At 45.4% G+C, this 67,558-nt stretch overlaps 2 protein-coding genes across 3 annotated transcripts; one reads left to right on the forward strand and one right to left on the reverse strand.

The window, feature by feature from the left end:
* Positions 1-2,441: 2,441 nt before the first annotated feature.
* Positions 2,442-22,874, forward strand: LOC148506461 (uncharacterized). Its single transcript, XM_088446724.1, has 5 exons — positions 2,442-2,486; positions 5,182-5,343; positions 5,484-5,675; positions 6,811-6,934; positions 18,301-22,874. The coding sequence occupies exons 2-5, from the start codon at positions 5,251-5,253 to the stop codon at positions 20,043-20,045; spliced, it is 2,154 nt and encodes a 717-aa protein (XP_088302850.1). The 5' UTR covers positions 2,442-2,486; positions 5,182-5,250; the 3' UTR covers positions 20,046-22,874.
* A 13,876-nt stretch (positions 22,875-36,750) lies between these two features.
* Positions 36,751-49,062, reverse strand: LOC148506462 (uncharacterized). 2 transcript variants are annotated; one of them, XM_088446738.1, is made up of 7 exons: positions 48,905-49,062; positions 43,944-44,077; positions 41,740-41,925; positions 40,943-41,066; positions 40,729-40,826; positions 40,503-40,602; positions 36,751-38,048 (listed from the first exon to the last, which is right to left on the reverse strand). In XM_088446738.1, exons 2-7 carry the CDS (start codon positions 44,019-44,021, stop codon positions 36,808-36,810), a joined length of 1,827 nt encoding a protein of 608 aa, XP_088302864.1. In that variant the 5' UTR covers positions 44,022-44,077; positions 48,905-49,062; the 3' UTR covers positions 36,751-36,807. The 2 variants fall into 2 exon arrangements, with proteins under 2 accessions (XP_088302864.1, XP_088302865.1); XM_088446739.1 differs by lacking the exon at positions 48,905-49,062 and adding an exon at positions 47,742-47,763.
* Positions 49,063-67,558: the final 18,496 nt, after the last annotated feature.

A 67,558-nucleotide genomic window follows, 5' to 3' on the forward strand; every position in this document is an offset into this window, starting at 1 on the left:
AAAGACACAGTGCATAGGGTACTACTCCGTTATCCATCACCTCTTCTCGTACGAGGCGCACTGATAAGCGTTTTACTATAGCTTTAACAGAAAAACTGCTGGGGTTTGGTCTTTACACCATAATACCTTATATATTCCTCCCAGATACTGAGCTCTGCATGACATAATACATGAGATGTACTGTACTGTGGTGGGGTTTGGTCTGTATATAATAATAGGAGCATTACACCATAATACCTTATATATTCCTCCCAGATACTGAGCTCTACATGACATAATACATGAGATGTACTGTACTGTGGTGGGGTTTGGTCTGTATATAATAATAGAAGCATTACCCCATAGTACCTTATATATTCCTCCCAGATACTGAGCTCTGCATGACATAATACATGGGCTGTACTGTACTGTGGTGGGGTTTGGTCTGTATATAATAATAGGAGCATTACCCCATAGTACCTTATATATTCCTCCCAGATACTGAGCTCTGCATGACATAATACACGAGATGTACTGTACTGTGGTGGGGTTTGCTCTGTATATAATAATAGGAGCATTAAACCATAGTACCTTATATATTCTTCCTAGATACTGTGCTCTGCATGACATAATACATGAGATGTACTGTGGTGGGGTTAGGTCTGTATGTAATAATAGTACCATTACCCCATAATACCTTATATATTCCTCCCAGATACTGAGCACTGCATGACATAATACATGAGATGTACTGTACTGTGGTGGGGTTTGGTCTGTATATAATAATAGGATCATTACACCATAATACCTTATATATTCCTCCTAGATACTGAGCTCTACTTGACATAATAAATGAGATGTACTGTACTGTGGTGGGGTTTGGTCTGTATATAATAATAGGAGCATTACCCCATAGTACCGTATATATTATTCCTAGATACTGAGCACTGCATGACATAATACATGGGATGTACTGTACTGTGGTGGGGTTTGGTCTGTATATAATAATAGGAGCATTACACCATAATACCTTATATATTCCTCCTAGATACTGAGCACTGCATGACATAATACATGAGATATACTGTACATGTGGTGGGGTAAAGTCTGTATATAATAATAGGTAGGAGCATTACACCATAGTACCTTATATCATACTTGCCGACATCTCGGCAGGGGAATCCGGGAGGGAGCTGGCAGGTCCGTCCAGCAGGGAGGATGGGGGCGGGTCAAAGAGGCGGAGCGGGGGCGTGCCGACGCGATCGCATCATAGTGGCCCCGCCCCCCGCTTTGTAATGCCAATATTACTGGCATTATAAGACAGGGGGCGGGGCTACGATGACGCGGTTCGCGCTGAATCGTGTCATCACACCCCTGCACCGCCCACTTTTGCAGCTGGCGCGGGGGTTAGCGGGGAACCGGCATCTATTCCGGGGGACTTACCTAGTCTTGCGGGGTGTCGGGAGCGGCACCCGATTTTCGGGAGAGTAGGCAAGTATGCCTTATATATTCCTCCTAGATACTGAGCACTGCATGACATAATACATGGGATGTACTGTACTGTGGTGGGGTTTGGTCTGTATATAATAGGAGTATTACACCATAGTACCTTATATATTCCTCCTAGATACTGAGCACTGCATGACATAATACATGAGATATACTGTACTGTGGTGGGGTTTGGCCTGTATATAATAATAGGAGCATTACCCCATAGTACCTTATATATTCCTCCCAGATACTGAGCTCTGCATGAAATAATACATGAGATGTACTGTACTGTGGTGGGGTTTGGTCTGTATATAATAATAGGAGTATTACACCATAATACCTTATATATTCCTCCCAGATACTGAGCTCTGCATGACATAATACATGAGATGTACTGTACTGTGGTGGGATTTGGTCTGTATATAATAATAGGAGCAGTACCCCATAATACCTTATATACTCCTCCTTGATACTGAGCTCTGCGTGACATAATACATGGGATGTACTGTACTGTGGTGGGGTTTGGTCTGTATATAATAATAGGAGTATTACACCATAATACCTTATATATTCCTCCTAGATACTGAGCTCTGCATGACATAATACATGAGATGTACTGTACTGTGGTGGGGTTTGCTCTGTATAATAGGAGAATTACCATAGAAAACATATATGATGAGAGGTGAGGTGGCACACTATACACTATAATGACCACACCAATAGCTAACTGCAGACAATATTGCTGTTACACACGGGTAACACAGGGTGTTAGCCTTCGATCTGCCTATTATCAGGCTGCCGAATAAAATTTATTTGCAGTTATTGATGTCTCCTGTGCCGGCGCCATTTTGTGTGAGTCCGCTCATGTATTTACATTGGGAGTTGATCTTCAGGAAAATGTCCGAGATTTTAATAGGTTTTGATAAACATATGCTACCTCTAGTGGTTGATTGAGAGTGCCGGATGTAGCAGCAGCAAACACTTCTGGAAAGAGGCTACAACCCTGACAAGTCCAGGTACATTAGCTCAAAGAGAACTATACACATCCCCTGAGAGAGAAAGATCCCATCACCCAGACCACCAGCACCTGGATTTATTTTATTATTATAAAGTGTAGTGTTGTGTGACCTGTGTATAGTGATCACTGTGTGTTATGTGTGACCTGTGTATAGTGATCACTGTGTGTTATGTGTGACCTGTGTATAGTGATCACTATGTGGTACGTGTGATCTGTGTATAGTGACCAGCGTGTGGTACGTGTGACCTGTGTATAGTGACCAGCGTGTGGTACGTGTGACCTGTCTAGCGATCAGTGGGCTTGATTCAGAGCCGCTCGTAAGCGGCTGCTCGTTCGCTCCGAGCGATGTTCGCACATCTGCGCATGCGTATGGGTCGTAATACGCATGTGCGAACCAGTCTGTGCGGTCAGAAATCGTGTGCTCGCAAAATAGCGAGTGCCTGCTAATTTGAGTGACAGAATGAGGCGTATGTGGGTGGTAACAGGGGAAGGTGCTTGAAAACGGGGAGTGGAGATCCGAGCGCAGGCGTGCCAAACGGTCAAAACGGGCGTTTTAAGGGTGTGCATAATTAATATAGCAGCGTCATCGACCACGTCACTTGGTTGTCTTTTAGCCAGAACTGCTCGCATGATTGCGGTAGGAAAATGCTACCACAAAAATAGCGAGCAGTTCAGACGCCGTTCGATGTACTCGTTTAATCTAATAAATAGCGGAGATGACGTATGATGCGAGCAGCCAGGGGGCATTTTTTTCAAAATAGCGAGCGCATGTTTTGTTCGCTCGTTCAGACATAGAGGCGTCAACAGACCGCAAAGAGCGAGTGCTTAATTTAAATATCCGGCCCCTTTTTCAGAACGACCGTCCGCAAATAGCGTCCGGCTCTGAATCAGGCCCAGTGTGTACAATGTGTGTGCTGTATTGTCTGATAACTGATAAGTTTCCTGTTCTAATGTCATCTCTGATTGGGTGCCTGAGTTAAAAAAAGTTAGTGATATGTTCCTGATCTGTGGGTATTTTTATCCTACAAATCTACAATATAATCATAATAAGCATCTGTCTCTGATATACTCAGTGAGAGCCCAGACAGTGGTGCCCGTATGTCCCCCCACCCGCCCCCTGATCATAGCTCCCACTGCCACCAATAACACCATGCTGCTGCTGCTGCCACCACCAGCACCATGAGCCAGCTTGGCCAGCCCACTCACCCGCCTTCCCACTAAGTTACCCAACTATTTGCCCGCCTCTGTCTGGACACATCACCGCGGCAAGTGAAGTCCTCAGCCACCATTTACACTGTGACCGAGAGAGAACAGAAGTGGGCAGAGAAAAAAGAGGGAGAATGAGGAAAAATAAAAATATAAAAAGTAGAAAGCGCAAAGCGGGTATACAGTGACACAAGGGGGCTATAGAGAATAGGGGGAAAGAGTCAGAGACAGGGAAGTGGGTGGAGGGGGTGAGACACGGGAAAAGGGGAAGAGAGAGACAGGGAGAGCGAGACGATAACAGATTGGCGGTGGAAGGAGGGCTAGGGAGAGACAGCGAATGAGTGGTAACGAGAGAGACACGGGATAAGAGAAAGAGACAGGGAGAGCGAGATGATAACAGATTGGCGGTGGAAGGAGGGCTAGGGAGAGACACGGGATAAGAGAGAGAGACAGGGAGAGCGAGACGATAACAGATTGGCGGTGGAAGGAGGGCTAGGGAGAGACACGGGATAAGAGAGAGAGACAGGGAGACCGAGACGATAACAGATTGGCGGTGGAAGGAGGGCTAGGGAGAGACACGGGATAAGAGAGAGAGACAGGGAGAGCGAGACGATAACAGATTGGCGGTGGAAGGAGGGCTAGGGAGAGACACGGGATAAGAGAGAGGGACAGGGCCAACAATAACCCTGTAACACCGGCCACAACAGCTAGTGTGTTATCTCCTCTCCTCAGTGACTGTCGCCCTGTCCCGCTCTCCTTATGTCTCCTTTGTAGAGTGTAAGCTCATAGACACAGGGACAGCTATACCTCTAACTGTATACCTGTAATACCACACATACCCCAGCAGAGAGACCCCTGTGTGAGTGATACAGAGGGTCCCAGCGCTGCGTGCGTGTGATGGTATTTGCAGTGTCTCCATACTGCCCCCAATGCATGGACAGTAAGCAGACAGGAACCATTTACACTTCATGTAACTATGCGCAACGACACTTTCTCTCAGCTTCTGGAGTGAAATAAAATGGCTGCCAGAAAATGTTGGGCTATAAATCTCCAATTCCAAGTGTTTGGTACAGATCTCATATGGAGATATTCGCAGTAAATCAGCTTCCCCGCTACCAGAGGAGCACTGGTCAGCAGTCGCCATTGTGTGGTAGTCACTGGCCGGTCAGAGGAAGCTCTGAGATCACTGACCAGGGCTCTATGGCTGGAGGCTGAAAGGAAGGCTCAATGGTGACTCCGACTAAGCCCCCGGCACGCACAGCTCTTGTCCGCAGTTAAACCTACATGCCTCAGACTGCTCAGCCTACATGCGGACGCCTATTCAGCTACATGTGATGAGTCTGAGATGTACATGACTGTGAATGGCTTAGTCACATGTGACACGCAAAGAATCAAGAGATCCACCCACAAAACAGACTTGTATGTAAATGTGTCTGTTACATGTGTACTCCTTGATGTTTATTATACTTATCTTTATTCCTAATTAGCTGAGCTGTGAGGAACCAGAGAGTCTGTACTAGAGGTCACGTGACGGTGGCACCCGTCCTGTATAAGTCATGGATACACCGAGGATGGACAAGGACAGGAGTCACATGACTGAGAGGATATTGCATATCACTCTGGAGATTATCTACCACCTGACTGGGGAGGTGAGGGAGTCTGGGAGTGTCACATGGACATCACTCTTATCTCTATTACTAACACAGGGACCTGACTGGGGAGATGGGTAATTTTAGGAAAGTCACAATCTATTCATAATTTTACATTAATGTATCCCCCCAATCATCAGGAATGCACAGTAGTGAAGAAGACATCTGGAGAGTGTGTGACACCCAGCAGCCGTCTCCGTGTGTCAGGAGAACTGAGCAGGACCCAGAGCCCCATCACGGTGCCTCCACCTCACTTACTGATACATGAGAGACACAATGACCAGAAGATCCTGGAACTCACCAACAAGATCATTCAGCTGCTGACTGGAGAGGTGACTGCTGGGAATGGGACATTATACAGTAACACCAGGGGATGTGTCTGGGTGATGACTGGAGAGGTGACTGCTGGGAATGGGACATTATACAGTAACACCAGGGGATGTGTCTGGGTGATGACTGGAGAGGTGACTGCTGGGAATGGGACATTATACAGTAACACCAGGGGATGTGTCTGGGTGATGACTGGAGAGGTGACTGCTGGGAATGGGACATTATACAGTAACACCAGGGGATGTGTCTGGGTGATGACTGGAGAGGTGACTGCTGGGAATGGGACATTATACAGTAACACCAGGGGATGTGTCTGGGTGATGACTGGAGAGGTGACTGCTGGGAATGGGACATTATACAGTAACACCAGGGGATGTGTCTGGGTGATGACTGGAGAGGTGACTGCTGGGAATGGGACATTATACAGTAACACCAGGGGATGTGTCTGGGTGATGACTGGAGAGGTGACTGCTGGGAATGGGACATTATACAGTAACACCAGGGGATGTGTCTGGGTGATGACTGGAGAGGTGACTGCTGGGAATGGGACATTATACAGTAACACCAGGGGATGTGTCTGGGTGATGACTGGAGAGGTGACTGCTGGGAATGGGATAATATACAGTAACACCAGGGGATGTGTCTGGGTGATGACTGGAGAGGTGACTGCTGGGAATGGGACATTATACAGTAAAACCAGGGGATGTGTCTGGGTGATGACTGGAGAGGTGACTGCTGGGAATGGGACATTATACAGTAACACCAGGGGATGTGTCTGGGTGATGACTGGAGAGGTGACTGCTGGGAATGGGACATTATACAGTTAAACCAGGGGATGTGTCTGGGTGATGACTGGAGAGGTGACTGCTGGGAATGGGACATTATACAGTAACACCAGGGGATGTGTCTGGGTGATGACTGGAGAGGTGACTGCTGGGAATGGGACATTATACAGTAACACCAGGGGATGTGTCTGGGTGATGACTGGAGAGGTGACTGCTGGGAATGGGACATTATACAGTAACACCAGGGGATGTGTCTGGGTGATGACTGGAGAGGTGACTGCTGGGAATGGGGCATTATACAGTAACACCAGGGGATGTGTCTGGGTGATGACTGTATCATTGTGTGTGTCAGGTTCCTATAAGGTGTGAGGACGTCACTGTCTATTTCTCCATGGAGGAGTGGGAGTATATAGAAGGACACAGGGGTCTGTACAAGGACATGATGATGGAGAATCACCTGCCCCTCACATCACTGGGTAAGAGGAGACTGTCATTTATTGTAATGGGGGGAGCAGCTAATACATAGTAATGACAGGATGAACCTGACTTTACCTAAGCCATGCTACAAATACCTGTGTAATTACATATAACATTATGCATCTTATGGGGGATGTCATCTGATGTGGAGCTGTCAGAACCATTGATGTAACAGTGGTGCAGGGTATGCAATGGATACGGTCCATGCTGCTCACCCTACACCCACCATCTGCATGATGAGAGAGAGAGTATATTAGAAGTGCCATCCATTAGAGCATCTCTTAGCCCTGCCCACCATGCTGCAGCTGTCACCCCAGTTATCTCCACATACGCCAGGACTGGATTTGCAGACAGCTGGTAGGGGACATACTGATCATACCCCCCTGTTGCAGTCACCCTTGTGCCCCCCACTGGGTTATGAAATAGGGCTATAGGGCTTTACACACCTGCCCCTAACTTCTTAAATGCCCCTGGTAAGATGTGAGGGTGCTTGATTAATATGTAAAAAGAATGTAACGGTGGCGCCATCTGGTGCCCAATCTCTGCTACCTAAGAAGTGGGTTTCCCAATTTAAGCCAATGGGAATAGATTTGAAAAGAGAAATACAACACTGCCTGAGGAAGTGGCCAGGTGCGGTGAAACGCGTTGCCGTTTTAAGTGAGAATTTTATTTGTCCTTTATGCTTTATTTTTAAGCCTGATTTTTAATTTTTGTGATACTGGGGGCATGGCAGATGCCAGATAGACAGTTGTAGGTGCCAGGGCACATTGCTTTTATTCTTGATAATTTATACGAGAAGTCCTCATTGCCAGGCTTGCCAGATCTAGCACCATTCCTGAGTCTGCATCCTTTAAGAATGGTTCAGATCCCGGGTGTGATGGGGCTGTCAAGTCTATTTCTGTTATTGCAGAGGTTTCCCTTCGTGGGCCAGTCTTCGCGATTGGATCTGCTTTCTCTAGTGGATCATACTATGGCCTATATGGGTGATGTGCTCATCTCATGGATGCAGCTCTTGGCTGGCATTGTCCATTTTGCACTCTTTGGCTTAAAGGTTGGGTGGCAGTCAAGGAATCTAAAAAGCGTTTAGAGCCGTTGCCCATTTCGGGGCTGTCCTTTTTGGGGCAGGTCTAGACATAATCTTAGCAGACCAAGGTGATCAATGATATGATCACTGCTAAATCCAAAGGTCATTACACACCTCTAATCCTTGGCTCTCTCTGTTGCATGTGACACTGTGGAGCACTCTATCCTCATACAGCCCCTGGGTCTTCAGGGCTCAGCACTATGCTGGTTCTCATCCTCGTTATCACATCAGATCCTCAGTGTTTGTTTCTCTAAATCCATCTTCTCGCTGCTTCCTTTGCAAGTCGGAGACCTCAAGGCTCAGCCTTATCTATCTATATCACTTCTCTGCCGTAGTATATGGACAATAAATGCAGGTGTATAATGAAAGAACCGCAGAAAATGGTTGAATAACTACATACACAATAGAGCAGAGGTTCCCAAACGCGGTCCTCAAGGCTCCGCAACATTTCTGGTTTTAGAGATATTCGTGGTTGAGCACAGGTGGTTAAATCAAATTGACTGAGGTAATAATCAAATCACCTGTGCTCAACCATGGATATCTCCAAAACCTGAACTGTTGGGGAGCCTTGAGGACCGGGTTTGGGAACCTCTGCAATAGAGGCTTTACCAGATATTTGATTCACAGTGGTGTGTCAATCAAATGTAGATGGAGGCTCCGGAACCTCTCCCACAGCTTCCAGTGTAAAAAAAAAAGGTCTGGGTAAGGTGCCACCAATAAAATCAGCAGGTCACTCCTGTCATCAGCCCCCAATGCGTTTTGAGACTATGTTTTTTGTCAGGGCAGTGTGACGAGAAGTTCCCACAGTAACCTTAAATAGCATGGAGACTCTTCACTTCCAGAGTCAAAGGTGATTAAAAACTACATATGAAAAAACTTTTATCTAAACATAATTTCTAAACCAGAAGTCCTGGACCTCTGCGTCTGGTTATGGAATTGACCCTTATATCCCTTATCCTGGGGCATAACTTATACATTTCTCTCCATTGTGAGTTGTGTAAGAATCAGTTTACACATACATAGACATAGTACAGGCCATAATAATTGTATATTCTACACCCCACCAATTTCCGGAGGTATGTGACGTCACTTTCCGGTCGATGGAACGTAAACTTGAAATGGCCTCCAAAACTGTTCGTAGTTATCCGACCCTAGGGAAATTACATGGGACAACATTTTATCTTTGGAGCACATTTTTGGAATACAACTAGGAAGTTGTGTCAATCAAATGTAGATGGAGGCTCCAGATCCTCTCCCACCAATAACAACGGGTCACTCCTGTCAGCCTCCAACGCGTTTTGAGTGTACGATTCCCTTTATATAGATTAATAGACTCTGACATCAATAAACAACATTAAGAACACTGCAAACACACAATCTAGCTCCAATCCACATCTCTATTTTTATAGACATGTCATATACATAGGTAAATATATTGATAATATCAAAATAAATGTAGGTATCAATAATATAGCATAATAACTAATTGAATCGATCATAATAATAATACACGTGGATAAACCCCTATAGAATCTCCATATTTATAATATTGGGGACGCTAAAATGAAATATTAATCTTATTTGAATTCAAAATCTTGGTTAAGACCTTGAGGCGCCAAAGGTTTCAATTTATAAACCCAACGCATTTCAGCTTTGGCAAGATTGGCTTCTTCGATCCTATTTCTCCAGTTGTTCCGTGTAGTCGGTATTGCTGTAATTAATGATCTGTTTTGTCGAATATTTATGTTTCTCTTTAAAATAATTGGATACGGAATGTTGGTCATAAAATAATGGGATACGGAATGTTGGTCAACCCTTTCTTAATGTTTCTAAGGTGTTCACTCAAACGGGTTTTCAACGCTCTACTAGTTCTTCCGCTATAAATGAGATAACTACATCCAATTAGATATACCGCATTAGTTGCGTGGTTTGTAGTCGGTTGGTAAAGTTCATATCTTTTGCCATTCACCTTGAAATCAGCCTGTTTTGTAGTTGGTGCTTTAATTTCTCTACTTGCTTGTAGTCTTCCTTCTAGCAACCTGCACCTGTCGCAACCTGTGCAGTTCCTCTATCTTGACCGGGGTGTCGCTCTCTGCTCTGGTGCAGCCTGGCAATCGCCTGGTAAGAGGTATCAGCCTCAAAGACACTTGGCTTCATGTTACCCATTCCCTGAGGCTCCATGTACTAAATGGCAATCATCCCCTGCGGTGGATTTCCATGTTACACGCTTAATTAAAAGTTCTACATTACTTATGCCTTCCATTTCTTCCTTGAAGGATCCTACTGATAGGAAGGTGGAACTTTGCCTGAAATCAATATACTCTCTTTCAGGGGCTGAGGCCCGCCAGTCCATGGTTATTTCATGGGTGGCCAGGGATATAGAGAGGTAGGCTGATTCCCTAGAGGACTCCTTTCCCTCTGATGCTTTGGGGGATCAAGTGTCATTAGTTGGTAACATTCGAGATGCGGCTACATATATTGGAGAGGCTGCCCTGGGTGTCAGTGTCCTAACATCCAGAGTCTCGGTTGCAGCTGTGTCTGCTCGCCGTACCCTGTGGCTGCGCTCTTGGAGGGTGGATGCTGATTCTGAGAAGGGCCTGGTAGCCTTACCATACAATGGAGAAATTTTGTTTGACCCTGACCTGGACAAGATTGTTGATACGTTGGCAGCATCTAAATCTGCGTTTCTGCCTTCAGCATCATCTTCTGCAAAACCTCATACCTCTTCCTTTCGGTTCTTTCCTCCCCAAGGCAAGCCCAAAGGACAGGCCTTCCCAAAGCAGTCAGCTTCCAAGAAGGCTGCCAAGCCCAAGAAACAGGCCTGGAGTACAAGACGTCCTGCTTCTAAGTCCGAGGATAAACCCTCAGCCTGACGGGACGGGCCTCCCTCTGGGGGATCCCAGGGTGGGAGGCCGACTTCTTCAATTCGCCTAGTGCTGGTGTCACACCACCAAGGATGGAAGTGGTCTCTCAAGGATACGCCCTCTCATTCCTTCGAGGACCTCCTCACCAGTTTCTTCTTCAGGTTCAATAGGATCCACAGGAATTACCTTGGTATATATAGTTGGACAGTGTCCATTGCACCAAACAGCAAAGCTTTGGAGCTCCCAGCATGCACTGGTCCTCCTCCCTATATACCCCAGCCACAAGCATTCAGTTTTTTTGTTTGGTGCGCAGCAAGATGCACTTGTTATAAAAGCGGGATTGCTAGGCAGTCCCAGGCTTTTTTCTTTTGTTTTATCTAAAGTTCTGAAATTTCAGAGTTTAGAAGTACCAGCGCTGGTAATGACGCTTTACTGCGGCTCCATCTACCTCCGCCGACGCTGAAACACCAGTATCGCTTTAAGCCCTGAGGTTCTCCGCAGGCCTCAGCGTGGCTTAGTTGGCGGCCTAAAGATGCTGAGGTCCGGGACTGCGGTCGGGTAACGGAGATGTCAGGTAAGGATTCCTCTCGGGTAATCATGCGCAAAGCAGTCCCTAGCCTCTGGTGTTGAGACGTTCTGCGATTCCTCACGAAGGCGGCCAGGACGGTATCGTCTGTTGCCTGGGACGGGTGGTAAGAGCACAGTAGTCAATGTCTTATTACCTTGTAGTGCAGCGTACTCGGCCATCAAAATCGCAGCTTATGGGAGATAAGGCGCTCCCCGGCCGCTCCTCCCCCCAGACGCCAACGTCTGTCCACGGCTGTAGCAGTTGGTCTCAGAGGTTTGGTCGGTCTCTCTATATACCTTTCCCTTGGGTTTGGCATATAGCGTACTCTATTTCCTACCTATTTCGTACATCCTATGTGTTTGACCCCATGAATCCTTGTTGGGTTGATGTGGCTGCTCACCCTAGCCAGATTATACTACCGTCTTCAGCCTCACCGCAGGTGGTAAGACCGGTGGTAGTAAGGAAGCGGGGGCATAAAAGCGCTCGCCATGTGTTACCTCAAGAGTCTGACTCAAATTTCTCGTCAGACGAGGATTCTCAGACTTCTGAATCAGTCTCTGTAAAAGAAGACCATCAATCATTGGTCGATGTTCCCTCTTTGGTAAGAGCGGTGAGGTCTGTCCTCAATATTCAGGAGGAGGAGGTCGCACCGACATCTAAGGAGGTGGTCTTTAGATGTCAGGCGGTGGCTAAGGACTATTTCCTGCACTTAGGACAGTTGACGAATTTCATGTCAGAGGCATGGGAAATTCCTAGCAAGCATTTTATGCCCACTTGAAAAGTAACTTCTCGGTACCCATTTGCGTCAGGAGCGTGTAATAAATGGGAGGTTTCCCCAACAGTAGACGCTCATATCACTAGATTAATTAGGACCGCTACGTTGCCTATCCCGGCAGCATCTTCCTTAAAGGAGAGTACGGATAAGAAACTTGATAGTTATCTTAAATCAATGTTTTATTTATCTGGGGATATCACCAGACCAGCTACAGCTGTAGCTTGGGTGGCAAAGGCTATAGAAGATTGGTCAAAGTCTCTGGCGGAGATTATAGTCGACCCAACAAGAGAGCAGAAGTTCCTTCTGGACCAGATACAGGAGGCGGCTGTATACTTGGGGGAAGCAGGTATTGACGCAGGCATCATGGCGTCTAGGGTCTCGATTAACTCTGTGGCAGCCCCGAAGAACCCTGTGGTTAAGGCAGATCCGGGGTCTAAAAAGGCTCTAGAATCTTTACCTTTCGCAGGCAAGGTGCTGTTTTGACCAGGATTAGATGACATTATGACTTTGTTGGCTACACCGAAGTCTGTGGAATTATCATCTACATCGACTTCTAGAAGACACTTGTCATCCCAGTCCTTTCAGCCACAAAATAAGACAAAGTAACAGTCCTCGGCCAGACAAGGTCAGTCTCATAGAGGACCACCCAGGAAGTCTTGATCAAGCGCCTGGGTTCCAAGCCAGACGTTATGCCTACTGTCTGATGGGGAGGGCCTCCCCCTGGAGTATGTCAGGGTTGGAGGCTGACTGTTACAGTTCTCCCAGACCTGGCAGCAGACAACTACGGACGCCTGGGTACGAGAGCTGGTTGCTCATGGCTATGCCATAACATTCCAAAAGCATCCCCCTCAGAGGTTTGTGGTTACAAATCTTCCTGCAGACCCAGTCAGAGTCTCTGCCTACCGGGATTCTGTGGGGGACCTCCTGAACTCAGGAGTTATAGTCCCAGTTCCTGTGACGCAACAGGGTTACTATTCAAATTTAATTTTTGATCCTAAAACCCAATGGGTCGCACCGGCCTATCCTGAATCTAAAATCTTTCAACAGATTTCTCAGGGTACCGAAGTTTCGTTTGGAGACTCTACGGTCAATCATGCTGGCAATAGAGCTGGGAGACTTCATGGTTTCGCTGGACCTTCAGGATGCTCATCTGCATGTCCCAATTGCAGAATACCATCAGACCTTTCTCAGGTTTGCAGTGGATCAGCAACAGTTTAAATTCCAGGCTCTACCCTTTGGTCTGGCCACAGCCCCCCGGGTGTTTACAAAGATAATGGCAGTCATGACAGCTTGTCTCAGGCGACAGGAAATCAGGATACTGCCATATCTGGACGACCTCCTGATATTGGACCAGTCTCAGGAGATGTTGCAATGTCATCTACGAAGGACTATTGTTTGCTTACAGGAGTACGGGTGGGTGATCAACTGGAAGAAGTCTTCTCTGTCACCGACTCAGCGAATGGTGCACCTGGGGGCACTGCTGGACAGATGATCTTTCTGCCGGAGGACAAGATTGTGGTACGACAGTCTCTGGTGCACAGTCTATCGGGCAAGCAAGTAGTGTCAGTCCACTTTGCTATGCAGATACTGAGCTCCATGGTAGCCACATTCGACATGGTGGCTTATGCCCAGTTCCACTCCAGGGCCCTACAGCTGTGGATCCTGGCCCAGTGGGACGGTCAGCATCATCAGATAAAGCGTCAGATGATTTCTGTCTCAGCAGAAGTTCAGCTCTCCCTGGCTTGGTGGATGGAGACAACTCGCTTAGACAAGGGTCGTCTATAATGGAATGGGTACGAGGATGGGGAGCCGTGATGGGTCAGCACACCTTTCAGTGAAGGTGGACAGACCACGAAAGCCATCTACCAATAAATGTATTGGATCTTCGGGCAGTGCACAGGGCACTTCTTCTGGCGCAAGACCTTCTTCAGGGCAGGCCTGTTCAGGTTCAGTCCGACAATGCGACGGCAGTGGCCTACATAAACCAACAAGGAGGCACACGAAGTCCAGCAGCTATGAAGGAGGTGGCAAAGATTCTGCTATGGGCAGAGAACCATCTTCCTGCAATCTCAGCAATTTTTATCCCAGGTGTGCTCAACTGGGAAACGGACTTCCTGAGCCGCCAGGACATACATGCCGGAGAATGGGCTCTTCATCCGGAGGTGTTTCAAATCCTGGTGGACAGGTGGGGGTTACCAGACGTAGACCTTATGGCGTCACATCACAACCACAAGGTCCCCAGGTACGGATCCAGGACAAGGGACCCCTCAGCAGCCTTCGTGGATGCCCTGGCGGTGTGATGGAACTTCAGGTTAGAGTACCTGTTTCCTCCAAGCTCCCTCCTTGCAAGGGTTGTCAGGAAATTCAAACAGGAAGGTGGCAGGATGATTCTAATAGCTCCTGCCTGGCCCAGGAGGCATTGGTTTACGGATCTGAAGCGTCTATCAATAGACAGTCCATTTCCACTGCCTCTGCAACAGGTCCTGTTAAGTTACCAGGATTTACCTCGGCTGGCTTTGACGGCTTGGCTCTTGAGTCTTCCATTTTAAAGGCCAGGGGGTTTTATCCGTCAGTGATACAGACCATGTTAAAGAGCGAGGAAGCCTTCTTCTGGTCGCATCTATCACAGGATTTGGCGGTAATTTTTTCTGTGGTGTTACAACAGGAAATATGACCCTAAGATATTCAAGGTGGCCAGGGTACTTGGTTTTCTCCAGGCTGGATTAGACTTAGGTCTTCGCCTGGCTACCTTGAGAGTCCAAATTTCGGCTTTGACTGTTTGGTTTCAGCGGAAGATTGCGACACTGCCAGATGTTAGAACATTCATGCAGGGGGTACTGCGACCTCCATTCTTCCCACTAGTAGCACCGTGGGATTTGTCGCTGGTTCTCAGGGCACTGCAAACGCATCCCTTTGAGCCCTTGGATAAGGTGGACTTTAGATGGCTGACGGCGAAGACGCTTTTTCTCCTGGCTATCTCTTCAGCTCGCAGAGTGCCTGACCTGGCAGCTCTGTCATGTCGCTCTCCCTATTTGGTGTTTAGAATAGAGCTGTCCTCCGTACCAAGGCGGGCTACCTTCCAAAGGTGGTTTCCCATTTCCATATTAATGAGGAACTTGTATTCCCAGCCTTTCAGGCTTCAGACCTGTCTGCAGGTGAAGCTTCCCTTGATGTGGCTCAGGATCTACGAGAATCGGACCAAGGCCATCAGGAAAACAGATTCTCTATTTGTGTTGTATGGATTCCATGAAAGAGGTTGGCCAGCAAACAAACGCTAACCCTGGAATTTTTGTGATTATTATAATGTATAAGCACGCTGGTTGGCCATTGTTCGAATTAGCTATGCACCTAAGATATTATATAGCATATGGAGCAGGAATATAAGGCTATATGCATGGGGTAGATTCACCAAGCCTTGGAGAGGGATAAAGTACCGACCAATTAGCTCCTAACTGTCACTTTACAGGCTGTTAGGAGCTGATTGGTTGGTACTTTATCTCCATCAACGGCTTTGTACATCTACCCCAGTGTCTCTTATTAAAACTAACCGCAGCATTATTTATAAATTGGATAACCAGCTGCTTATGGGTGTAATATACCAGGTATAAATTATTAAGTATATGCACTTATAATTAAAGGTACATAATAAAAGCGCAGATGAAAAAGCTCCAAGAGGAAAGATCTGATTACAATTATATACATATCTTCTCAGTATATTGCATACTTTGTTATTAGCGTAATATCTCTTAGATTGATCACTACACATCCAATTGGTATATGGTACCCGGGCATGCGGTCACATTGCCGGCGGACGGAATGGCAGGCGTCGATATCCCGACTCCCGAATCCCGCCACCTGGCAAAATGCCGGCGCTGATATCCCAACAGTGAACATGATACTGACGCCGGCATCTCGGAGCTCCACAATTCCAGTCGTCCAGATGGGTAAGTAATGGCAAAGTCCCCGGGGAAGGGGGGGTTAGGTTTAGGCACCACTGGGGGGGAGGTTAGGGTTAGGCTAGGGAAAGGGGGGGTTAGGCACCCCCATGGAGGGTTAGGCTACGGGAAGGGGGGTTAGGGTTAGGCACCTCCCGGGAGGGTTAGGCTACGGGAAGGGGGTTAGGGTTAGGCACCACTAGGGGGGAGGTTAGGGTTAGGGAAGATTAGGGTTAGGCACCACCAAGGGAGGGTTAGGGGGGTAGGTGTAGGTTAGCGTGCTTACTTACCGCTGCCGGAAATCTGAACCAGCCGGGCTTCAACTGTCGGGATTTCAGCCGGCTTATCATACCGATTCCGGTGTCCATACATATTATAGCTCTTTGTAAACTTTTATGAACTTCAGCAATTATCATTGTACAGTCATAACAGAACAGCTGTGATCGTTCTGGCTTACCTACCGCTAGTAACATTGTATATTACACTGTAACGCATTGGAATAAATATTATGCAACATGATAAGGTTTGCTAATTCATTCCAGTAGATGTTATACACTGATAACTGTGAGCCAATCTAGGAACTCGAGTAATCTGTACTAATATTATAAGAATGTTGTCTGCCTGTTTGTTCCAAGCTGGCGCAAAAACTACTGAACTGATTTTCATAAGAACAGTGTCATTGTGTAGTGGAAACGCCTAGAAATAACCTGCACTTTGTTTCATCTCGATCCATCAAGTTAAAGCTGAACAATAATAAAAACAAAATGTAATGACATCATCAATGCAAGAGATAGGTGTGACACCATGCGTGCAGCCGGTAAGGGGTGGGGGGGAAGAGGTGCTTTGGGCCCGCGGTCACTTGAACAGCATAGGCTACATAGCAGTCTGTGCACAGGGCACACAGTGATGTCGATGTGAGTGGTGGGTGAAGGCGGTGCTGCCACCAGTCTGTATAGCGCTGCTGGTCACATGGGCCACTCCCAACCCAGGGCTAATATGCAAATCAATACAACTGGAACACTTAAAATTAAAAAAAACGGTTGGCAGAACTGACTTAATCATGGGCGACGCCGCGGACGTGAGCGATTATATATAAATACCAATAACTTTCTAAACCAATATGGCTGCTCTCTGCTCTGGTGCATCCCCGCATTTATTGCATTGGCTGAGTGTGCTAGAAGCACCAGAGCGGAGAGCGACACCCCAGGCAGGAAAGAGGAACTGTGCTTATTTATACTTTTGATTTTATTTAGCTTGTTTCTCAACCATTATATAATATCAACATCTTATGAACATTAAAGGATTTTTAATAGTAGGATATCCGTTTATTTGGCATATTAATAAAGGTTCTATTTTAATCACATAAGATACTGGAGTGCACCAATTATGGACTACTTTTTATCTCATTTGGAACCGTTACGTCCATGATAGCATCACCCTAAGACGAAATAGTATTATCAAAATAGCATCCTATATTTCGAAGGGGTTGGTATATTGCAAATTATATGCGATGCAGTTTCCAGTGCAGTGGACTCCCTTTTTCTGCATCAGGAGCGATTATGTCAGATGAGGAGCATTTGAAAATGGCCTCCCTGAGGTCCAGGGTTCCGGAGACCTGATATGGAGACAGATGAAAATTGTCCAATCGGTGGGAGTGCAAGAGCCTTGTGCATCTAGTTTGGCAGCCAGACCACACACCGCCCATGACTAAATATTAATATACATATTATGAAACTGCAGTAAAATCGACGCCCTGCTGGATATCAGTCCACCTCTTAGATATTGATCACCTTTTCTGCAAGGAGGCTGCAGCAGGGCATCAATCGACTTTGTGCCGGCCCCACCCCTGAACATTTACCGTCATGATGAGGGAGCAGGGCCACCGGCACCAGGAAAATGGTTTATAAGCGCATTTTAGCTCTGTTTTCAGGCACAACTTCGTTTGACATCACTGGTTAACTCTAGAGCAAGCTATTACATTATACACTGCTATAAATACAGGATAGTTTATAAAGCTTGGGAATTCATAAATTGTACCATGAAACATCCTCACTTTACTAATTGGATGATGATTTAGATTGAATTCTGTGTATTATTTATTGTGTGTAGAAACTTGTTTGATTTTTGTATTCCCTTCAGATGGACACAATAACGGGAATACCTCAGAGGAACATCTCATTTTATCTCCAAAGTGTGAAATAGAAGATAATGACATCACACGAGATTCTCCAGGAGAAAACCCCATTACCCCAAATATACACCCAGTACTGTACAGTGCAGATACATCATCTGGTCCCTCTGTGCATGAGGAGTGTTCTCCTGATACCTCAGACACTGTTACACATAGCACAGCTCATAGAGTTTCCATAGGAGAGGAATGCATTGCACAGACCAAAAAATCGATTCGAGATCAGCCGGCTCACCCTGGTGAGAAGCCATTTTCATGTTCTGAGTGTGGGAAATGTTATACATGGAATGCAGAACTTATTAGGCATAAAATAACTCACACAGGTGAGAAGCCATTTTCATGTTCTGTATGTGGAAAATGTTTTATATGGAAATCATCTCTTGTTAGTCATCAAAAAAATCACACAAATGAGAAGCCATTTTCATGTTCTAAGTGTGGGAAATGTTTTATATGGAAATCAGCTCTTGTAATTCATCAGAAAAATCACACAGACGGGAAGCCATTTTCATGTTCTGAGTGCGGGAAATGTTTTCAACAGAAATCAAATTTTCTTGCCCATCAGAGAAGTCACACGGGAGAGAAGCCATACTCCTGTTCTGAGTGTGGGAAATGTTTTACGTCTATATCCACTCTTCATAACCATCGACGAGTTCACAATGACGCCAGGCCTTTTTCTTGTTCTGACTGTGGAAAATGTTTTTCACAAAAATCCTCTCTGGTCAGTCATCTTAGAACTCACACCGGTGAGAAGCCGTATTTATGCTCGGAGTGCGGGAAATGTTTTACACACAGAACATCTCTTATAAATCATCGAAGAAGGCACACAGTTGAGAAAAGTTTTTTGTGTACTGAGTGCGGGAAACGTTTTACACACAAATTATCTCTTGTTAACCATCTGAGACTTCACACAGGAGAGAAGCCTTTTTCATGTTCAGAATGTGGGAAATGTTTTGCACAGAGATCAGGTCTGGTCATACATCGGAGACGGCACCCAGGTGGAGAACCTTTTTCTTGTTCTGAATGTGGAAAATGTTTTTCACAGAAATCAGCTTTGGCTGTACATCAGAGAAGTCACACGGGTGAGAAACCCTTTTCATGTTCTGAATGTGGGAAACGTTTTGCACAGACATCAAATCTGGCTGTACATCAGAGAAGTCACACAGGTGAGAAGCCCTTTTCATGTTCTGAATGTGGAAAACATTTTACACAGAGATCTGCACTGGCTGTACATCAGCAAAATCACACAGATGGGAAACCGTTTTCATGTTCTGAGTGCGGGCAACATTTTCTACAGGAATCTGCTCTGGCTGTACATCAGAGAAGTCACACAGGTGAGAAGTCCTTTTCATGTTCTGAGTGTGGGAAACACTTTTTACAGAAAACCGCTCTGGCTGTACATCAGAGAAGTCACACGGGTGAGAAGCCCTTTTTATGTCCTGAGTGTGGGAAATGTTTTACACGGAAAGCCGTGCGGGATATACATCGGAGAACTCACACAGGTGAGAAGCCCTTTTCATGCTCTGAGTGTGGGAAATGTTTTGCACAGAAAGCAGCGCTGTATACACATCAGAGATGTCATAGAGATGAGAAGCCCTTTTCATGTTCTGAATGTGGGAAACTTTTTACATTTAAATCGGGTCTTTTTAGACATCAAAAGACTCACAGAGGGGAGAAGGTGTTTCCAGGTCCTGAATGAGGGAAATGTTTTAGACAGAAATAAAATTTTAGCCTACCAAAATTACTTCATGAACGTGGTTTGGAAAGTAAGTAAAACGTGAGGAGTCTACATACTGGAGAGTGCCCTTGTAGCATGCAATATGTCGGTCAAACAAAAAGAAAAGTTAAGACAAGAATAGCGGAACATATCTATGATATCATAAAAGGATTGGACGCTCTCGCAACATTTTCTCGAAGTCCATAATAAAAATCCAATAGGACTTAAATTCATGACGGTACAAAAAGTCATTCCAAATTGGAGAGGTGGAGATTATACTACTCTCCTCAAAAGATGCAAAACAAAATGAATTTACAACTTAAGAAATTGAAGACCATTGGGTCTCAACATCGATATCGAGCTCAGTACCTTCTTATGAACATATCTTACAACTCAAGATTATACTTTGCCTTTTTACAAAAAATTTTTTAACTTAATTTATTAGCATTATACACACATGTAAGTGGCGCCAATGTGAAATAAATTTTAATAACATTTTTTTTTTTAAGGAAATATCTATATTTTACTTTTAACAAGAGCTTACTGCCTTTTTTAGTTATTTCCGGATAATCATTTCCGGTCTCTAATAGGAACAATAACATTATATAAAGAAGCACATTCTGGACAAACAACATTCTTCATGAAGTACCGTTTGGTATAAAACGCGTTGAAAGCAGGAATAGAGGTGGTGACCATCGGCAATATCAATTGGAGGATGGGGGTGCACAGACTAATGTCATTAATTATAAATGTATGTTGATGTTTATAAAAATATGTCCGCTCTACTTCTCTCCTGAATGAGGAGGATGATATAGTTACTTCTGTCACTCACACATGGGGGGACACTGGGACTCCAGAGCATAAAGTGCAGCAGGGACGTGCAGTCAGGGTAGGCTCTGCCTCCCCTGTCATACTCCTGAGATTTGATATAAAATTATTAGACTACTACAAAAGATTTTCATAATTTATAAACATTTTCTTTGTTGATTGTAATCATTTTTATAGTTAACACTCACCAGTTTTTTGGAGCTTCCAGTGACTGCAGGGAGACAAGAGATGAGGCAGCAACAGCTCAGCCTCACTTCTGTATAGTCAGACACTGCTTACAGTGCTGGGGGAGGGGCCACACCACAGGTAGTAAGCTGCACAGAAAGAGCTAATATAGGTATGCCTCTGAGTGGGGGGATGTGTCATGTGACCAGGAGGGGCACTGCAGTATTTAGCGATCAGCGCTCAGTCACCAGAGGCAGGAGAAGACACAGTAAAGCAGGTAGAAGAATCAATGGACACTGAAGCTTAGTGTACTGAGGGGGGAGTTAAAGGGGCCCATTTATCAAAGGGAATTTGAGGTAAATTCGTTTCGGGGGTTTACCTCAAATACTAAGTATCCCCCGGATGTATGAAGGAGGGACCGCAGCAGGTATCTCTGATACTCACTGCGATCCCTCCATTGCCGCTGGCAGCCGCCTCCCCCATGGGTTTCTATGGGGGATGCGATGCTGCCAAATGTATCAATATCGCGATATTGGAACCAGCAGCTAATGCCATCTGAAGATAGCGTTAGCCGCTGTAGTCTATGGGGACCTACCGCATGTCAGCCGGCGGAGGGATCTCCCAGATCCCTCCGCCGGCAATGGGCGCTGCTCATGTGCAGTCTGCAGCAGCCTCCGGCCACATCGCAGGAACGGGCTCCTTTCGGAGCCCGTCACCCTGCATGTGCCGGATCATATATTCAGCCGCTATGATCGCATTTTGCAATGCGATCGTGGGCGGTACTGCATGCCCTGATCACATTGCAAAATGTGATCATTAATAAATGGGCCCCAAAGTGAGTAGGGGGTGAGATAGGCTTCCAGCACTCAGACCCATCTCCATGTGTGCCTCCACAGCCATTGACCTCACCGCACGTCACCGGAGTGCAGAGGACGGTGTTTTGTGTACTTTATATTTACTGGCATATAATATCTAGATGTTGGTATATACTGTATAATCTAGTTACTGGTGTATACTGTACGTTATCAAGTTACTGGTAAACACTGTATATATTTAGTTACTGGTATACGCTGTATATATTTAGTTACTAGTATACGCTGTGTATATTACCTAGTTACTGGTGTATACTTTATATATTATGTAGTTACTGGACCTGATTCAGAGTAGAACACAAGCGGCATAACATCAGCCAATTGCGTGAATTTCGGCACATCAGGTGACCGAGTCAGGACCTCTATGTGCTATCACCAGTGACTGGGAGCTGTGGCATCTTTACACATTATAGTTAGACTGTCGGCAATGGAAAATGATTTCTTATGTGTCGGCATAAAAAAAGGCACCTGATCTTCCTAATCTAGGGCCAGTGACTTATAGAGGTGCCTACTTATGGAGGAGAATCTAGTATTAAAGGAAGATTAGTTGGGAACCTTTTTAATACATGGGGTTGGTATATTAATTCCCCCATGCCTCTTAAAAATCATTGTATAAATTAGAAATGTTAGTGGGTTATGCCCCTATCCATCTATAGGGGTCAATCCAATTAGGTTGGAGTTGGCCTGTGCAAGCCATTCACTCACGTTTGTTTTTTTGTGAATCTACTGTACCTGAGGATGTGAGATGGTAGGGTAGATATTTATTTAAAAAAAAAGGCAGAACTCCTTAAACAACCCCCCAAATTACTAATTAGGTATTTAGAAGATTTAATTTAGCTTCATTGGCCTAATAATTACAGAAGTAATTTTAGGGTGTTAAAAAAAATGGCCTCAAATTATCCCCAATTAATTTTTTTTCATAGTATACGCACCACAAATTTAATGAAAGTATTTTTTTTGTTATGAAAAATAATTGCTTTTTTTAACAAAATTTTTTTTTTTTGCACTCCGGTTAATTCTTTTTGAGATTGAACAAAAAAAAGTTTGTGTTTTATATTTTTATTTTTAAAAAGCACAAATCAGCCATTTGACACCATTTAAAAACCTCTGCTTATGAAATTGTCATTTTGCAGGGGGGTCTAGGTTGGTTTCCCAACTTTTTCATGCACCCCTCCCCACCTCTAGTGCGAGTTGGCATTTCTAATTGTAATGAGTTTATCTTGGGAGCGAGCATTCGTGCTAAATGTGTGAGTTTCATGAAACAAACTCGCACCTAGTTTGAGTGACCCCATAATGTATTACATACAGCACTGAGTTATTGAGACTTAATTTGATAATTATAGACTACTGCTGTGGGACTGTTCTTTTATTACTACGTCTCTTAATTATCTTGCTATAGATTTTCATCACACTCTGGATTGCAATACTGTGTAACATTGTTTAATGACGTTCCGAAGAGATCTGTGTATGTTATGAAATAAAAGTTTTAAAAGTATGATTTAAGATTATTTTGTTTTTGTTTCTGTTTCCAGTTACCGATTTGATATGTAAAAAATAGTTTTTATTTTTTTATATTGTTTATCTATATTGTAAAAGGTGACTCAATGAAATCCCACCCAGAGGCGTGCGCTTGTTTTATAACTGCATCCCCCTGCTGCAGAGTGAACATGAGAAAACACACAAAACAATCAACAAACATAGCAAACCGGACAAACTCTAAAAATTCCCATGAAACCAAGGAGGAGTCCGAGGACGCCCATGGCCAAAACAGTGGATGGCAAAAAGAAGAACCTTGCAGTAGTGCAAGTACTGTTGGACCTGCGCTGCTGCTGCCTCATTGAGGTGTGGGGGGAGGCACATACACAGCGAGCACAGCCAGGAGGCAGTGCTGACAAAAGTGGAAGGCCCCCTCTGTCTTAAATGCCCCAGGCACCCTGAAGGCTTTTCTGAATCCGGCCCTGTGTGCCACTCTTGATCCTGACACTCTATAACTACTGACTAATCTCTCTCCTACCCGTTAACGGCAAACTCCTTGAATGGACTGTCTACAACAGCCGAACTGACATACTTTCCTCTCACTCCCTGCTTGATGCTTTTCAGTCTGGCTTTCGTCCTCTCCACTCAACAGAAACTGTTCTCACTAAAGTCAGCAATGTCCTTCTTGATGCCAAATCCAAAGGTCACTATTCTCTGCTCATTCTACTTGACCTCTCTGCTGCTTTTGACACTGTGGATCACCTCCTACAAAGCCTGTACTTCCTCGGTCTGTGTGATACTGCCCTCTCCTTGATGTCCTACTGCTCTGACCATTCTTTCTCTGTTGCCTTCCATGGGGCATATTCAATTGGTTGCGAGAATAGCAAAAAAATCGCACCTGCAAAGTTTTTCCGGCAGGTGCGAGTTTTTTGCTATTCAATTAGGTAGGTTTTTTTTTTTTCGTGCTGGGAGATTTTTTTCTCGCATCTCCTGAGCAAGTCACCAGGACTTACTCTGGCACCCCTGTGGTACCCCCCTGGGGACTAATTAAGCTATTAGAAGTTTCCAATTGGCTTAATTAGTCCATAATTACTTACCTTCTGCTGCGCTGTCTTCTGCGTCGGGAGCCGGCTCTTCTGCAGCAGTGGTGAGTAAGTCAGTGTTTGTAAGTGTGTATGAGTCTGTGAGTGACCCCCGGTGTATGTGTGTGTTACCCCCAGTGTAAGTGTGGCCCCCGGAATGGGTGCTGGGAGAACTACAGCTCCCAGCAGCCCTTGGAGCCTCCCAGCAACCCCCGGGAGTCCCAGCAGCCACCTCTTCAGTGAAAAGATAGAGGGGTGACCACCGGAGACCCCCGTGCAGGTGAGTGAAGAATACTTTTTTTTTTTTTTAACGCGACACAGCGTTTTCAAAGCTGAAAACCCCGCTACCACTTTTTTAAAATTGGATATTGTGGGTATCGGGAGTGCTCCAGTTCTCTCCAACTTCCACTACCAGTAGATGTTGTTCTTGGACCTCTTCTACTTTATACATCCTCAGGTGAGCTTGTCATCTCCTGTGGCCTCCAATATCATATCTAACCTAATGACACTCAGATCTACCTCTCCTCCCCTGACCTTTCCCACTCTCCTTAATAGCAGCTGTCTCTGCTATTTCCTCCTATATGTCCCAGCCCTTTCTTAAATTTGACACTTCTAAGATTGAGTTGATTATAATCTTCCCACCCACCCCTAATAACTTCACCTTCGTCATTTTCATTATCAATTGACAGCACAACCATCTCTTCTAGCCTGTAAGTGCGCTGTCTTGGAGTTATCATTGACTCATTCCTCTCCTTCAAACCTTACATTCAGTACCTCTCGCAGTCCTGCCATTTCCATCTCAGAAATATCTCCAGCATCAGACCCTTTCTCACACTGGAGGCAACTAAGACCCTCATCCACTCACTGATCATCTCTAGACTGGACTAACTCCTTATCTGGCCTCCCTATCTCCCAACCCGCTCCACGGCAATCTGTCCTTAATGCTGCTACCTGGTTCATCTTCCTCTCCGAAAGCACTATGTCTGCCTGTCCCCTTTCTCCGAAGAACCCAAATCAAACTCCTCATACTCAGTTACAAAGTCCTCACCCAATCCTCCTATTTACATCTCTGACCTCATCTCCCATCACACTCCCACCCACACACTTCCCTCCACAAATGAATGCAGCCTCTCCCCTAATTGATTACTTCTTCTAATTTCCGTCTCTAAGATTTTGTTCATGCTGGTCCCTACCACTGAAACTCATCCTCTTCCTATTAGACTCTCACTTATCTACAAAATGTCAAACAGGCTCTACAGACCCACTTTATAAAAACTCTCATCCTAACCCACCAATCCGTGCACCTTGCTCATTTTCTCGACCCTCTGTGTCGTCTGTCTGCCCCTTCATTTAAGCCCCCACAAGCAGTGCCCTCTTCCCTCATGTGCTTTTACTTCCCTCCCTATATCATCATCTCCTCTTCGCTGTCAACATTAGCACCAAACCTTTGGGTTTGGCCGTTCACTGCTCATTTGGGTCTACTGCAGCAATGCTTATAAATCTTGTCCATGTTCTACTATTTTGTACTATAAGTTTCTTGTTTCGCGTTTAGTTAATACTATTCCTGTTTAAGTACCCTGTAAGATCCTATGGAACCCTTGTAGTACCAGCGCTACACCTGTGTATATTGTAGTGTCTGTGGTGTAGGGTGTAGTGGTTCCATAATATTAGGTGTCTAGCCTTGTGTATGAGCAATGATACGGGGGTATAGTACCAATGCTACACCTGTGTATATTGTAGTGTCTGGGGTATATGGTATAGAATGTAGTGGTTCTCTAGTATGTAGGTGCCCAACAGGATGTTAGTGCACCTAAAAGTAAGTTTTGTGCATAAATGATGGAGAGGGTCCTGTTGTGCCAATAAGTATCCAAATTTATTGCTGTACATACAACAGAGACACAATCCTCCTATATAACAACAGAGACATGGTCAAATAAATGGGCAGGTGTGGTTCACGCACAGAACAATCCTATGATGGTGGGTAAATGATGTTGCCTGGGTTGTAAGTTAGCTCCTTTAGCTACGTTACCCTATACGCTTTTAGTGATAACTTGCAGAGTGATGTGGGTGCCTGGGATGTCAGTGAGCTCCTTTAGGGGGCCCCTTTCTGTATGGTTAGACACTGTACATCTCCCTTGCACTAATAGTGCTGCAACTGTTATAATTGTGACTGCTGTGTGTCTGTAGTATTGAATAATAATAGTGGCATCTGATACAAGCTTACCATTAAGTTGCAGAGCCAAACAGGCCTCTGTGGTGTCTGCAGCAGCCTGGTGCTCGAGTCTGCTCCTCCTCTTAGGTTGTCCTCACTGGTGACTCGGTAGTCCTGGAGTATAACAGGAAACAGACCCATGGAGTTCCCTGCAGCAGCTGGTGTGGTGGACAAGGTAGTCTTGTGGTTCACTGCTGGGTCTGTCAGCAATACTGTGAAGCTGGTCTGGCATGTGCATGTCACCAACGCATTTCAGCCAATCGCTGCCTTTTTCAAGGATGGGTGTATCTAACAATGGGTTTACCTTTATTGTCTGTGTGTCCAATGGGGGAGCGGGCCGCATTGCTGTGGTGAAGTCAGTGTGGTCGGCGATTAGAACACCGGCGAGGCCTGGACAAGGGCCATTCTGCACATGTGCAAGCCCAAGAAATGAGAAATCCCAGTCTGATGGAGCTGCTGACAGGTTGTGGAGGCGAGAAATGCATTATTACTACTAGTGAGCACCAGCTGGATATTGCACACACGTTTCTGGGAAGTATCTGCAGAGTTGGATAGTTTTGCCAGTCTAGACATGGCTGCATATTAGCACTGCACCAGCAGCCAGGAGACGCATCACTGTGAGTTCACTTCACTTTCAAAGGACAAGTTCAAGGAGTTTGCAATAATCATACTACATTTTTTGTAGCTGACAACCTATTTTCCTGGCCAACATGGGACATTAAAATATCAATAAGTGAATGCTTAATTGGCCCAAAGGGGGCGTGGGGGGGTGCCAGAGCAAGTCTCACAGATTTTTCCAAAAATTAATATTTTTAGGAAATATCAAGCTTGATGGTGAGGTGCGTGAAAAAAAACCTCCCGGCGCGCACAAAAAATAAACCACGAACCTAATTGAATAGCAAAAAAAACGCACCTGAAGGAAAAACATCGCATGTGCGGGGTTTTTTTGCTGTTCTCGCACTCAATTGAATATGTCCCATAGGGTGGAATTTAGAATTCATTTGGCTAATGGTGCGTACACACTGGGCGATAAAGTGGACGACGATTGAACGATATCGTTATCGTTCAGTCGTCCACTTTATCGTCCATTTTTAACCCCAAAAAGATGAACGATAACGACAACGCGCGTTCCCACGGGTCGTTCGTCATTATCGTTCATCGCGCTGACATGCAGGCCAACCTGACGACCTCAGGTTGCTGCATGTCAGGGAATGGGGGAGAGAGCCCGACGCTGAACGATATCGTTAATGATATCGTTCAGCGGCTGTGTTCAATGTCATGAACGACATTGAGCACAGCCTGCCGGGGACAACACTACACGATATCACTCAGGGAGCATATCGTGTAGTGTGTACCCACCATAAGTGGCTGGAAAGAACTTCCAAAGTATATCTGTTGCACAGAGAGGACCTCATATGCAATGGCGTTAAATTCCTCCATTCCTGCTGTGTCGACTATAAGCCATGATAGCCCGGGTCCAACACCTAGAGCTTTAAGTGTGCCAACTGCAAAGCATAATTAAAGAATATCAGGTTTTGGAGAGACCACTCTCTTATCCAAGACCTGCAAAGAGTGCTAAATAAAAAATAAATAAAAAATTTTGAATGAATAAACTATTAGTACATTTTTTAAAAGGCATAGGTCTGAGTGAACACCCGAGCCTACTGTATATATAGACACTTTAACATCAGAGCTTTTCCATGTATGAAGTCATAAAAGAAAAAATCGGGGCTGGATATTCAATATAGGTGACATTTTACATAGGCCCTGTGAATTATCTTTCATTGGAATTCTTGTACGAGTTTTCCACCCATAGTCATATAAATGTAAGTAAAATAAAAATGTGAATATAATGTAAGGAGTCTAATGTAGTGTATACTAACTAGAGCCAAAATGGATAAAGGCCATCATAGTTGTCTTTCTGGTCTCTCACATATGGCTACCTCCAGATGTATGAAGAGAAGGACAATCTAGTGCACAGGTTCTCAAACTTAGGGGTCCATTCAGACCCGGACGCTAACCCGCGCTCTCTCGCAGCCGTCAGGGGCCGGGTATGCAAATTTCGCAATCGCGCTGTCTGGCTTAAGGACGCTCTCTATGTTTAAAGACGCCAACTTTTCTTTCTTAACACACGTCATCTCCAGGAAGTGTGTGATTAATCGGTAACATTGAGAGCCATCGGAGCTGCACGCAGCGCTTGAGGTAGACCCTATCCCACCGCAAGCACTGCGATCAGTGCTGGCTGAAATACAACCAACTGACGTGTACAATGACGCTTCCATGCTAATTATGGACGCCCATTTAACATTTTTGACGCCTAGACACGCCTGCGTTCGCAGCACCACTCCCCCATTCACAAGCACATTCCCGTTACCACCCACAAATGGCACTGTCAGTCACTCAAAGGAGCGCTCAGTCTGTGTACTACGAGCGCACGATTCCCGGATGTAGTGACTGGTTTACGCATACATATTTTGACGCATGCGCAGACGGGCGACAATTGACCATAGGGAGCGCTTGCGGCTTAGCAACCGGGTCTGAATCAGGCTCTCAGACCCCAAACAGTGCATGTTTTCCAGGTCTCTTCACAGGATCAAAAGTAAAATAATTATAATCACCTGGGGATCTTTTAAAATGTGTCAGTAAGTAATGACTACACCTGTGCTCCTGCTGGGTGACCTGGAAACCGTGACCTGTGTGGGGTCCTGAGGACTGAGTTTGAGAACCACTGATCTAGTGCCTAATCCTTAGTAGGCTCTCCAAAGGTAATGTTAAAGCACATCTGAAAATTGAAGCATAAAACACATGTAGCATAAATCAATCTATAGCCTCCTAACAGAAGATGGACAAAGTCAAGCGCATCACAAACCAAACAAGACCCGGGAGCTTGCAGTGTTTTGAGCCAATTGGAACCCATTGCAATAAGGAACAAAGGGACTAATTTAGAGATGGACATTATAGCACAGCCTTTGTACGCAGTGGCTGGGCTGAAATCAGCAAGAGTGCGCAGGAGGCGTCTTATGTAAAAAGACGACCACTGCTGACTTTTATGATCTGCTGCTGCGTCCGAAGATGCAGTATTGGTTCAACTGCGTGACCATCTGACATATGAGTAACCCTAAGGTTACTCAGTGTGTCTGGGGGCCCGGTGAAAGGGTTCCCCTGGCTGTGGCATCAGCCCCCTGCTAGAAAGGGTCCGGTGCTGGTTTTAATTATAGGGGGACCCCTACGCATTTTTTTTCCCCCTATATTTAAAACCAGGACTGGCCCTGCAGCCTGGTGCTGGCACCTAATTTACGGTGGAACCCTACACGTTTTGTTCCCCGTAATTTTAGGTACCAGGACAGGCTGGCAAGTCTGGGTCTGGTTAGCCTTTTGGGAGGGGGGACCTCACTGATTTGTTTGTTCGATGGCAACTGGCAGATCAGGAGGTGGTGCATTTAAAACTTCTATTGAGTCCCCGATTTCAGTGTAAAACGGGCGACTTTAGCAAAACGAATAATGGTAAAGTACTTCTGAATTGAGCCGATGGTGATATTATTTTTATTGTTCAAAATGGCCAAATTTGCGGCATTAAACCACCCGATTTCAACCTGAAAAAATGAAGAAATCACCCAACTTTAATGATAGTAAATTCCCGATTTGCAAAAAAGTGATATTATCACCCGAAAATGCAAATCGGGACCAAAACGAATGTTAATAAATGTACCCCTAGATGCCTTTATACAAGAGCACATTTTAGTTTTACTCTCCTTACAAAATGACCATCCCCAGTTTCAGCTTTGCCCATTGGCCAGTGGCCGCACATACTTGGGATTTCGTCTTCATTCCCATTTCTCGGTTTCCTTTGACCATGACGTCTTGAAACTGTACACAGTACAGCAAAAATCCACAGACAATGCAATGTTCCTAGCAGTAACATAATAATATATCAAATCTATGCAAATGTCCAATATCCCAGAATGATAAATGTTATTCTGTATCTGCCCCCACATATTAATATCAAACTAATTTAACATGCAGTACCTCTATTTACCTAATACTGCTTGAAAGTGGGCTAACAATTGGGGGAGGGTCTCAAGGCCACTCTCCCTTTTTAGGCACAGTCCAGGTTTTAAGAACACTGATGTTGTTAGGCACGGAGGAGGTCTATGGGGGGGTGACACCATGAGTTATTGCGCTGGGTGATGCCAACCCTAGTGATGCCACTGCCTTTAGACTTTCTTTGCAATTTCTCTAAAGGGAAGACCAAGAGGTATATTTACTAAGGTGCGGGTTTTTAGAAATGGAGTTGTTGCCCATAGCAACCAATCAGATTGTACATATCATTTATCTAGCACCTTCTAGAAGATAATAGCTAGAATCTATTTGGTTGCTATGGGCGACGACACTTCTAAAAACTCACACTTTTAAGGGTTATAATGGTCTGTCTTTCTTTGTTGCCTTATTCTCGCCATTATGATAGCAATATCAGACCTTCCAACATGACCCGTTCCATTAGGTACAAAATGCTCTGCTCCTGGACTTCTCACCTAATGTATGATTGCAGCCACCTGTGGTGAAACACCTGTCTCATCTATTAACTAGCTCAGCACAGGTGACTGCAATCATACATTAGGTGGGAAGTCCAGGAGCAGAGCATTTTGTACCTAATTGAACGGGTATGCAGTTGGGAAGTCGGCGGACCTAATCCCGACAGTCGGCTTCCCGACTGCTTTATCCCGGCGAGGGTTAAATGACAGGCATCTAAATCTAGATGCCTGTCTTTTTACCGACACCGGGAGACCGGCGCCCGGCATCCCGATCGAAGTGATGCCGGGTGCCAAGCGCAGACAGCCGCGGGGAGGGAGGGTTAGGTTTAGGGCTCCCGGGGGGGACTTAGGGTTAGGCACTTAGGTCTAGGGGGTGGGGAAGGGGGGGTTAGGTTTAGGCACTTAGAGGGGGGACTTAGGGTTAGGCACTTAGGTCTAGGTGGTGGGGAAGGGGGGGCTAGGTTTAGGCACTTAGAGGGGGGATTAGGGTTAGGCACTGGGGGAAGGTTAGGGTTAGGCACCCCTAAGGAGGGTTAGGGGAGGGAATTAGGTTAGTGAATACTTACCTTAGGGACGATCGGAATTTTCACCCATGTCGGGCAGCCGCTGTTGGGATTCCAACCGCCGGACTTGCGGCCGGCAGTGAATGATACCGATTCCATGGAACGGGTCATGTTGGAGTGTAGGCAATATACTACTTACCGCAGTGCAGTATTGTCTAAATAATTCTTCAGAGGGTGTAATGACAGTTGATCCAACACTGCTTTTATACAGGCAGTGAATCTGAAACCTGTAGGAATTGTGTGCATCAACTTTCAATGCTTCATTTACTCCCAATTCTTTCCTGTAAGTTTTATTTATAATTCTAAAATATTTATATTTTCTCATTATTTGCTAACCTAAACTTTTTTTTTTTTTAACTTAAAATCTCTTGAAAATATTGATTTGGTCCATTGCTGAAATGGAGAAAATTGTATACAAACCCGTTATTAAAAGACATTAAAATTGTCACTGGTGTGGCTCCTTAGTGCATATACTATAGTGCATAGTGCATCCACCGGATTCGGTATGATTTACCGCTGGCCGCATGGCCGGAAGTTCAAATCCCGGCAGCGGCAGCCCGACAGAGGAAATCCCGATCGTCCTAAAGGTAAGTATAAACTAACCTAATTCCCTCCCCTAACCCTCCCTTAGGGTGCCTAACCCTAACCTCCCCCCCAAGTGCCTAACCCTAACCTCCCCCCCAAGTGCCTAACCCTAACCTCCCCCCAAGTGCCTAACCCTAATCCCCCCTCTAAGTGCCTAAACCTAACCCCCCCTTCCCCGCCGCCTAAACCTAAGTCCCCTGGGGGTGCCTAACCCTAACCCCCCCTTCCCCTAGCCTGACCCTAACCTCCCGGGGGGGGGACTTAGGGTAGGCACCTAAAACCTAACCCAACCCCCCTCCACGGCTGGCGACCAGCATCCCTTCGATCGGGATGCCGGGCGCCGGTCTCCCGGCATAGGTAAAATGACAGGCGTTGAGATTTTGACGCCTGTCATTTAACCCTCGCCGGGTTTAAGCAGTCGGGAAGCCCGCCGGCTTCCCGAATGTATATCCATCCACCATATAGGGACAATTTTAATAGCCCACTATTTGCGTGATTCCAGAGAAATAGTCGTTCAACTTTAAAGCAGTAATTTAAAGGCAAAACCGAAACGGTGGAAGATAAAGGGATTATGGGGAAGAGAAGCCAAACAGAATTTTGACAGAATGAGTTCAGCCTGATTAACGATTATTATCACAGAAACTAGTGCAAGTTCCAGAAGAGGACACGTTTTTTTGCATTGATCACTGAGCACATCAGATGAATACTTTTGGTCTGAAAGAGTAAACATTCAGTTACATATAGTTACTTACCGGTCCTTCATTGATCTGACAGGTTCTCTAATATATGCAATGGTCCTGAAAAGCTTTGTTTAGGGTTATCAAATCTCCTTAATTCAGGTTTGGTAAGAATTCCAATTATTCTATAAATGGGTTGGGTACGGGATCCTGGCGGCTGGGATACTGACAGCGGGATCCCGACAGAACTAGGTAAGTGTCCTAACCCTCCTTTCCCACGGCCGAATTCTAACCCCCCCCTCCGCAGCCTAACCCTAATACTTAACCGTTGTCATGTCAGCGGTCGGAAATTCTGGAGCCGGGATTCCGTCTGCTGTCGGGATTCCAGTACCGGTGTTCTGTATGCCGGAATGCAGCCTACATCCCCTGTAATTGTTGTGACCTAATTAAGTCCTTCTGATTGCCCATTCTGGCCACAGGGGACTTAACCTCCAATCACCCTCCTCCTGGAGCTGGGCACCTCATTTGTGCCTGGTGGACCATGATGACCGGGGAGAGGACATTGGCTGTGGCCTGGCCCCATTACTTGCAGCACCATAAAATATTCAGCTGGGGCAATCTCAGAGTAGACACTGGTTGTGGCCTGCTTCTGCCTGGCTCCATCACTTGCTTCAGGGTAAAATCATCTCTGCCTCACTATCATCCAGTCAGGCCTTAGTAACTTCTAGGCCTCCTCTCCATTTGGACCTTTGAGGTTTCACACACTCCTTCAACCCCTCCTCCTGCTACTTTGGCTACCCTGACCCAGGGCACATCCTCCCCTACTGCAACTTGGACAGCACAGCCTCTACCTGCTGCCCACCAAGAGTCGGTCTCTACCACGTGTGCCCAAGATGGTTAACTCCTATTGTCTCTTATTACCATCACCAGATATCCGATCAGAACGCCGACACCAAAATGCGGACGTTTTGAATGCCATCAGTCAGAATGTCCACACGATCCAAATGTCAACATGTAAAATGCCGACATCCACAAATGTTGACATGTTCATTATGATAACATTTTATACACATGTTGACATTTGTGTATGTCGATATAACAACATATTATACCATGGCCCACCACCCACCTCCGCCATTTAAGATGTAGGCTAGCATGGGCAAAGCCCTCAACCTTACGATTTTATCTTTCCCACATTTCCCAGGCATGTCTAATGCTGAATCGCTTCTATATGCTCTTGCTGGAACTGCATCCTTATCCTGTCTGTCGTACCCGTCTTCCATGTCTTGGGCCAAATTCTTGTCTGCCATGCGATTTGACTGAAATTGCATCCATTCATACTAGGGATGTGCAAGCTCGGATTAGTTCGGATTTTCCAGCCAAAAATCTGGTGTCAGAAAGAGGCAAAACGTCATCTTTCATTGACAAACAACATATTTCATGGACTTTTGTCCAGGAATGATGATGTTTGTCCATAAAAGATGATGTTTTGCCTCTTTCTAAGACCTGATTTTTGGCGGGAAAAATACGAATTTGGCGGGAAAATCCGAACTAATCCGAGCCTGCACCTCTGTAATTCATACTTATTCTGCCTACTGTGTGATGTTACTGTAATGTTTTGACCTCGGCATTGTTCTTCCGCCATGGTCGTCTTTTGTGTGTTGTACATATGCTCTGCAATTCTGCTACGCTATTATATTTACTCCTTGCACGGCGCTGGAAACACTTGTGGCGCCTTATAAATAAACGATAATAGGTGGTTGACTTACATCTCCACTGTACCAGGACCCGCTGCAACTAGCGCAAATTGTGTGCCTGCGTCATTTTTTTTCCGCAAGTCACATTTTACATGGTGAAATGGACTCATGAACAATTCTACAGCAAATGTGTTCTCATATACGGAGCGTCTTCATGTCACGAGGAGCCACTAAGGCGCTCCGACAAAGGTAGCGTAGCAAACATTTCCTGTAAACACTGCGTCTTAGGGCCGTATTCAATTAGCCGCGATAAGCGCTGTTCAGCGAAAAGTTTTCGCCGGTGACGTCATTTCGCCAGGCGAAAACTTTTCCCCGTATTCAATTCCAAAGTCTGCGCATAGTATCCAGCGGAAAAGATTCACCTATGAAAGCAGGCGAACAAAAGTGCAGAATTGGGGTTTTGGGGTGCAAAGTTGCGGGAACCCCCCTGCTGCCTTGGAACAGTCCCCCAAAGGTAAACTGTGTCAAAAAAATTTTTAAAAAGACTTTAGATCACCCCAAAAAAAGTACTTTCGTTTTGGGGGCGAAAAAGTCCAAAGTTGGGGGACAAACTTAAAAACTAGCGAAATAGACTCCAGGGGGGTCCCCAAGTATATCCCAGGTGTTTTTTTTATATCAGGTGTTTGCGGCAGGTGGATTTTTCGCTATTTTTAAAACTTCAATTTAACAACTTTAAAATATGCTGACCCCCATTTTCAGGTACCCCAAATTTACTGGAACTACTTATTTTCTGCAAAAAAACTGCTAAATGCTATTCGTCACCACTTATACAAAGACGCAAAATAGAACCTATTGAGACCATTTAAGTTCCCCAAATACCTCCAGCAGGGCTATTCGGGGGTATCTATAGTGATCCCCCATGTCAGTGCATCTTTTGGGGTTGTCAAGCTGATTTCCCCAAATCTGACAGTACTTTTCGCTTGTTTGCATTTCGCCGTATCCCATTTTCGCTGATTTCGAATTGAATACATTGAATACGGGGATAAGCGTCGACGTGCGCGATACTTTTCCGCATTGAAATCCTGCCGTGACGGCGAAAATCTCGCCAGCGGGACTTTTCGCACCTAATTGAATATGCCCTAGTCGCAACGTAGACGCTCACAATGTATCAGAGACGCTAGCCTGCGACTTTTGCCGCAAAGGATTAGTAAAACTCATGTACAAAGTCGCAGATTCGGGAAGGTGGAGGGAGAACCGGCGAGCCCCGGTGGTCAGTCAACGCTACTAATGTAGTTTCGTCGCTTCTTGCAGCGTGAATAAGACGGAACTTTTGAAAAGAGGACGCTTGCTACGGCTAGGTCACAAGGACCCTGGTGCACTGAGAGTGGCTATTTGGTGCACCTTGAGCCACAGTCTATGAAGACACATCTGTGTGGCCTCACATTCCTCTGACACCTGCCCTTCTTGCTGCAGAGCATAGACTCGAGATGGAGGAAATGAGAGAAGAAGGTTTATGGTGGAACCTGCATGTGAGCCCTCATACCATATAGGATGAGCAACATGCTGACCTCCAGCTGTTGTGGAACTACACATCCCAGCATGCCCTTAAACAGTTTAAGCATTTCCTTAAAGCAAAACTGTGGCAGGGCATTCTGGGATGTGTAGTTCCACAACAGCTGAAGGGCCATATGATAAATATCCCTGGGCTATATAGTCTCACGTGCAGGTTCCACCATAAACTTGGTAGTTTATCCTCAGTTACTACCTTGAGCACTGTTGGTGTCCCCATCTCTATCATTCCAACTGGATTCTCCAATTCAAAAACCCACCACCCACACTGCTAAGTTGATTCCTCCTCTCCCAGTAACTCGATGAATAAAGATTATCTTGAAAGATGTACAGTATTAAGGAAAATAAAATAGAATACCACTGTAACAGCAGCACAGAGGATGCCAGCTCACACTTTTCTGTCATGATAGAGGTCAATGCAAAGCGTATGTCAGTTTAATGACTTTTCTTCATATTTCCCACTTATCAACATGCAAATAGCATTTTTCACCTGTGTAAATGCGAGTGAATTACGTAATGCTTAACAAGATGCGGTTTCTGCCTAAAACATTTCCCACACTCAGAGCAAGGAAATGGCTTCTCCCCGGTGTGAATTCTCTGGTGCCTGACTAGAACCGATCTCTGCCTAAAATATTTCCCACAGTCAGGGCAGGAAAACGGCTTCTCGCCGGTATGAATTCTCTGGTGTGTGACGAGGACGGATTTATCTGTGAAGCAATTTCCACACTCGGAGCACGAAAACAGTCTGTCGCAGGTGTGACTTCTCTGGTGTGCAGCCAGAGCGGATCTATCGGTGAAACATCTCCCGCACTCGGAGCACAGAAAGGCCTTCTCCCCTGTGTGGATTCTCTGATGTTCAACGAGGTTGACTTGCCTTGTAAAGCACTTCCCGCACTCAGAACATAAAAATGGCTTTTCTCCTTTGTGCGCTCTCTGATGCTCAACAAAGTTCGCCTTCCTGGTGAAACATTTCCCGCACTCAGCGCATGCAAACGGCTTCTCACCGGTGTGTGTTCTCCGATGGCTAAAAAGAACCGATTTGTGTGTAAAAAATTTACCACACTCAGGGCAGGAAAACGGCTTCTCCCCGGTGTGAGTTCTCTGGTGTTTAAGAAGGTCTGATTTCTGGGTAAAACGTTTCCCGCACTCAGAGCACGGGAATGGCCTCTCCCCCGTGTGGATTCTCCGATGTTTAAAAAGATCCGACTTCTGCGTGAAACTTTTGCCGCACTCCAAGCACGGAAATGGCCTCTCACCCATGTGGAATTTTTGGTGTGTAGTGAGGGCCGATTTCTGTGTAAAACATTTTCCACACTTAGGACATGGAAAGGGTTTCTCACCCGTGTGGACCTTCTGGTGGGTAACGAGAGCCGATTTATGTGTAAACCACTTTTCACACTCAGAGCACGGAAACGGCTTCTCGATAACGTGGGCTGGCTGGTAAGCAATAAGTGTGGTATCCTGTGCAAACCATGCCCTGCATACAGAACGGGGAGATAGCTGATCCCTACTAAGAGGTGTATTATCGGTAACAGTATCAGAGTTATCAGGAGAACACTGCTCATGATTAGAGGGACCAGATAATATATCCACACAGTGAAGCGATGGGTGTATAGTTGGAGTAATGGGGTCTTCTCCTGCAGAAACCCCTGTGACCTTATCGTCTATCTTACATATTGGAGATAAAAGCAGATTTTCTGTAAAGTTATTCCCGATGATGTGTCTATCTGCGGGGAAAAGAAAAGAACTCTATGAAAAATATGAACGTTGTCCTATGATCAAGAAGGATTACACAGTTTCTCGTGACCGATTCCCTATACTGTACGAGGCACTAAGAAGCATTATAGATAATTATATAAAGTCATTACCATATAAGGCAATATGTGAGTCAGACAAAAACGCCTCTTGGGACTGGAATACTGAATGACAGCTGCCTGGCTTTAATATGAAAGACCACCTAACATAACACGGGCATCCCCCTCTGCATTTCCATGCACAAAGTGCCATATGATCACCAGCTTTCCTGTTTTGGGATTCGCTGGGCTGAATGTTGTTCAAGTGCCGATCACCTACATTAAGTACCAATAAAACTGCAATTTTTTTATTAACATATCTGTGTCTGAATTTGAATGAATAGGCCGACATGTCGGACTCCCTAATTGTGTACCCCATCGGTTTCGTGTCCCGATAAAAGTTTATATTTGCAATTAACAGGCTGATGTAGAGTGGGACGTACTGTATTTTCTCCAAAAACGCAACGCCAGATCTTTTCAAAGCCCATCGAGACGCATGCGCCGTGCGAATCAGACTCTTGCGCAGACGTAAAGCTCCGCTTCACTGCGTCTGACGTCACATAAAGACTTGTATTGAACAAATACACAAAGTATAAGAATACCTGTTCTAGAAAAGGAATCCATATTAAATATCAAGTCACATCTTAGGGGGATGCAGTCAGAAAGCCGACGGGTGAAATGCCGACCGCCGGCTTCCCTACTTTGGGATTCCGACAGGGGACTAATGACAGGCATCGAAATCCCGACGCCTGTCATTAGACCTATGCCGGGAGCCCGACGCCCAGCATACCAAACGAAGGTAAGCCGGGCGCCGGGTGTGGACAGCCACGGGGTGGGGGTTATGGTTAGGTTAAGAGCTCCTAGGGGGAGACTTAGGGTTAGGCACCCCCCTGGGAGGGTTAGGGTTAGGCTAGGGGAAGGGGGGCTTAGGCACCCCCGGTGGGAGGTTAGGGAGACTTAGGGAAAGGGGGGGGGTTAAGTTTAGGCACTTACAGGGAGGGTTAGGCACTTGATGGGTAGGTTAGGATTAGGCACCCCTAAGGGAGGGTTAGGGGGGTGAATAGGGTTAGTAATGCTTAAAAAACTCACCCGTCGGGATCTTCTTTTGCCAGTCTTCCGGCGTTGATCCCATCTTAAGAAGGGATCCTAAGATGGGATCCCATACCCAACCACTTAGGAAGGGGTTGGGTATGGGATGCCAGGGCTCGGGATCCCGGCTGTCAGAATCCCGATGCCGGCATTCCGAAAGAGCTAGCATACCGACACTTGTTGTTCTGTATGCTAACCCTCCTCCTCTCCCTACCCTAACACTCCCTCCCCGGTGCCTAACCCTAACCGCTCCCCCTAGTGCCTAACCCTAACCTCCTCCCTTAGTGCCTAACCCTAACTTCCTCCCTTAGTGCCTAACCCTAACCCTCCCCTAACCTTTACCTTCAGGATGCTGGTGGTCGGTATTCTGGAGCCAGGAACCCAACGGCTGTCGGGATTCTGGTGCCAGGATATAGACCTTCTACATTCCATGTGTCGGGATGCTGACTACATCCCCTTAGGAAGGGCTCAAACTTATTTATTATTTTATAGCTGATCTCTATTAACATCTAATAGTCTTGAAAGAGAACTAATCTTTAATACAGTAATTTATTCAGTTAATTTGTATTCAGCCAGCCCTCAATGGAAACACAGATGAATATAAAACAGGCATTCTCACACCAGCTTTGAATGAGCAATCAGTGTATTATTGGGATAACCTCTGTCGTCACAGCTTCAAATCAAACCACAACCTGAATGACAGTCACCTAAATATTTGCAGAACAAGTATATAACTTTGCATGGGCAAAGCCAAATGAATGTATATCGTGGGTATTGTCACATGTGGTTATGTGACAAACAACAGAGAGTGTGGGGAGGAGACTGGTCAGATCTCTGGGCTGGTAACACACAGTGACATGATGTGAGGGGGAGAGCAGGAGTATAATAGGGGCTGATGGCTCCTGATGTATGAGATACACCAGAGAGTGTGGGGAGGAGACTGGTCAGATCTCTGGGCTGGTAACACACAGTGACATGATGTGAGGGGGAGAGCAGGAGTATAATAGGGGCTGATGGCTCCTGATGTATGAGAGACACCAGAGAGTGTGGGGAGGAGACTGGTCAGATCTCTGGGCTGGTAACACACAGTGACATGATGTGTGGGGGAGAGCAGGAGTATAATGGGGCTGATGGCTCCTCATGTATGAGATACACCAGAGAGTGTGGGGAGGAGACAGGTCAGATCTCTGGGCTGGTAACACACAGTGACATGATGTGAGGAGGAGAGCAGGAGTCTGACTTCTCCATCGGGCAGATACTGTTGCTCAGTATAATATGTGACTCTTGTGTTTTTCTTACCTGTGCGGATATCTTTAGGGATTTCCTCCTCCTTACACTGCTGATACATACCTTCTTCAACCTTAATATCTTCTACTTTAACATCAATCAAATCTTCACCCTAAATAACCCACAAGAAAATACAATAAAGATAGTTAAATAATGTTTGATTCTATTAATAGAGATAGAATCATTTAATGTATCATCTGTATTTCAGTATTTTGCAAGACCTTCAATTTCCACCTACCTGATCCCCCTGTAGGACACTGTGATTCTCCTCTGTATCATCCTGGGAATAAACAGGACGGGGACATCTCTCTGGGGAATCTCTGTTACTGGCCCCATCTGTAGGAGACACACAGTGACTGATTACATTGTATATATGTGATTGTCAGATGATGTGTATATAGGTGGCCCCATAGCTGCTCTCTCCATTACAGTAAGTGACAGTCTCCTCTTACCCAGTGATGTGAGGGGCCGGTGATTCTCCATCATCACGTCCTTGTACAGACCCCTGTGTCCTTCTATATACTCCCACTCCTCCATAGAGAAGTAGACAGTGACGTCCTCACACCTTATAGGAACCTGACACACACAATGATACAGTCATCACCCAGACACATTCCCTGGTGTTACTGTATAATGTCCCATTCCCAGCAGTCACCTCTCCAGTCATCACCCAGACACCTCCCCTGGTGTTACTGTATAATGTCCCCTTCCCAGCAGTCACCTCTCCAGTCATCACCCAGACACGTCCCCTGGTGTTACTGTATAATGCCCCCTTCCCAGCAGTCACCTCTCCAGTCATCACCCAGACACGTCCCCTGGTGTTACTGTATAATGTCCCATTCCCAGCAGTCACCTCTCCAGTCATCACCCAGACACGTCCCCTGGTGTTACTGTATAATGCCCCCTTCCCAGCAGTCACCTCTCCAGTCATCACCCAGACACGTCCCCTGGTGTTACTGTATAATGTCCCATTCCCAGCAGTCACCTCTCCAGTCATCACCCAGACACGTCCCCTGGTGTTACTGTATAATGTCCCATTCCCAGCAGTCACCTCTCCAGTCATCACCCAGACACATCCCCTGGTGTTACTGTATAATGTCCCATTCCCAGCAGTCACCTCTCCAGTCATCACCCAGACACATCCCCTGGTGTTACTGTATAATGTCCCATTCCCAGCAGTCACCTCTCCAGTCATCACCCAGACACATCCCCTGGTATTACTGTATAATGTCCCATTCCCAGCAGTCACCTCTCCAGTCAGCAGCAGAATGATCTTGTTGGTGAGTTCCAGGATCTTCTGGTCATTGTGTCTCTCATGTATCAGTGAGTAAGGTGGAGGCACCGTGATGGGGCCCTGGGTCCTGCTCAGTCCTCCTGACACATGTCTGCTTGGTGTCACATGCTCACCAGATGTCTTCTTCACTACTGTGTAATCCTGTGTATTGAGAGGGACACCAAAAGATATCACTAAGCACATTACCAAAACTGTTATTTCTCCAGTCAGGTCCATGTGTTAGTAATAGAGATAATAGTGATGTCACTGTGACACTCCCAGACTCCCTCACCTCCCCAGTCAGGTCCCTGTGTTAGTAATAGAGATAATAGTGATGTCACTGTGACACTCCCTCACCTCCCCAGTCAGGTCCCTGTGTTAGTAATAGAGATAATAGTGATGTCACTGTGACACTCCCAGACTCCCTCGCCTCCCCAGTCAGGTCCCTGTGTTAGTAATAGAGATAATAGTGATGTCACTGTGACACTCCCAGACTCCCTCACCTCCCCAGTCATGTCCCTGTGTTAGTAATAGAGATAATAGTGATGTCACTGTGACACTCCCAGACCCCCTCACCTCCCCAGTCAGGTCCCTGTGTTAGTAATAGAGATAACAGTGATGTCACTGTGACACACCCAGACTCCCTCACCTCCCCAGTCAGGTCCCTGTGTTAGTAATAGAGATAATAGTGATGTCACTGTAGCACTCCCAGACTCCCTCACCTCCCCAGTCATGTCCCTGTGTTAGTAATAGAGATAACAGTGATGTCACTGTGACACACCCAGACTCCCTCACCTCCCCAGTCAGGTCCCTGTGTTAGTAATAGAGATAAGAGTGATGTCACTGTAACACTCCCAGACTCCCTCACCTCCCCAGTCAGGTCCCTGTGTTAGTAATAGAGATAAGAGTGATGTCACTGTGACACTCCCAGACTCCCTCACCTCCCCAGTCATGTCCCTGTGTTAGTAATAGAGATAATAGTGATGTCACTGTGACACTCCCAGACCCCCTCACCTCCCCAGTCAGGTCCCTGTGTTAGTAATAGAGATAACAGTGAGGTCACTGTGACACACCCAGACTCCCTCACCTCCCCAGTCAGGTCCCTGTGTTAGTAATAGAGATAATAGTGATGTCACTGTAGCACTCCCAGACTCCCTCACCTCCCCAGTCATGTCCCTGTGTTAGTAATAGAGATAACAGTGATGTCACTGTGACACACCCAGACTCCCTCACCTCCCCAGTCTGGTCCCTGTGTTAGTAATAGAGATAAGAGTGATGTCACTGTGACACCCCCAGACTCCCTCACCTCCCCAGTCAGTCCCTGTGTTAGTAATAGAGATAATAGTGATGTCACTGTGACACTACCAGACTCCCTCACCTCCCCAGTCAGTCCCTGTGTTAGTAATAGAGATAATAGTGATGTCACTGTGACACTCCCAGACTCCCTCACCTCCCCAGTCATGTCCCTGTGTTAGTAATAGAGATAATAGTGATGTCACTGTGACACTCCCAGACCCCCTCACCTCCCCAGTCAGGTCCCTGTGTTAGTAATAGAGATAAGAGTGATGTCACTGTGACACTCCCAGACTCCCTCACCTCCCCAGTCAGGTCCCTGTGTTAGTAAAAGAGATAAGAGTGATGTCACTGTGACACTCCCAGACTCCCTCACCTCCCCAGTCATGTCCCTGTGTTAGTAATAGAGATAACAGTGATGTCACTGTGACACACCCAGACTCCCTCACCTCCCCAGTCAGGTCCCTGTGTTAGTAATAGAGATAAGAGTGAAGTCACTGTGACACTCCCAGACCCCCTCACCTCCCCAGTCAGGTCTCTGTGTTAGTAATAGAGATAAGAGTGATGTCACTGTGACACTCCCAGACTCCCTCACCTCCCCAGTCAGGTCCCTGTGTTAGTAATAGAGATAAGAGTGATATCACTGTAACACTCCCAGACTCCCTCACCTCCCCAGTCAGGTCTCTGTGTTAGTAATAGAGATAATAGTGATGTCACTGTGACACTCCCAGACTCCCTCACCTCCCCAGTCAGGTCTCTGTGTTAGTAATAGAGATAATAGTGATGTCACTGTGACACTCCCAGACTCCCTCACCTCCCCAGTCATGTCCCTGTGTTAGTATTAGAGATAATAGTGATGTCACTGTGACACTCCCAGACTCCCTCACCTCCCCAGTCAGCAGGTAGATAATCTCCAGGGTGAGATTTAATATCCGCTCAGTCATGTGATCCCTGTCTTTGTCCATCCTCCTCAAATTGCAACTACTATTAAATACTCTCCAGATCCTCACAGTTCGTTGGTCTAGAAAGAAACAAAATCATTATTTAAAATTTTTTTTAAAAAAAGCACACACGGATCTTAGGATATGAAGCACTAGCAGAACATTACGTTGTACACACACATCTGTACTGATTAAGGTTAAGCCTCTGGTCCTCTTGTAGCCAGGAGCCTTGATCCTTCCAGACAGCGCCCTGCACAGCTGTAGATCGCTTCTACTAACCCCTCATTGGTAAAGGTCACACCTCGAAGAGGTGCGAGGGGAAACTTGTGATGTCGGCACTACTGTAAATGGCCGACATGTGCACAGCCACATGGCCATGAACTGAAATTTCCCCCCTATAGGTTTATAGCATGCAGGGGGGTAGGAGACCCCAAAGTAGGGAGCATTTTCATTGGGGATCATTATATAAATGTGCGCAGCACGCTATACTTGGCATTTTAGGTTTGGCACCAGAACTGACCTTGCGTTGCAATATGGCAATGTGCAAAATCAACAAACAAAAATGAAAAGCAGGAACAGAAAACCGTACACATGACGTCTCATTATAGATTATAATTCTTTCCAAATACACCTGCGCTATAAACCTGACCGATATAATTCTAAAAATATAATTATGTTGCCGTCGGAGGTCTGATGGGCAGGTCCGGAGGTGCATTTAAGTATTTGGGAGGGTCTGGTTGCATTTTAGGGGCATGTGGGGAAGTCAAAACAATAAATTGTGATGGTAGTAGGACCAAAATTTTTCTCTTTTGTGATTGGACCATGATGATTGGACCCTTAGGGGTACATTTACTAAAGTTCGATTTAAAATCGATCAAAATCGATGTTGTGTTTCTGGGGGCTAAATCACAAATTTACTCATAGACAACTTTTGATTTAGTTTTTTAAGTATTAGAAAATGTGTGATGTAGCCCCTGAAATAAAACATCGATGTTGATCGATTTTAAATCGAGTAGTAAACATACCCCTTACTGTACACAGGTCATATTGATAACTAAACACAAGTCACCCACCTGATCATCATCAAGTTCTGCAATGCCAGAAAGTTACTAAACAAATACAGGAGTACAAATTATAAAATAGAGAAGATGCAGTATATACAGGTCACACCAATATCACATACCTGATACACACTGATCCCTATACACAGGTCACACCGATATCACACACCTGATACACACTGATCCCTATACACAGGTCACACCGATATCACACACCTGATACACGCTGATCCCTATACACAGGTCACACCTGATACACACTGATCCCTATACACAGGTCACACACCTGATACACACTGATCCCTATACACAGGTCACACCTGATACACACTGATCCATATACACAGGTCACACACCTGATACACACTGATCCCTATACACAGGTCACACCTGATACACACTGATCCCTATACACAGGTCACACCTGATACACACTGATCACTATACACAGGTCACACCTGATACACACTGATCCCTATACACAGGTCACACACCTGATACACACTGATCCCTATACACAGGTCACACACCTGATACACACTGATCCCCATACACAGGTCACACACCTGATACACACTGATCCCTATACACAGGTCACACACCTGATACACACTGATCCCTATACACAGGTCACACCTGATACACACTGATCCCTATACACAGGTCACACCAATATCACACACCTGATACACACTGATCACTATACACAGGTCACACCAATATCACACACCTGATACACACTGATCCCTATACACAGGTCACACCAATATCACACCTGATACACACTGATCCCTATACACAGGTCACACCTGATACACACTGATCCCTATACACAGGTCACACACCTGATACACACTGATCACTATACACAGGTCACACCTGATACACACTGATCCCTATACACAGGTCACACCTGATACACACTGATCCCTATACACAGGTCACACACCTGATACACACTGATCCCTATACACAGGTCACACACCTGATACACACTGATCACTATACACAGGTCACACCAATATCACACACCTGATACACACTGATCCCTATACACAGGTCACACCTGATACACACTGATCCCTATACACAGGTCACACACCTGATACACACTGATCCCTATACACAGGTCACACACCTGATACACACTGATCACTATACACAGGTCACACCAATATCACACACCTGATACACACTGATATCACACACCTGATACACACTGATCCCTATACACAGGTCACACCGATATCATACACCTTATACACACTGATCACTATACACAGGTCACACCTGATACACACTGATCCCTATACACAGATCACACCGATATCACACACCTGATACACACTGATCACTATACACAGGTCACACCAATATTATTTATTTATTTATTACCAGTTATTTATATAGCGCACACATATTCCGCAGCGCTTTACAGAGAATATTTGGCCATTCACATCAGTTCCTGCCCTAGTGGATCTTACAATCTATATTCCCTATCACATGCGCACACACAAGTGTTAATTTTGTTGGGACCCAATTAGCCTACCAGTATATTTTTGGAGTGTGGGAGGAAACCGGAGTACCCGGAGGAAACTCACGCAACACAGGGAGAATATACAAACTCCACACAGTTAGGGCCGTGGTGGGAATCGAACCCAGGACCTCAGTGCTGTGAGGCAATATCACACACCTGATACACACTGATCACTATACACAAGTCACACCAATATCACACACCTGATACACACTGATATCACACACCTGATACACACTGATCCCTATACACAGGTCACACCGATATCATACACCTTATACACACTGATCATCACTATACACAGGTCACACCGATATCACACACCTGATACACACTGATCCCTATACACAGGTCACAACGATATCACACACCTGAAACACATTGATCCCTATACACAGGTCACACCGATATCACACACCTGATACACACTGATCCCTATACACAGGTCACACCGATATCACACAACTATTACACACTGCTCACTATACACAGGTCACACCGATATCACACACCTGATACACACTGATCCCTAAACACAGGTCACACCGATATCACACACCTGATACACACTGATCACTATACACAGGTTACACCGATATCACACACCTGATACACACTGATCACTATACACAGCTCACACAGCTGATACACACTGATCACTATACACAGGTCACACCGATATCACACACCTTATACACACTGATCACTATACACAGCTTACACAGCTGATACACACTGATCACTATACACAGGTCACACCGATATCACACACCTGATACACACTGATCCCTATACACAGGTCACACCGATATCATACACCTTATACACACTGATCATCACTATACACAGGTCACACCGATATCACACACCTGATACACACTGATCACTATACACAGGTCACACTGATATCACACACCTGATACACACTGATCATCACTATACACAGGGTACACTGATATCACACACCTGATACACACTGATCCCTATACACAGGTCACACCTATATCACACAACTGATACACACTGATCACTATACAAATGTCACACTCATATCACACACCTGATACACACTGATCATCACTATACACAGGTCACACACCTGATACACACTGATCACTATACACAGGTCACACCGATATCACTCACCTGATACACACTGATCACTATAGAAAGGTCACACCCATATCACGCACCTGATACACACTGATCACTATAGAAAGGTCACACCCATATCACGCACCTGATACACACTGATCACTATACAAAGGTCACACTCATATCACGCACCTGATTCACACTGATCACTATACAAAGGTCACACTCATATCACGCACCTTATACACACTGATCACTATACAAAGGTCGCACTCATATCACGCACCTGATACACACTGATCACTATACAAAGGTCACACTCATATCACGCACCTGATACACACTGATCACTATACAAAGGTCACACTCATATCACGCACCTGATACACACTGATCACTATACAAAGGTCACACTCATATCACACACCTGATACACACTGATCATTATACAAAGGTCACACTCATATCACACACCTGATACACACTGATCACTATACAAGGTCACACAGCTGATAGACACTGATCACTATACACAGGTCACACTGATACCACACACCTGATACACACTGATCACTATACAAAGGTCGCACTCATATCACGCACCTGATACACACTGATCACTATACAAAGGTCACACTCATATCACGCACCTGATACACACTGATCACTATACAAAGGTCACACTCATATCACGCACCTGATACACACTGATCACTATACAAAGGTCACACTCATATCACACACCTGATACACACTGATCATTATACAAAGGTCACACTCATATCACACACCTGATACACACTGATCATTATACAAAGGTCACACTCATATCACACACCTGATACACACTGATCACTATACAAGGTCACACAGCTGATAGACACTGATCACTATACACAGGTCACACTGATACCACACACCTGATACACACTGATCATCACTATACACAGGTCACACCAATATAACACACCTGATACACACTGATCACTATACACAGGTCACACACCTGATACACACTGATCACTATACACAGGTCACACACCTGATACACACTGATCACTATACAAAGATCACACTCATATCACACACCTGATACACACTGATCACTATACAAAGATCACACCAATATCACGCACCTGATACACACTGATCACTATACACAGGTCACACACCAATATCACACACTGATCATCAATAATAATGATAATAATGACCTCTTTTATCCAGGTATTAATGGTCTGGGTGATAGGGGTCTCTCTTAGGTTCGAAAACAGTCTCTTCTTTATTATTCTCTTTTTCTTTGTTCTCCAGGTCTCCAATTGAAACACTAGTCACTCAGTTCTTATGCTAAATCCTGTTTAAACGTCGGCCATTTTCCTAAAGACCAACTGTAGTTGGGAAACAGGCACTGTCTCACATAAAATGGCGCCAGCACTGAAGTCATTAGTATCCCTCTGGAATCAGTCGGCTGTTTGGGGACAGGGTGAAATTGGTATTGTAAATGCACGTTACAATATGTCTGCAGGAGCCATTTTATGTAGGACATCGGCCCCATGTAAATAGAAGGCACATTATTGTATGAATTACATCAATAGTGTTATGTTTATCTAGAATTACCCATGATCCTCTGCTGTAGGTTTATGATACTTTGTATTGCTGTAAATATGTGTGGTTAAGTTGTGGCTTTGTCCCTTTATTGAACACATTTGTGTCCCTATATCCTATTTCTGACAAACTCCACCTTACAATTCTTCATTGCATTTCATGTAGTTCTCAGTGTATTTTGTTTTATTATTTTAGCATTTTTTTGTTAAACTAAATTCAGTAAACATTACATTTTGTAAAATGTAGTACATGGAGGTTTGTAGAATTTCAAAAAGAGATAGGAGGAAGATCCGGAAGGGTCCAGGGTTAGCCTGATCTGCACATCCCACAATTTTTGTGTGTGTGTGTTTTAATGTTTCTATTTTTATCTTTATTGAATAAATTGATGTGCCTGGACTACAAGAGACTTGGTGAATGTAGTATTTAACTTCAGATACTCTAATGCTGGGTACAGACTGGCCCACATATCGTCCCTTCAATTGAACGGGAGATATATCGAGTGTGTGTCGGCCAGTGTGTACAGACACATCGCAACGGTTGTGCAGCGCCGCCGATGTCGGCTCATCACGCTGTGTGCATGGGCAATCAGCCGACCGCCCGTACACTTGCTGCAGAGACTGTCGGTGACTGATATCACATCTGGGCGGGCACATTTAAATGCCCACCCGGTTGTGACAACAGACACAACGAACCGACGATCGGTAAGTGTGTATGAACTTAACACTCGTCAGATAGGACAGTGTCCTAGTGTGTACCCACCTTAAGAACTCTATGATCACGTTCAGTAAGCCAGCCATAACGGGGGTTGTAGTTCTCCAGCTAAGCAGCAAAGTGCCCCTGGGAAATATTGTAAAATGTTGGCCTATGTATATAGTGATTTAGCTGGTAATATTACCTCCTATGATCGGTACCTATGACTGGCACACCATATGCAACTTCCTGATCCACAGACAGAGACGTTTGTGGCGATGACCTGCGTTCCCTGAAATAAAGTTCCGGAGAGTGGCAAGGCCAGGATCTGCATCCATGGTCACAGACTTCCTGGCCTCGCAGGACCTGGCCAGGCTGCGGTAAGCTTCAGCTACCGCAGCCTGACCAAACAGGCAACCATCGCAACTGACGGTCGCAATGGTGATCTCAGGCTGCCACCTCGGTCACAGTTCTGGGATCTCAGATGCAGCAATAAGGTGTCAGACGCCTCCTGCTTTATTTGCATTTTTGCAGGATGGAATTGCAGCTGCTTGTGTGTGGCTCAGCAATTCCGTCCTCTGCTGATTCAGGCCTATAGATTGTAAGCTCCACTGGGGCAGACTCAATGGCCAAATAATCTCTGTAAAGAGCTACAAGATATGTGCGCATAAATAACTGGTAATAAATAAATGAGAGTGGTTTCTCACCACTGAGACGGTGGGGGTGAGGGTTCAGTTTGCTACCGGTGGGATGCAACCATAGATTTGGCTGCTGCTGCTAGAACATGGGAAACCAACTTCGCTGAGAGCCTCAAAAGGCCTGGGGGGCTGATAAGAGAGGAGATACATCCATGGGTCCTTAGGGATCGGAGCTTCCAAAGAGTCTGTGAATTTTGTCCCAAAATAGGGATCCTTAGGACAGCTCCCCTCCTCCTCTTTGCCCTCTTCCCCATTTCTCCTCTTTCTTCTAAACCCCATCATATCAACCATCTGTTTGCCCATCAAAGTCTACTTTCATATGTTGCTACTCATCTAAATCTACCTTGACACCTGTGTATTAATATTTGAATATATTTTTTATAATTACTATGATAGTGGCAAACGTATGCTTGTTTATTTTTGTCATGTCTCAGTTTCCATTGTATAGTTTTGCCATGTCTTTTCTATTTCTACTGCATGACATTTTTTTGTAAAGTTTTATTTTTCAATAAAAAAAAAAAGGTGGGCAACACAGATAACTCCTACATTGGACCAGCGTGCAGAATATCTCAGTGAACACCCTGGAGGGAACAGGGAACAGGGAGATGTTCCATAAAGGAGTTATGGGGGAAACTAGAGGTAGACAGGTTAAATTTGGGTACGCTATTGATTGTGAATTGGAGAGTGAGTAATAAAGAGATTGATTTGTGTTTTCGCAGTCTCGGTCGGGGCGGGAGACTAGGATTATTTTTTAAATCGAAATTTCAGCACTAAATAGTGTAACAGTTTGTCGAGTGAGTCATGGTCAATCTAACATTGCAAGAAAGTCCTTAAAGCATTGTTCAGTCTGGGGAGGCAGAGCCTCAGGATGGGAAGGAAGATTATACACTAAGTAGGATCTGTGTATTTCCTAATAGTATGTGGATCACATGTAAGGACATTAGACGTCTCGATAGCTAAAGAGTAGGGTTACCGCCGGGTGTGTGGTCAATACCATCGTTAAGCTACAACCATTTTATTTGTCAGATTTGATGTCATTTTCATATCACTCTTATTAAGACAGAAAAATGGGTTGATGGCATCTGACTTATTCATAAGGGATGCGGTCAATATCCCGACCGCTGGGATTCTGGTACTCAGGATGCCGACATGACAGAATCTCGCCGCCGGTGTCTCGACCTCTGGAATCCAGAAGGTAAGTAGCGTGGTTAGGGGGAGGGTTAGGCACTAAGGGGGGGAGGGTTAGGTGTAGGGTGTGTGGAGGTTAGTTTTAGGCACTAGAGCGGAGGTTAGGTTCAGGCATCGGGGAGAGTTAGGGTAGGGAGAGGGTGAGGATTAGGATACCCAATGACAGATGTCCGTATCCAAACCCTGTCGGGATGCCAGCATTGGGATACTGATAGCCGGGATCCCGTACCCATCCTATTCATAAATCCAACACACGTTCCATTAAATCCACAATACTCCAAATAAGCACACATGCGCGCTGAGAAATGTATTTATTTTGTTGGCAGTAAAGTGTTTACTTTATTACGTGTAATTACCAAATACTTTTTAATAAAAAAAAAACCACAAGATAAAATAACGTTGCACAGCAACACAGTATATTTTACTTAAACGTAAAAGCTTATTTCTGATTTGATTGGGCAGCTTCAACAAGCAAAGGCTTAGTCAGCAAATAGTCATAAAACTCAGAACAGGTTAAAGAAGAAAAATTCACTTTACACTGAACTTCTGCTTGTACCACAGTGACATCTAAATTCTCACCCAACGCGTTTCTCATTATTGAAAACACTCGCTCGGTAGAGGTATTTTTTACTGGGATGGACAAGACGTACTGGACGACTTTATATAGACTCGGAACAAATCCCACTTTGCACTTTTTAAATAGAAGGTCCCACTTGGCGGCGCAGAGCTCGTAGGTGCATCGGAAAGAACTTGGGGCAGAACTTTTTTCATCAAACTAAACTCCAAGTAGAGAGCATCCATATCCACCAGCCGACACAATTTTAATTTAACGACGGCCTCCTGGAGCTCGGGCCACGTGAGGTCTGCCGTGAGGTTGAATATTCTCATGACGTGAAAAGGGTTTCCATCAATGAAATCATACCACTGCTGCAGACAGTCAATGGCGCGTTGATAGAAGCTGTTCAGCTTGTTCTTCAGCTGTTGTTTTCTTGGGGATAGGTGCCGGAGACACGTTAGCCTTAAAACTATAGAAGCCATCTTGTAACCTCTGCTTCAGTTCATTCAGCAAACTTTCCATTATTTCATACACCTCCGGAGAGGAACAACGGCCTTGTTCCAAGAGTAGAATCCTTTTGTAGAACATTCCTAAAACATTATGGTGAAAATACAGGTGGGCTTCCTCGGGTGTTGGTACACCAGACTCCGGACTTTCACTGGATACAAATTTCCATATAATGGGATCACTCCCTTCTTCACCTAGGCTCAAGAAATAGGACTTGATGTCCATCCACTTCTCCACGAAACGCGTCACAGCTGGATAAAGAGCGAGCCACCTGGTCGGCATATGACTTAAAGTATTTTGCCAATCAAACTGGACAAAATCGGAGAAGTCCTTGAGAAGAGTCTCATTCTTAGCAGAGCTTGAGAATTCGTTGTAAACCTTGATAATCAAAGTTTCAACATCTATATCGCCGAAGACTTTGCCGGCTTGTTTCGCTGTGTTGTGAACAATACGGCAATTGCAACTTGCGAGGATTAAATTGGGATTGTCCCTCTTTAAGTTCTGGAAAACCGATTTATATTTGCCGTAATTAACAGCCACGTTATCTGCCGTATAGGCTGCTACTTTATTTTATTTATGTCCAGGTTGTTTTTTTTAAGGATGTCCCTGATACGGTCTGCGACCACATCGGGCGGCTCATCTTCGTCTTTATAAAAGTCAAGCACTTTGGTGTTAATCCCTTCGTCTGCATAAAACTGAACAGAGAGGAAACACTTTTTGATTTCTCCTACGGGAGGCATCGCTTGCAATGGAAAAAAATGAATCTCCAAGTTTTTCATGAATCATTTCCACTGAGTGAGGAGCTAAAATGTCAGACACGACAGCCTGGCATTTCGTACGCCCACAAGATATTTTCGATGCAATGACGGAATCCTTGAAGTATTTTCGAGCAAAGTTCAAACCGCAGTCCATTCACAAAAAATAGCCGTGCTGTGTGTAGTGAAACGCGTGAGCAACCTCAGCTACAACCACTTTACCGTCTGCCGCTTTCTTGTTTTAAAAAAAAATATTCCGTAGCGCTTTACTTTCAGCAGCACCCCGAATCCTGCCTTTGTGTTTTTCAGAGCTTTCGTGCGACCTAACGGCTTTGATTCCATCCCACTTAATGAGAAACGATGTTAAACACAAGTGACATTGGGCACGTTCGCCGTCGTCTGAACTTGCCAGTTGCATGGTTAGTGCAAGAAGGGTTGAACTGCAGTTATTTAATATTTTTTTTACTCCTGTTCCCAAAATAAAAAAAACTTCTAGAGATTGTATTTAAGTGTATAATAAAAAATTTAAACATAAACTTTTTTTTAGATATTAAAAGGTCAATGGTCACATCATGTGACCTTGAAATGTAAAAGTCAATATTTAAATATAAAACTATTATTTTTATTATTTATTTTTTTACACTCAGCTTCAAAACAGGACCAAAGTGAAGCTTTTACCACAATTAGAAGCAAAGTTGCCCAGGTCACACATAACACACAGTAATCACTACACACAGGTCCCACGTACCACGCGCTGATCACTATACACAGGTCCCACGTACCACGCACTGATCACTATACACAGGTCCCACGTACCACGGGCTGATCACTATACACAGGTCCCACGTACCACGCACTGATCACTATACACAGGTCCCACATACCATGCGCTGATCACTATACACAGGTCCAACGTACCACGCGCTGATCACTATACACAGGTCCCACGTACCACGCACTGATCACTATACACAGGTCCCACGTACCACGGGCTGATCACTATACACAGGTCACACGTACCACGCGCTGATCGCTCCACACAGGTCCAACGTACCACGCGCTGATCACTATACACAGGTCCCACATACCACGCACTGATCACTATACACAGGTCCCACATAACACACAGTAATCACTACACACAGGTCCCACGTACCACGCGCTGATCGCTATACACAGGTCACACATAACACACAGTAATCACTACACACAGGTCCCACGTACCACGCGCTGATCGCTATACACAGGTCACACATAACACACAGTAATCACTGCACACAGGTCCCACGTACCACGGGCTGATCGCTATACACAGGTCACACATAACACACAGTAATCACTACACACAGGTCCCACATACCACGGGCTGATCACTATACACAGGTCACACATAACACACAGTAATCACTACACACAGGTCCCTCGTACCACGGGCTGATCGCTATACACAGGTCACACATACCACACGCTGATCACTATACACAGGTCCCACGTACCACGCACTGATCGCTATACACAGGTCACACATACCACACGCTGATCACTATACACAGGTCCCACGTACCACGCACTGATCACTATACACAGGTCACACATAACACACAGTAATCACTACACACAGGTCCAATGTACCACGGGCTGATCGCTATACACAGGTCACACATACCACACGCTGATCACTATACACAGGTCCCACGTACCACGCACTGATCAATACACACAGGTCACACATACCACACGCTGATCACTATACACAGGTCACACACACTGATCACTATACACAGGTCACATAACACGCTGATCACTATACACAGGTCACACATAACACACGCTGATCACTATACACAGGTCACACATAACACACGCTGATCACTATACACAGGTCACACGTAACACATGCTGATCACTATACACAGGTCACACGTACCACGCGCTGATCACTATACACAGGTCACACGTACCACGCGCTGATCACTATACACAGGTCACACGTACCACGCGCTGATCACTATACACAGGTCACACGTACCACGCGCTGATCACTATACACAGGTCACACGTACCATGCACTGATCACTATACACAGGTCACACGTACCACGCGCTGATCACTATGCACAGGTCACACGTACCACGCGCTGATCACTATACACAGGTCACACGTACCACAAGCTGATCACTATACACAGGTCACACGTACCACAGCCTGATCACTATACACAGGTCACACGTATCACACGCTGATTACTATACACAGGTCACACGTACCACACGCTGATCACTATACACAGGTCCCACGTACCACACGCCGATCACTATACACAGGTCACACATAACACTACACCTGATAATACTGAGCCCCTAAATGCTGGTGGTCTCTCTCAGGGTCGTAAAAAAAGTTGTCTGTGTACATTTGCTATCAGACATTGAGTTGGAGGACTTAAAAGTAAACACTAGAGGTATTGTATTTAAATATGTATACTTGTTCTTGTTTCGGACATTTTCCTGAAGACCATTAGTCACTGTGAAATATGAGCGGTCTTACACAAAAAACGATTCGGGGGTTGCAGTTGGAAATGTAGCTTGTAGCCCCAAATTATTATATCTCGGACCCAAGCGTCCGCACAGGTTCCATCCAGACCTCTCTGAAGTCCCGAAGACGCGCTCCCACTCTGGGGTCCCCCAGGTGAGAGGGAAGCCCGTCATGGACTGGGTTTAGAAGTGGACTTAACTTCCTGTAGACTCGAGCCTCTGGTGGCTGCGGTTCTACCCCGACCTCTGGTATCACGGGACGTGGATGATCCTCTGAAACGACCACGTGAACTTCCCAGGGCCCGAAAGGACCGAAAGGAAGGTCCTGAGTAAGATCGTCTAGGTGGAGGAGCTGCAGACGGTAGAAAAGTGGATTTACCTCCAGTAGCCTGAGATATCCATTTATCTAGTTCTGCCCCGAATAGTACATGTCCAGTGAAAGGAAGTGCTTCCACAGCCTTTTTGGATTCCGCGTCAGCTTGCCAAGTTTTGAGCCACAGCGCCCGCCGTGCTGAAATTGCCAGAGCTGAAGTTCTGGAGGCAATGGAACAAACATCCTTAGACGCTTCCCCAAGGTAAGCTGCCACTTCACCTATATGTTCTGCTAACGGAATGAGTTCCTCCATAGGTAGTTGATCCTTCATTCCGTCCACCAATTGCTTAGCCCAAATTTCGATAGCCTTGTTAGTCCAGCAGCTAACTATCGCTGGACGAAGAGTCACCCCTGCAGCAGTGTAAATGGACTTAAGAGTGCTCTCCAGTCTCCGATCGGACGTGTCCTTTAAAGACGTGACTCCAGGAACAGGGAGCGTAGTCTTTTTTGACAATCGCGATACAGATGAATCTACCGTAGGGGGAGTTTCACAAGCCTTTCTATTATCTGCTGGAAAAGGGTAAAAAGATAATAAACGCCGAGACATCTGAAACTTTTTATCTGGATGTTCCCAGGCTGTCGTTAGAAGGGAATCCAGCTCTTCCGATACAGGAAAAGCCGTAGCTTGTCTTTGTTTCTTAACTGTTTTGCAGGACCTGAGTCCTCTTCCTGTATGTGCAATACCTGTCTTATTGCAGCAATCAAGGCTTCTATTCCCTCTGATACCTGTTCAGGATCAGACTCCAGAGGCTCTTTAGGCGAATCTGGGGCATATTCACCCTCTTCTAATTCGGGCATATACTCCTCCTCCTCCTCTGGGTCATCCCAATGAGGGTAACAATCTCTTTTTAGAGACCTGCGGAGCGGACGCCATTGTTATGGCTTTGGAAATCCCCTCCATAGAAACAGCTAGGGATCTCGCCCATGCTGGTTCCTCTGTAGCAGCTGACCTATAAGCCTCTCTTTCTCTGCGAGAAGCCTCTAGTTCAGCCGAGAGAGAGGACATAACAGATGTAACCTGCGTCCAAGACGGTGGTTCTGACATCTCTGCAGATTGCTGATCCGTATAACAACCGTCACACAATCTGGAGGTAGATGACTGTCCCTGTGTAAATTTTACTCCACACTTTTTGCAGGTAAATAACTTTTGCGAAGCCTTAGACCTGCCAGTCATGCTACATACAAACCCCACACAAAACGCAAAGAGGTTAAGTGACAGGGTAAGAAAAACAGAATATACTGGGGTACAGAGAGTTTGAAGACAGCCACACTTGCCCACCACAGCGCTCCTAGCAGTGCCAGAGCGCCAGGCAAAGATTAATTATTATTATGCTCTCTGTCTACATCAGCCTAAACCCCTGCTGTGATACATACAGGTCCGTCTAGGCTGTCCAGCGCTGCCGCTCCCTGTAATGGCCGCCAGCAAACTGCATGCAGTGACACGCTGGGGCTGATGGGAGGCAGGAGGAGGAAGTCGGAGCTAAGCTCCGCCCCCCGCATTCTAGCGCCGTTATTATAAACTGGCGCGTGTACCCAGTATAACTTTTATATATTTATATATATACTGCCTTTGTGCAGTATTGCTGAGCCGCCTAATGCTGGGAAAACACCGGCTACCCTGCTTGTCAGGGAGCCGGTGCATACAGGAAGCCGCCTCTGTAGCGCTAATCCGGCTTCCGTGCTAATCAGGGAACCAGCTGTACTGATAGAGACACGTTGAGGCTTTACCTCCGTCAGCGCGCTCTGTGGGGGTCTTGTGAGGCTAATGGAGGGTCTTCCCTGCTAATCAGGGAGCCAGCTGTACTGATAGAGACACGCTAAGGCTTTACCGCCGTCAGCGCGCTCTGTGGGGGGTCTTGTGAGGCCGCCTCTGATCCCGCTAAGCTGGCTTCCCTGCTAATCAGGGAGCCAGCTGTACTAACATCACGCCGGTGGCTGAGCCGCCGGCGCGGATCGCTGTGGGGCCGCATATTGAAGCCCTGAGCTGGCTGCCCTGCTAATCAGGGAGCCAGCTGTTCTAAGACCTCGCGCCGTGTATAGGGGCCATCTACTGTAGCAATAAGCTGGCTGCCCTGCTAATCAGGGAGCCAGCTGTACTCACAGGGAGATGCTGAGGCTTGGAGGCTTCCTGCTGCTGCTGCCGGTGGCTGGCTCAAACTGAGGGGTCCGCAATGCGCGCTGCATGCAGCAGTATGTGGCCCCCCCCGAAGGCTGAGGTCTCAGGTGTCGGGGACCCCAGGCGAAGTGCAAGCACTTGCGAGTGGGTCCCCTCCGGCAGTGTCCCGCGTAGCAGACAGGCAGTTGCAGTTACTGCCCGTCTGTCCTCAGATTAGGAATTCTTTTTTTTTTTCAAAACTATCCTAGCCCAAGCAGGAGAGATCCTTTTTTTGTGACCTGCTCCCACTCGGGCACAAACTAATACTGGCCTATAGGGGGGTATAGAGGGGAGGAGCTAGTCACACTTCATTTAAATTTAAAGTGCCTAGCTCCACACAGCACCATCTATACCCCACTGTCTTGAAGTCCTCCAGTGTCCTCTAGTGGATGAAGGAGAAACAGTGAATATACAAATACCATTAGTTGCTTTTAGTTACCACATACATACTTTACTCTGGAATGAATATGAACAATAATGAAAGAGCTACAACATAGTGACAATTTAATACCTTTATTGACATTTGCCACTGAACTTTGTATTTCAGCCATCTACCCCAAACTGGGATCTTGTAGGAACACATTAGGATCCAATTATTGTAGCCCTATGTTCTGTTCTGCTTTTTTCAGGACATTACTACAGATAGCCCCATCATTCAGACCAGCAATACTCCAGCTTCCTGATAGGTCAGCATACAACCAATCACAACTGCCAAGACCTCACCCCCCAATTTCCCAGCTACAGTATACTGTATTCCTGCTCCTGCAGACCTAGATTTCCAAAGCCATGATATTACTATTGTGTAATAAACAGTTACTGGTTCCTTGGGCCTGATTCAGAAGCGTTTATGCTATACCGGTATAAACAGAGTTAAGCGATAATCAGTAAACCGTGCAGGTGTCTAAGTCGCACAGTGCAGGCGTCAAGAACCATTACCTTAGTCGCTCGCAGCGACTATTTGCTCTCAGTGTGATTGACAGCCAAGGAGCGTTTGGGGGAGGTAACTGAGAGTGGCAACAAAGAACACAGGCATGTGACTGTTTCAGGGGCAAGTCACACCCTGCAACTGGGACCCCGAACGCAAGGAAAATGGCTCTGGTGTCTCAGTTCCCACAGCCGTTCTGCAGGACCATAGACTCACTCAGGACGGTGACAATCACATGATTTGTGATAAATTCACTCGCTCCGGAGCTCGCTGCAAACGGGGCGGCTGTCGATGTTGATTCACAGCTCGCCCCATTTTGTAGGTGGGGTGGGAGGGTGGCTAGACAAATGGAGACATTCCTGAAGGTTACCTGCCGTTTGTGGGCGGCCCTACTGACATCACGAGTGTCTATTAGAGCCGGAAGCTCACTGGGGCTTGCGGCAGATGAGACCCTACCACAAGAGTCTCGTCGCAAGCCCGATGGTCGCGACCATCACCTGGCTACTCGCAATAGCTGTGGGTGGTCACCCACAGCTTAGCAAGAGGCCAGGAAGCCGGACTCCAAAAAAAAAAAAAAAAAATGCCCTTCAGACCTGCGAGCGGGTCTGAATCAGGGTCATGGACCCATAAAGGTAATGTCTGGGAATGGCTGAAGACTACAAGACATGGAGGACAAAACAAAATACAATCTCTGCATTACTGTCATTAGCTCTCTTGTGTTCTAGTCTTGTTCTCAGAATACCTAATGCCAACAATGTATCTGTCTGAGCACCTCATGGTATAATAGTAACATCTGTTATGTTGTAGTCTCTGATATGTGTTTGAGGGCAGCAAAAAAAAAAATAGTCATCATTTACCATAGTCCAAATGAATTAATTCGTTATTATTGCTATTACATAATTAGCTAATGAAGTACACAAAAACAGTCTTTATGTGTAAATGGCAAGAACCTATAAGACCAATTTTCCTTGTACCGCGCATGCACAAATAACGTAAAAATGGCCACGGCGGCCATTTTCCAGCCATTTTTACAGCGCCGGCCCCCCGCATCAATGTGGGACTCCGGAGAGGTAAGTATACTATGGGTGCCGGGTGTGTGGTGCGGGGCCCCCCTGGACCCAGGGGCCCGTCCTGCACCCATTATAGATACGCCCCTGATGGTACCAATGGTTACGCAGAAGTGCGACATTGGACAGGTATGAGAAGGCAGCAGTGGGCGTCTATGTGCCGGCTGTGCTTTGGCAGGAATTATCATTTTTTCGAAGCTGCATTTCGTGCGATATCGCATCTGCGATCGCATCATCATCCACTGCTGAATCAGGCCCTATGTGCATGTAGTGACTACAGAACAGCAGCCGAGTGCACTACGTGTCCATTTATTATCACTGATTTTCCTTTGCACTTGATAGAGGTGCACAGTAACCTCAGCAAAGATCAGCTACTGTAGTAGGTGGTAATATCCGCAGGGGGACATCACGGCCTTATCCCCCTTAGAGCATATTATCTCTAGACTTCTAGATAGATGTAGAAAATTAATTGACTACATTACCAAGGTCTCAAAAAAGAATTGGGAATTGTGGACATGAAAACTTCTTTATAGATCTCTCCTCATACACCTAGTAGCTATACGCCATACGGCACAAGATGCCAGGCACGACTAAGCCGCTCCCAGTGGTCTGTCATATTATCTTTCTCTATAAATGTTGTGTCTATTTGCATCGCAGATGCAGCGTAACACAACTCGCAGTGCACTAGAGATGCTGGGCTGCGATTAGAACCACAAGGGAATTCGTTTTCAATCTACAAAGTTGCAGATGAAGCAGAATCAAACTAGATGTGAGAAAAAGCTGCGGTCGCTGCATCACAGCACTTCCTTAGTATAGTAGTTATTTTTGCTTCCAGTTTTTTTACTAATGCTAATAATATGCACATTTTGGGGTAAATGTACTAAAGTGAGAGTTTTTAGAAGTGGAGATGTTGCCCATAGCAACCAATCAGATCTAGCTATTATCTCCTAGAAGGTGCTAGTTAAATGTTACGTAGAATCGGATTGGTTCCTATGGGCAACATCTCCACTTCTAAAAACTCTCACTTACGTAAATATACCCTTTTGAGCGAGAAAGACGAGGTGCCCGGGACCTGGTGCACCAAAAGGAGCTGTTTGGGAGGACTGAAGCCACAGTGTATGAGGACACATCTGTATTGCACTGAAGGCACGGCCCCCTGGGCCACCCATGCTTTAATCACAGCAGGAACTGCACTGCGAGCTAGAGAAGAGATGATGGAGGTGGAGTCTGTAATCCTCGCTTTAAATCATGATTTTTTTTATGTTTAAACATTGATTTTGTTGAAAGTACCAATAAATCTAAAGGTTTATTTTATTGACTGCTTACATTTTTATTCCCGTGATCGGCTGGCTAGGGGCCCCGGTGCAACGCTTTGCCCAGGGCCTACAATTCTGTTAAGATGGCCCTAGGTTTTGGATCTGTATTTTTTCTAAAAAAAATCATAAAAACTAAAATCACATAATTTTGGGCCTGTTTTTGTTCCTACAGTATTATTAACCTCAATAACATTTATTTCCAGTAAATAAGTAAGCGACAGCAGTGGGCGGCACTAATATGTGGCAGTTCATCTTCGAACATGGCACAGAGTGGCATTGCAGTGGTAGACAGGATGGCAGTTTAATAAACTATGTGACCCCTGGGAATTTAAAAAATCAAGAATGTTTACCTTAACTAGGTCAGAGGCCCAACGAAGTTGGAATATGTTTATGGACTGAAGACAGGGAAAGGACGGAAGGATTGATTAGTGTTTAATTTATTTATGTGAATGTTTTGATTCTTAAAAAAAATTATCAGGGAAGATCAATCTAGGATCAAGTTCTTCAGTTAATAAAATACATCTTTGATCTTTTTTTAATTTTTTATACATCTAATAAAAATAAATAGGTGACCTTGCTTGTGGTGGTGCTGCTAGAACCTACTGTAAACAGACATTTACTAGTTTGTACTCAGGGAGGTTGTTAGGGATAATGGGACCAAGACTTGCTGTGTACATCAGAGCAAAGCAGCCTGTAGTTCTCCGGCTGAATTAGAATTCCCAGCATCTGTGATGTTTGCTGGGCCTACTGGAAGTTATTTGTCAACACATAATTCAAAGAAAAGAGGTGCAAGATGGAATTGTCCTTGTGCCTTCCAAACTCACCCTTATGTTGTATATATATAACAGGACATTCACAGTTTAACAAACCAATCACTTCAGCAACAGGGACTGCCGCTTGTGGCTGAAATGATTGGCTTGTTTGGGCCCCCACAAAACAAGCTGCCAATGCGCAGTGGACATTGGTGGCAATGATCCCACACACAAACTGGCTTTACAACATAGGTAAGATCAGATGCTGTAATCATCATCATCATCCCCATCAGTGTGTACATCCTATTCTTCACACAATATTAATTTGTCCCCGCTGAAATCCACCATTACAAGCGTTTCTGTGATTTTTTGACCTAATTAATGGGAAAGGTCTTCCTCATGGAATTTGTAATTCATTTTGATGAACATCATCTTTTCCACATTTTGGGGAAGTAACCTTATACGCCAATCACTGTCAAGGTTCCTGGATGCGCTGAAAACTCTTTCAGAGTACATACTGGAGGGTAGGCAACTTAAGTACAGCAAAGCCAGTTTGTGTAAGTGACTCCAAATTGCCTCTTTTTCCTGCCAGTAGTGAAACGAACTGTCTGACTTGCCTATTTTGGATGCTATCCCTAAAATAATCATCCACCATTCTCTGAATGGTCACCGTATCAGACAAAGTCACGGTAGACATGTCACTAATTGTAGGCAGTTCTTTCAGACCCAACCAGATGTTATTAGGTTTTGCTGACTGATCTGCATCACCACCAGCAGTGGATCTCTTAGGAAAATGTAGTTTTCTCCTTGCAGCCACAGAAACTGAAGAAGATGCTGCCGTGTCACATGCCTCTTGAACTGACAATTTTTTCACCAACAGCTCTTTGCATCTTTTCAGATTTCTGTCCATCGGAAAGAAAGACACAAGGTATAACTTAAACCTAGGATCAAGTATGGTCGCCAAAATATAGTGATCTGATTTTAAGAGATTGAAGACCCTTGGATCCTGGCGAATGAAGGGCTTGATCTAGCGGAATCACTCTATTTCAGCTCCTCCTTCAGTTTTTCCAGCTGCTTTTGCAAACGTCTAATTAGCGGAATGACCTGACTCAAGCTGGCAGTGTCTGAACTAACTTCACATGTGGCAAGTTCAAAGGGTTTGAGAACCTTGCACAACACGGATATTATTCTCCACTGTGGTTGACTAAGATGCATTCCTGCTCCTTTCCCTATGTCATAGGCCATTGTGTAGCCTTGGATGGACATTTATTTTAGCCAAAGTTTCTACATTTGAAAAACGCTTTTCAATTTGATGAATGCGCTGCAAGTGACGTAACACGGAGGAGGTTCCTAGATGGTTAAGGTCCTTACCTCTTACCTCTACTCACTCTTGCTTGGCAAACTTTACAGATGGCTTGACCGGATTTGGGTGGAAATAATTCCACACTCGAGAAGTGTATTTTTTTGCCTTTTGCCCCGGCATGACAACAATGGGCTTTTCCTACCGTGGGCAATAACTGTTGCCTGATTTACACAAACAACATCCTCAGCATCAACATCCTCATCATTATCAACATCCTCATCATCCTTGTTAGCACCAACTACAGAAATATCCTCCTCATCCTCCTGGTGCAATTCCACAGAAGCAACCTCGATTTCTACGTCAGCATGTTGACTTGTGCTGCTCATCCCCACATTTGCAGAGGGCACACAAATGGTGGATGGAGGATCCTTTTCAGGTACAGTATTAGAAAGGTCAGGCTCACACATGGCAACCGCTGACACATTTGGACTCTCCTCAGGGATCTGTGACTTTTCTGAGCACATGTGCCTTAGCAATTTTAATTTTTTTTACACTTCTACAGGGAGAAGGGCTTACATCATCATAAGATGCAGAACCACCAGTCATAAATAAAGGCCAAGGCCTTATCCTTTCCTTGCCACTTTGTGTAGTAAATGGCATATTGCTAATTGCTTGTTTCTCTGCAGCTAACTTAGCTTTTCATTTTTTTTTTTAACACTGTAAAACATTGCTTGATTGATTTTAGTTAGATGCCCTGACTTAAGCCCTGTATGCCCTTGGGCATCGTCTTTAGTAGATGATCTAGATGGACTAGTATCGTCATGACTGGTGGCACTGGCAGCAGCTCCACCACTAGTATGTGGTTCCTGCTCTCCTCTCAACTGATCGTTCTCCATATTAAGAAACACGAATGAAGTGAGGTACAGCACACACGTCAATTTTTACCAATTTTAAATATTACACTGCGGTATCTTTGACCTAAAGTGTCACAAGATTTTTTATGAATAAGAAAAACATAACACACTGTGCTACTACTTACAGTGTCACAATATTTTTCATGAATACACTGCGTTTTCCACTAATAGTGAAAATATTTTTTATGAATACACTGCGTTTTCCACTTAGTGTCACAATATTTTTACAAATACACTGTGTTTCCACTAACACTGTGAAAATATTTTTTATGAATACACTGCGTTTTCCACTTACAGTGTCACAATATTTTTTACGAATACACTGCGTTTTCCACTTACAGTGTCACAAACAATACATGTATGAAAATTACACTGCGGTCTGACAGGCAGTGTCACAGTAAAAAAAATTATAATAATATAGGGTACAGCACAAAAAATATATATATTATTTTTTTATTAATTATATAATTAATAGCATTTATTTTTTTATACACTGGGCACCCTTGGATGGACAGAGCACCCCTGGACGGACACAGTAGCCCCTGCCATGGACGGACACTGCAGCCCCTGTCCTGGACTGACACAGCAGCCCCTGTCCTGGATGGACACAGCAGCCTTTGTCCTGGATGGACACAGCAGCCCTTGTCCTGGATGGATACAGCAGCCCCTGGATGGACATAGCAGCCCTTGTCCTGGATGGACACAGCAGCCCCTGGATGGACACAGCAGTGTAAGGGCTCTATTTATAAACATTATTTTTACTAAAATAAAGTGAAAAAGGGTGTTCACACCCATTTCACATTATTTTAGTATCACATAAATGTACTAAAGGGCAATTGAAGTAGAATTTATAAAATTCTACTCCAAGCCCTAATTTTCACTTATTTTTAGTAATCAGATCGCATTTCCCATAATTGTAATGGGAAATACGATCTGTATGCAAGTTACTAAAACTAAATAGTGAAAAAAATACCTGGGGAGGCCCTGTGATAATAACACCACCTGGAGGTGGCGCTATCCAGGGTCTCCCCCGGTTACCGGGCTCCTGCTCCGCTCTAACGGGGAGAGCAGAGCCCGGAGCCGGCCCCAGTGATCAGCTGTGTGGTCTAAACAGACCACATGCTGATACACTGTAAAAAAAAATGTGTAAAAAAAGGGGAGGGGGGGTCACGATCACGTAGGCCGGGGCTTAGCAACGGCCGGTCGGCGCATGCGCGGGCACTTGTCACGGTATTATTGGAGAAAATACCGTGATAAGTGTACGGAGGGGATTCGCAGGGACAGAGCTTTATTGCAAGCTCTGTCCCTGCAAGGGATTTTTAGTAAATTCCTGTAATATCACACTACAATCTGCATTCAAAATGCGGATTGTAGTAAATAGAGCCCTAAGTGAGCACTGTCTGTGTCTCATTCACTGTGCTGAGACAGGCGGCTAAGCTGCCGGATGTGTGTCTCCATCTGATCCTGCTTCTTTATTCTGGGCAGCAGCGGTGTCCATTGTAGTGGCAATAGGGTCTGTAGTACGAAGGGGTGCCCTCCAGGCTTGTGTCATGCCTGGTTTAGCCGGAAGTTTGGCACTGGTGCAGCGTGTAGTCATCTGCCGGGCTTGGTAACTTAGCAGCATGGCAGTGTGCGGGCAGGTGGGCATGTCTGTAGGGGGTCGGCCAATCACAGCTTCAACTGGGATTTTATGTGACCCTGTATCTAACAATCTGGACTAAGTCTCCTCCTTTTGTTACTGCCATATTCCTCACACCGTTTTCTCTTCATAGGTTTAGGTAATGGTGTAACTATACCAGTTTCTAGGCACCCAGTCTCTAGGCATGTCTGTAGGGCGTTGGCCAATCACAGCTTCAACTGGGATTTTATGTGACCCTGTATCTAACAATCTGGACTAAGTCTCCTCCTTTTGTTACTGCCATATTCCTCACACCGTTTTCTCTTCATAGGTTTTGGTAATGGCGTAACTATACCAGTTTCTAGGCACCCAGTCTCTAGGCATGTCTGTAGGGCGTTGGCCAATCACAGCTTCAACTGGGATTTTATGTGACCCTGTATCTAACAATCTGGACTAAGTCTCCTCCTTTTGTTACTGCCATATTCCTCACACCGTTTTCTCTTCATAGGTTTTGGTAATGGTGTAACTATACCAGTTTCTAGGCACCCAGTCTCTAGGCATGTCTGTAGGGCGTTGGCCAATCACAGCTTCAACTGGGATTTTATGTGACCCTGTATCTAACAATCTGGACTAAGTCTCCTCCTTTTGTTACTGCCATATTCCTCACACCGTTTTCTCTTCATAGGTTTAGGTAATGGTGTAACTATACCAGTTTCTAGGCACCCAGTCTCTAGGCATGTCTGTAGGGCGTTGGCCAATCACAGCTTCAACTGGGATTTTATGTGACCCTGTATCTAACAATCTGGACTAAGTCTCCTCCTTTTGTTACTGCCATATTCCTCACACCGTTTTCTCTTCATAGGTTTTGGTAATGGTGTAACTATACCAGTTTCTAGGCATCCAGTCTCTAGGCAT

This window comes from Taudactylus pleione, unplaced genomic scaffold (assembly GCF_031769625.1).
Source record: "Taudactylus pleione unplaced genomic scaffold, aTauple2 ptg000403l, whole genome shotgun sequence".
NCBI lineage: Eukaryota > Metazoa > Chordata > Amphibia > Anura > Myobatrachidae > Taudactylus > Taudactylus pleione.

Coding starts and splice junctions, on each gene's coding strand:
- LOC148506461 (XM_088446724.1), top strand. CDS start 5,251: ATGGATACACCGAGGATGGACAAGGACAGGAGTCACATGACTGAGAGG. Junction 5,676..6,810: donor TTCAGCTGCTGACTGGAGAG/GTGACTGCTGGG, acceptor TGTGTGTGTCAG/GTTCCTATAAGGTGTGAGGA. Junction 6,935..18,300: donor CCTGCCCCTCACATCACTGG/GTAAGAGGAGAC, acceptor TATTCCCTTCAG/ATGGACACAATAACGGGAAT.
- LOC148506462 (XM_088446738.1), bottom strand. CDS start 44,021: ATGGACAAAGACAGGGATCACATGACTGAGCGGATATTAAATCTCACC. Junction 41,067..41,739: donor TTCTGCTGCTGACTGGAGAG/GTGACTGCTGGG, acceptor TGTGTGTGTCAG/GTTCCTATAAGGTGTGAGGA. Junction 40,827..40,942: donor CCGGCCCCTCACATCACTGG/GTAAGAGGAGAC, acceptor TGTCTCCTACAG/ATGGGGCCAGTAACAGAGAT.